Source organism: Mustela putorius, unplaced genomic scaffold, assembly GCF_011764305.1.
Source record: "Mustela putorius furo isolate JIRA1106 unplaced genomic scaffold, ASM1176430v1.1 tig00003856_pilon_pilon_pilon, whole genome shotgun sequence".
NCBI classification, from domain to species: domain Eukaryota; kingdom Metazoa; phylum Chordata; class Mammalia; order Carnivora; family Mustelidae; genus Mustela; species Mustela putorius.
Genome location: NW_025422008.1, coordinates 1,259,676 through 1,320,623, shown reverse-complemented (window position 1 = coordinate 1,320,623; position 60,948 = coordinate 1,259,676). Strand labels below are relative to the sequence as shown.

General features: G+C 42.3%; 1 protein-coding gene and 2 pseudogenes across 1 annotated transcript; 2 read left to right on the top strand and 1 right to left on the bottom strand.

Moving 5' to 3' along the window:
- Positions 1-1,089: 1,089 nt before the first annotated feature.
- On the bottom strand, positions 1,090-10,835 carry LOC123387586 (patr class I histocompatibility antigen, alpha chain E-like). Its single transcript, XM_045065225.1, has 5 exons — positions 10,802-10,835; positions 2,370-2,648; positions 2,132-2,245; positions 1,670-1,702; positions 1,090-1,310 (listed from the first exon to the last, which is right to left on the bottom strand). Exons 1-5 carry the CDS (start codon positions 10,833-10,835, stop codon positions 1,090-1,092), a joined length of 681 nt encoding a protein of 226 aa, XP_044921160.1.
- Positions 10,836-10,945: 110 nt separating this feature from the next.
- LOC123387585 lies at positions 10,946-19,292 on the top strand (annotated as a pseudogene).
- Positions 19,293-19,400: 108 nt separating this feature from the next.
- On the top strand, positions 19,401-59,383 carry LOC123387584 (annotated as a pseudogene).
- The last annotated feature ends 1,565 nt before the right edge of the window (positions 59,384-60,948 follow it).

The window sequence follows — 60,948 nt, the reverse complement described above, 5'->3', positions numbered from 1 at the left end:
GAGGGCAACTTGCAGGATGAGTCCTCCCACCTGTGCCTCCCATGCTGACCCCAGGTCGACAGGGTCAGGTGCGAAATGAACAAATTGGAGGACACCCAGGTGATGACAGGGAATCAGAGAGCTGGTCAGCTGGGGAAAGAAACCCTCTCCGCCCCATAAAGAGAAATTGAGAGTTAGAGCAAGCGAGTAACCTGCATCTCATCTTGTCCAGGAGCAAAGGATAAGCAGAATGGAAGCTTGTCTATCATGTCCATCTGCCTGCGACCAGCTATTCAGGTCCAGTTAAGGAAGGAGACTCCATACCGGACCCAGTATGGCGTCACGGATGCCACACACCACCGAGAACGTCACACTTAACCCACCACGACTTTAGCTCTCAGGTTCCCATGTCCCTGGCACTGTTGTTCGTGTTGGGCAGCGGTCACATAAACACTGACAGATGCTAGAGAGTTTCTGCCCAGAACATCGCCACACACGGGGAAACAGACACAGTCACATGACACGTCGGTGCACACAGACCACTCACGTCTTGCAGACTTGGGGTTTCTCGTCCTTGCAAGAACAAAGGAGGGCAAATCTGTCCTGAGCCATCAGGCCACCAGCCCACCTCACCACTGCCCGTGTTTGTGAGCGAGAACTGCAGTGGACAACAGCTGGGACTGATCACGTAGTGTCAGGGGAATGAGACGACAGCTGTCATTTATTACCCACTTGTTCCCTCGGCCAAACCTGAGCACCTACAGAGCACCAGGTTGAGCTGCAGCCTCAGATCTGTGCTCCGAAAATGACAGTTAGTTGTTCTCTCTCCATCCCTCGCTGCCAGCACCCCAGCAGCCTTCCGACATGAGAATTCTGCGGTCAGGGCTTTGGAAGAAACCGCCTTCCTCCAGAGCAGAGGAAGACTTGTTTCCCCCACATCCTTCCACGAGACCCAGCATGAGGCTCCTCCAGACAGGGGAGCACACGCTGGACCCAACTCACGACCCACAGATAGAGAGATGCTGCCACTGTGCATGTGACAGGGGGCGTGAGTGGCAGGTGTCCCCCAGGTCCATGAGTGGCCATAGTGGATGTCCCAACCCAACCAAGTCAGTGGTGCGAGCAGTGATCTCTGTGCCTGTGGCAGAGGCTGGGGTTCCCGTGTGAGACGCAGCTGGACCGGCCACTGCAGGTGTGCTCCTGGCTGCACAGGAACATGTTCCCCAGGAACATGTTACATCCACAGAAGATGCACGTGCATATGTGTGTGTGCACTACCTTCTGTCCAAGTTCCAGCAGGGCTGGGTTCCAGGGTTTGTTCAGAGGAACAGCTGCCGAGAGCAAGCATTCAGAGATGCTTGTCATCCCAGCTATGAACTACTCCCTAATCCTCCCCCTGATGACACCAGGTGATGAAAAAATGCCATAAATCTCACACACCGCACCTCATGACAACAACTGTCCTCCCTCAATTTACGAGGGAAAAAAAAAAAATAGTAACTGTGATTTTAATGCCCCCCACCCTGGCCTGCTCTCCTCTCTCTGACCTCAGCAGCTCCAGATCCGGCTGAGCACCAGGCTCGCTTGTGGGGATTCTCAGAACACACAGGCCTCTCTGCAGACTCACAGACTCTGAATCTCCCCAGACTCACAGACTCCGACTATTTTGCACATGACCAACCATACATACTTTCAGCCTGAGCATAACTCCTTCCTTTTCCACCTGGTGACAGAAAAAAATCCCATGAGATTATACACAGGAGGCAGGGCCCTAGAGTCTAGATGAAATAGATAGCCTGGACCACAGGGAAGTTTCCCGAATGGTCACTACAGACCTAGGGCAGGATCAGGGACATGAAGGAAAGAGACGGCAGGGCAAGATTAACCATCTCCATGCAGTCTTTCCTCAGAAAGGACCTTGCTCTCTAACCTGTGACTTCTGGGAATTGGGTCCGTCACCACATTCATCAGGGTGATTAATGTGTCCCTTGCTCTCACCTCTGGTTTACTACAGTGAATGTAGCAATGAGCACACGGTGGACGGGCACATGTGTGCAGAAGACATTGCCCATAAACAAGGCAGGACAGACTTCCACCTGAGCTTGGGACACTGCAGAAGGACAAGAAAACTCAGAGCACTTCCCTTCCCTACCTGAGCTCTCCTTCCTCCCCATGACAGCTCCAACCACCACAGTACCAGTGACCACAACGACAATCAGACCAGCCACGATGCCCATGATGGGAATTGGGGGCTGAGGAGAGGACCCTGGGAAGAGAGGATACAGTAAGGACCTTGACCCATAGGTCTCAACCCAGACCCTACTGAAGATCTCCACAACAGAACCTGATGTCCCTGACAGGAGACTCTGTACCCAGGTGTCCCTCCTTACCCCATCTCAAGATAATGTGCTTGGGCAGCCCCTCATGCTGCACATGGCATGTGTATCTCTGCTCCTCTCCAGAAGGCACCACCACAGCTACCCACTTCTGGAAGCTTCCATCTCCTGCAGGCTTGGTCTCCACAAGCTCTGTGTCCTGGGTCAGGTCCTCCTCCTCATCACTGTGCCAGGTCAGGGTGATCTCATCAGGGTAGACACCCAGGGTCCAGCAGCTCAATATGACCCGATGATCAGAGACGAGATGGTAGGTGACATGTGTCTTCAGGGCATCTGAAGAGAAGGGTCAGAAAATTCAGGAATTTAGGGAGGAGTTAAGGTGATGGAGAAGTAGGAGACCCAAAGTTCATCTGGTCCCTAGAATCAGCTAGATAGTTATCAAGTCATTGTGAACACATAGGAATCAATGGGAGATGTGAAGAAAGAAATGCCACAAGGCTACAAGTAGGAAAGGGGATTGCTTCAGGAGGCAGATGCCAAGTTTTATAAAGAGCAGAGCACAAAATCAGGACTTTTGGAAATCTGCTCCAGTGCAAGAGGTTCCTGGCTTAAAGGTACTGAGGTGTCAGAGAGGGGCAGAATCTGAGGTGGGACAGCATGGTCTCAGGATCCCCAGGGTCACAGAAAGAACAGGGGGGCCCGAGTATGCAAAGCTCTCAGGCATCAGAGCGGGGAAGCCGGCTGCATGCTGCGAGTCTGGGTGCTGGCTTTCTGCTCCACGTTGCCATGAGCAGGGAGCCGCTGAACTATTCAGTGAACCACTCTCTAAGAATGGGCCCGGTAAGCAGCAGAAGTCCAGCCAGACCCCCACCTTCCCTGGGTGGAACTGCACCGGTCCCTGCTGCAGGAGTCCATCAAGTTTGGAGTTTTGAGACTCAGTCATGTTCCTGACATAAAAACGCTTGGTCACAGGCTGGGTGAACACAGAGTTCATAGGAAAACCAGGGAGACCAGGCTGATCAATTGCGTTTCTGTGCAGGCTCACTAAAGAGTGGGGAGTGTGAAGTTTCAGATCCAAGTCTAGAGAGCAAGGTGCAGCCATATTTACCCCACTGACCAGAGCTGAAAGCCTCAGGGACCAAAACAGTGTCACCTAGTGGAATCCAGAGATTGAAGCACTGATCAAAGCTTCCCAAAAAACAAGAGTCTGGGGCCTGATGGATTCTCTGGAGAATTCTACCAAACATTCAAAGAAGAAATAATACCTATTCTTCTGAAACTGTTTCAAAAATAGAAACAGAAGGAAAACTTTCAGACACTTTCTATGAGGTCAGTATTTCCTTGAGCCCCAAGCCAGGCAATGACCCCATCAAAAAGGAGAATTTCAGGCCAATATCCCTGATGAATTGGATATCAAAATTCTCAACAAGATCCTGGCTAATACAATCCAACAGTACATTAAAAGGATTAGCCGGGGCGCCTGGGTGGCTCAGTGGTTTAAAGCCTCTGCCTTCGGCTCGGGTCATGATCCCAGGGTCCTGGGATCGAGCCCCGCATCGGGCTCTCTGCTTAGCAGGGAGCCTGCTTCCTCTTCCCTCTCTCTCTGCCTGCCTCTCTGCCTACTTGTGATCTCTATCTGTCAAATAAAATAAATAAAATCTTAAAAAAAAAAAAAAAGGATTAGCCATCACCACCAGCGGGGACTTATCCCTGGAATTCAAGGGTGGTTCAGCATTCCAAATCAATCAATTTGATAGAATACATAAATAAGAGAAGAGACAAGAACCACATGGTCTTCTCAATTGATGCACAAAAAGCATTTGACAAAATACAGCATCCCTTCCTGATGAAAACTCTTCAGAATATAGGGACAGAAGGAACATTCCACAAGTTCATAAAATCCATCTATGAAGAACCCACAGTGAATATCATTCTCAATAGGGAAAAGCTGACAGCCTTCCCATGGAGATCAGGAACATGACAAGGATGCCCTCTCTTGTCACTATTGTTCAACATAGTACCAGAAGGCCCAGCAACATTAACCAGACCACAAAAGGAACTAACAGATATTCAAATTGGCAAAGAAGAATTCAAACTCTCTCTTTGCAGATGACATGTACACTCTGTGGAAAACCCAAAAGTCTCTACCTTCAAATTACTAGAACTCATACAGCAATTCAGTAATGTGGCCAGGTACAAAATCAGTGCACAGAAACTAGTTGCTTGCTTATACACTAACAATGAAACTGTAGAAAGAGAAACTAGAGAATCAATTCCATTTACAATAGTACCAAAAAACACAAGATACCTTGGAATAAATCTAACCAAAGAAGTAAAGGATCTATATTCTAGGAACTATAAAACACCCATGAAAGAAATTGAAGACAAAAAAGATGGGAAAACATTCCATGCTCATGGATCAAGAATAAACATTGTTAAAATGACTATGCTGCCCGGAGCAATCTATACTCTCAACGCCATCCCAGTCAAAATACCATGGCATTTTTCAAAGTGTCAGAGCAAACAATCATAAAATTTGTGTGGAACCAGAAAAGTCCACAGGTCAACAAAAAAAATGTTGAAAAGAAAAAGCTGGGGGGCATCACGTTGCCTGATTACAAGCTATGTTACAAAGCTATGATCACCAAGTCAGCATGGTACTGGAACAAAAACAGACACATAGACCAATGGGACAGAATAGAGAACCCAGATACAGGCTCTCAACTTTATGGTCAACTAATCTTCAAAAAACCAGGAAAAAATATCCAATGGAAGAAAGACAGTCTCTTCAATAAATGGTGCTGGGAAAATTGGACCGCTATATACAGAAGAATGAAACTGGACCCTTCTCTTACATCATACACAAAGATAAACTCAAAATGGATGAAAAACCTCAATTTGAGACCAGAATCCATCATAATCCTAGAGGAGAACATAGGCAGTAACCTCTTCAACATCGGCCACAGCAACCTTTAAGACAGTCCCCAAAGGCAAGGGAAACAAAAGCAAAAATGAACTTTTGGGACTTCATCAAGATAAAAAGTTTCTGCACAGCAAAGGAAACAGCCAACAAAACAACGGAAGAAGATATTTGCCAATGACACTACAGACAAAAGGTTGATATCAAAGATCTATAAAGAACTTCTCAAACTCAACACCCAAAAAAACAGATAATCAAGTCAACAAAGGGAAGAGGACATGAGCACACACTTCTCTGAGGAAGACATACAAATGTCTAACAGACACATGAAAAGTGTTCATCATCACTAGCCACCAGGGAAAATAAAATCAAAATCACATTGAGATACCACCTCTCAGCAGTCAGAATCGCTAAAATTAATAAGTCAGGAAACAACAAATATTGGCTATGTTGTTGGTGGAAATGTAAGCTGATGCAGCTACTCTGAAAATACTGTGAAGGTTCCTCAAAAAGTTGAAAATAGAGCTACCCTACAACCCAGCAATTGCACCACTGGGTACTTACCCTAAAGATACCAATGCAGTTATCTAAAGGGGCATGTGTACCCCAATGTTTATAGCAACAATGTCCACAATGGTAAAACTGTGGAAAGAGCCTGTATTTCCATTGATGATGGATGGATAAAGATATTACACACACACACACACACACACACACACACACACACACAGAATATTACTCAGCCATCAAAAAGATGAAACTTTGCTATTTGCAATGACATAAATGGAAATAGAAGGTATTATGCTAAACAAAGTACGTCAACCAGAGAAAGACAATTATCATATGATCTCACTCATATGTGGAATTTGAGAAACAAAACAGAGACTCACAGGGGAAGAGAGGAAAAAATAAAACAAGATGAAACCAGTGAGAGAGACAAACTAAAAGGGACTCTTAATCATATCAAACAAACTGAGGGTTGCTGGAGGAGACACGGGTGGAGGGATGGCGCCCCTGGGTGGTGGACATTAAGGAGGGCACATTTTGTAATGAGCACTGGGTGTTATAAAAGACTGATGAACCACAGCCCTGTACTCTGAAACCAATGAAACTTTGAATGTTAATTAATTGAATTTAAACCAATAAAACATTAAATATTACTTAATTGAATTTAAATTTTAAAGTGTTGAAAAAATTAAAAGATAAAAATAAAAAGACAAAAGAGGACTCCTAAAGTTTGAGAGAGGAAATAAACAGAAGCACTGAGAGCCTTCCAGGGTCCACAAGGGTGGGGATGCAAGAGTGTGTGAGGAGCCAGCATGGAGGGGACTGTGCCCAGACTGTGCTCAGTGCATCATGGGCTTTGACATGGTCGCTGCTCTGCTGGTCATCCTTGCTGCTCCTTGGTCCCTTGTACCATCAGTGGAAACTTGTCACACCAGGCCCAGTAATCACAACAACTCCGATCTCTCTTCTCTCTAGGACTTTATGCATCAAGATTTTCCTGTGAACAGGGTTGCCAGAGCTTAGGCCTGGTCAGGACTCAGCTCCCAAGTTTTTGCTGTCTTTTTCCTTCTCCTCCTCCTCCTCCTCCTCCTCTTGCTCTTCCTTCTTCTTCTTTGCTTCTATGGAGAATTAGGCCTGTTGTTTATTGGGTACAAGTTGTGGTCTCATGTTCCTCTGGTGTTCCCAGTCTGGGACAGCCCCAGGGGTCCTCTGTTCTCATTGTCCCCACAAGGCCCAAGGGGCCTCTGCACACAGGAATATCTGTGGGGTTCAAAGGTGACTTTTTATACCAGTCCATCTCTTCTAGGGATCATCTCCTTCTAGAGTTGTTCTGGATCATTCTTTCCATCTTTCCCCATCTTTTTTAAAAAGCATATTATGGAGTTAGAGACAGCAACTGATAATTTCTCATCCTCATTATATTTCAGTTAGTTTCTATTTTCTTGGCTCACCCACATGCCCCCCTGTTCTTGACACTAGTAATTCCAGCTCTGCTTCCATTCCTGATTCATAGAGTGATGAAACAGTGTCTAATTTGAATTCACATTTCTCTGGAATACGTGACCCACAAGCCTAGATGCACCTTTCCAGAAGGGAGAACTGTCATTGTTTCCTGTGCATGCCGGAGAGATGATGCAGGGAGGAGGACATGGGGACGTGGAGGAGACACCACTGGTGAGAAGACTGATAGGCTCCATGAGCAACTGTGGCCTAGGGCTCATCTAGAAGAGTGAGGTTCTCTGAGCAGATCATTTCTCCAAGTAGTAACTTTCAGACACAGAAACTCCTTTGTAACATCTAGGACACCTCAGTGAAGTACAAACAGACCAAATGGGCCCACCTGGTGGGGGCGTATGTGCTGGTAGTGAGGGTCAGACTGTGCTAGTAACTAAGGGAAGTGTGTGTGTTAGAGGTTGGGAAGTGCAGTGAGGAAGGGGACCCAGAGGAGACCTGTGTGGGGACAGGGAAGACGGCTACTTTACTACAGTGGTTAAGTGTGGGCCTCACTGAGAAGCTGACCTCTGAGACATTAGAAGGACATGAAAAAATTGTGTAAGAAGAGGTCTGGGGAGAGTTCTTTCCAGGCAGGGAGGCTCCAGTGCACATGCACTAGAGGAGGACCCTGTCTGTGTTCAAGGAAGGATGAGGAGGCCACTGTGGCTGCAGCAGAGAGCAGGTGACATGAGTCAGATACTGACCACATCATGCAGGCCTGAGGGTGTGAGAAGGGTTTTGAGTTTCCTTTGAGTGAAATGTGGAGTTACAAGAATGAACAGATCAGGGTAGGGGCAAGATGGCAGAGGATTAGGGGACCCTATTTCAACCAGTCCCCTTAATTGAGCTGAATAGCCATCAGAGCACTCTGAACACCCATGACATCAGCCTGAAATGTAAGATTATACAACTGGATCTCTACGGGGGCAGAGGATCAACAGTCAAGAGGTACAAAACATAGAGTTTGGATTGTGAAGACAGATATCGGAGGAGAAACAGAAGGGGGAAGGAACCACCATTAGAAGGGGGAGGGTAGCCACATACATTACTCACTGCTTGTCAAGGTAAGTGTACACTTACTCCCCTCCACCTGTTTCACCCAAACCCCATGTCCCTACCCACCACGTCTCTGCCAACCATCTGTTTGTTCTCTATGGTTATGTTTATTACTATCTATCTATCTATCTATCTATGTTTATATTCCATTTTTTGATTTCTCTCTTCTCTTGTTTTGTTTCTAAATTCCACATATGAGTAAAATCATACAGACTTTGTCTTTCTCTGACTATTCTGCCTGCATGATACTCTCTTGATCCATCCATATTGCTGCAAATGGCAAGATTTCATTCTTTTTTTTTTATGGATGAGTAACATTTCATTCCATAAATGTACCACATCTTCTTCATACATTCATCTATCGATGGATATGTGGGCTATTTTCATAATGGGACTATTGTAAATAGTGCTGCAATGAACTAGGGATGCACATAGATTTTTGAATTAATGTCTTCATATTCTTAGGGTAAATACCCAGTAGTAAAATTCTGGATCATATGGGAATTCTATTTTTAATTTTCTGCAGAACTTCCATACTGTTTTCCAAATGGCTATACCAGTTTACATGCCCATTAACAGTGCCAGAGGGTTCCTTTTTCTCCACATCCTCACCAGCACCTGCTGTTTCTTGTGTTTTTTTATTTTAGCCATGTTGACAGGTGAGAGGTGATGTATCATTGTGGTTTTGATTTGGATTTCCCTGATGATGAGTGATTTTGATCATCTTTTCAAATGTCTATTGGCCAAATGGATGTCTTCGTAGGAACAAGTCTATTCATGTCTAATGTTCCTTGGTTAACTGGAATATTTGTTTTCTCTTTGTTTAATTACATTAGTTCTTTGCATATCTTAGATACTATCCTTTTAGCAGCTATATCATTTGCAAATATATTCTCCCATTCTGTAGGTTGCCTTTTAGTTCTGTTCATTGTTTCCTTTGCTGTGCAGGAACTTTTTATTTTGATGTAGTCCCACTCCTTTATTTTTGCTTTTGTTTCCCTCAGGATTCATACCTAGAAAAATGCTGCTGTCCTTGATATCAGAGAAATTACTGCTTGTGCTCTCTTCCAGGATTTTTAGGATTTCAGGACTCACATTTAGGTCTTTAATCCATTTTATATTCATTTTTGTGTATGGTATAAGAAGATGGCCCAGTTTCATTATTTTGCATGTTGCTGTCCACATTTTCCAACACCATGGGTTGAATAGACAGTCTTTTTCCTGTCACATATTCATTCCTGGTTTGTTAAAGACAAGTTGACCATGTAAGTGTGAGTTTACTTCTGAATTTCTATGCTGGTCCATTGATCCATATGTCTATTTTTATGGCAGTACCATACAGCTTTGATTACTACAGCTCTGTAATCTAACTTAAAGTCTGGAATGTGATGCCTCGAGTTTCACTTTTCTATTTCAAGATTGCTTTGTCTACTCATGGTCCTTGTGGTTCTATACAAATTTCAGGACAGTTTGTTCTACTCTGTGAAAAACACTGTTGGTATTTTGATAGAGATTGCATCAAATATGTAGATTGATTTGGATAACAGAAATTTTAACAATATTTTTTCTTCCAGTCCATGGATTGGATTCTTGCCATTTGTTTGTGCCATTTTCAATTTCATTCATTAGTGTTTTATAGTTTCCAGAGTACAAGTTATCCACCATTTTGGTTAAGTTTATTCCTAAGCACTTTATTATTTTTGGTGCAATTCTTCAATGCCTTCCCACAGCCCTTGCCCACGTGCCTGGCCATCACCAAGCTTTCCTCCCTCAGAAGCTCCTCCTGTGGGGCCCTTGCAGTCAGCCTCCCTCCTCCTTGCTCTCAGCCTATGCCCCCTCCTTCCTGTCAGTTTGTAATTAAGTTCTTTCAGGGCACCCAGTCCCCCATTCCCAGACCCTCAGCACTAGTCTCCCCTGCTGCCTCTTGCCATCCCTCTTCCTCACTGACTAGAAAAGTGCTCCAGGTCCAAATGCACAGGTCCTTGGCCTTCATCCTGACTTTGGCTCCTTGACCCCAGTGGTCCTCATTCCTGACACGTAGCCCCAAACTGGTTGTTCCTGACACATGCTCAGCTGCAGCCTTTCCCTACAGCCAGGCCTCTACCTGCCTGCCTTCCAGGTATGGTTGTCCCACCCAAACTCTTTGGGGGTCTGACCTGCCACATCCATCCCTGCCTGAATGATCCCTACCATCTAGGTCCTTCCCCAAGGTGTTCACTATGGAGTTTTGGCTCTATTTTCTCGTCTGTTTCTCCTCCTTTCTAATATAGACTACCCTTGGGCTCACTGCCTAGCAGCTCTGAGACCCCTGCGCACTCTCTCTCCCCAGTGAACAATGGTAGGTCCATCCTATTCCCCACCAGGGGCATCATCAGGCCACTCTTCCAGTCTGGGTCTAGGCCCACACCTTCCCCTCTCTCAGAAGTACTGGCCTACCATAAACACCCTTGTGGTCACAATCCCCTCCACAGCTCCCCTGCCTCGCTAATCGTCCCTCACTTGGCACTACCTAGTCCCTGATGAAACTTCACCACAGGCATCATGGTCCATGTTTCTCCACTCCACCATAACCCTCCTGGGCACCATGTCACTCCTGGTCATAGATCATTCACACTTAACCACCCCCTTCATGAAGGTCAGGCCTTCATGCACCATGACAGTGAGTAAGACATGTCAAAGCCACAGGGACTGTGGGAAGAGGAATTCCTGGGACCTGAGACTTGACACACAGAGTGAGTGTGTGTGTGTTTTTTTTTAATAAGCCACTTCACACCACAGAAAATATTTAATAAATCCAGAAAAAGGAAAGAATATAATGACAGAAGAGCTTCTGTCTCAGTTCTCACTTCCCCTCCCTCCTTGCTGATAAGACTTCTGCTTCACCATGGCCTTCTTGCTCCTCTCTTGGTCCCTGAAGGTCAGCCTCTCCCTACCTACAGGAGCCTGTGTCCCCTTCTCCTGGCTCCTGTCCTGAATGTCTACCATCTACACCTCCCTCAGCTAGTCCTTCTTCATTCTCCTTCCCCACCTTTCCTCTCTGCCTGCATTGGAAAGCCTCCTTCCTGTCCCTTGTACAGGTGCATTTCCTGTATCCTTAAGACTTCAAGCAGCTCAGCACAGCAGACCTTTTCTGAGAAACATTTGACATGCAGTTACTTGCAGGAAGCAGTTTCATTCATGTTCTGTTTCCTGCCCAGAGTCCCATGGTCTTCATTATAACCTCATGGTGGTGTCCCAGAATGGATCTGTGCATCAGAGAATTTTCAGGAGAGACGCTTGAATGGTCAGGCTTTCATGCACCATGACAGTGAGAAAGACATGTCAAAGCCACAGGGAATGGGAAGAGGAATTCCTGGGACCTGAGACATGACACACAGAGTCGAAGGACTTGGAAGGTAATAGAGGAGCCTCAGAATGACTCTGGCAGACATCTAGCCCTGCAGGCACAGAAAGGAGGTGAGAGGGGGTTGGAGCAGGGGCGGGATGGGAGATTTCCCCAGGGAAGTTCAGGGCAGAGAGCAGAGATCTGTATCTTTCCCTGGATTTGCCTGGGAGTGGGGGTGAGGATTGACTGTCTATGGATTTTAGCCTACAGGACCATTACTCAGCCAGCACAGGGAAGGCATGGAGGAGAACAGGGAGGGGCCCCTCTGGTTGGAGTTGTCACTGGGGCAAGGAAAGCAGAGGGACACAGGATGAGAGAAGTCACTGCTGGATAGTGGCCAGTTCGCATTCCGTCTAGGAGTTCTGGGCCTGGAAAAGCTGAGAAGACAACAGCACCAAGGTCTTCAGGCATTTCCACTATATTGGGGAGCTCTTCCTCTCTTACGATCTGAAGATCCATGGATGGACACTTCCCTGGTCCTCTGCTCAAACCTTGGCTATGGAAATCAAGAAGTCCTTGATGGCTGTCAAAGCTAGGATTTCTCAGCCCATATACAGGGAGAGCTTTTGTAGAAGTAGCAGAGATATCTGGAGTCCTGGATGAGTTTCTTTGGCAGAAATGGTTCACCACTGGGGCACAGATTTTCTTCTCTGCTGGACCCATTGAACCTCCCCCCAACACCCTGTCCAAGGAAGCCTTCTTTGTCTGATGGAATGCACATAGGTTCTGCTGATGCATTGTACTGTGATCCACCTGTCCTAATAAAGCCTCTGAATAAAGGATAGAGACACCAAACATGTGGAGACAGAAGTGAATCCTCCCAGGGGTGTCTGGGAGGCTCAGCTGGTTGAATCCAACTCTTGATTTCAACTCAGCCAATGATCTCAAGGTTGTGAGTTTAAGCCCAGTGTGCGGCTCCATGCTCGGTGCAGAGTCTGTGGGATTCTCTTTCTCCCTCTCTCTCTGTGTTCCTCTGCCTGCTCATGAAATCTCTTGTTCTATAAACCAATCAATCAATCAATGAATAAAAAGACATAAATAAAATAAAAAAGAAGAGGAAGAAGGAGGAGAATGAGAAGGAAGAGGAGAAGAAGGAGTAAAGAATAAGGAGGAGGAGGGGAAGAAGTAGTGATTCCTCCTAGTGTCAACAGTCCAGGGAGGCAGTGGTCCTCCTGCAGAAAACGGAACCAGGGAAGATGAGCGTCAGGCAGGACAGGAAGCCCTAGCCTCACTGTCACAAAGAGTTGTTTCCTTATAGTGCCCTCAGCCCACGAACCCACCCGTCATGTTCCACCCCTGAGCATCAACTCATGGATCCAACAGAGTGAGGCCTGGATGCCGGGTCCAACAACATGCCTGTCCAAAGGAACTAGGTCCTATGAAGCAGAAAAGACTTGGAGAATGAGAGCTTCAGCCAGAGGTGGAAAGGCAAGAGAAACAGCCCTGATCTCTCTCTCTCTCCCTTAGAGGGGAGCAGGGCTAACCCTGTACCTCACTGGCTCTGTGCTTTCTTCTCCAGTGCTCTGAACATGACCTACAGCCAGACTTTGGAGGGGAAGTCCAGCCTGACAGGCTGGGTGTTCTATTTCTCTCCCAGGAATGTCTCCCTGACCAGTATGCCCAGCAGTTTAGGGGAGTCCTGCCTAGTAGGAATGGGACCTACTGGATGTGTGTGGCTATAAGGATTCCTTAGAGAGAGGATCAGAGGTTCACTTGCTACATGGAAGGCACAGGGAACTGCAGTGCACACCCTGTGACCTCACGTTCTGGGCCTGGTCAGGACAGGAGGCAGGGTGGGGAGAAGACAGCAGTTCTGTGCTCCTGGGGTGCCAGGTCAATATAAGACCCTTTTCCAGGAAAGGCCCTGGTGTATCAGAATGGAGTAACAACCTTCTTATTGCTGCTGATTTCCTTATTGTCATTCTTACATAAGTCCTCTCTCTAAGAACAAGAAGTCAACAAGAGCTGCGGGAGCCCAAGTGAGAAATATGAGCAGTGGGTGGGATGGGCGGGGCTCTCCTGGGATATGGGCAGTCCCTCGTGTCTGCACAATATGGAGGGCACGACAAGCCTCTGTAACAGGAGCTGAAGTCAGAGTGCTGAGAGAGTGGGAGCCACATGTATATATACACCCTTAGCCCCATTCAAAGCCAAGATCCCTGGGACCCTTGAGTGGTGAGCATGACTCGTCTTACTCTGGATGCGGATTGGGTAGTGGAGGCTGAGACTCCCTCTTCTGAGCTGGTCCCTACTTCTCTCTACCCTCAGCCTCAGTAATGTTGGTCCGGGGCATTTCCAGGTGGGAAGGTACAGGAGAGGGGGTGACAGTGGCAGTTTCAGGATGCAGAGGGTGGATAGATAGCCTCAGAAATGGGGTCTCAAGAATCTCTTACACCTCATTTACAAGAAGGTTGTAAGAGGCACTGCCTGAATTGCCTGGGGAGTCAATGCTAGGAAAGGGGCAGGCCGGCTCAGGCAGCCTCAGCCAAGCAGCATTTGGGGAGGACCTGTGATTCCAGGTACAAATGGACCAAGAAGGAGCAAGGAAGGGCTAGCGTGCCTGAAAGCTGAGTCAGGGATGAGAGTGGAGGGCTGTGAGCATGGGATTTTCCTGAGTCAGGTCATGTACAGACCCCACTGCAACCTCTCTTTCTAGACTGCCTGCCAGTCATCTGAGCTTTCTGATGTGCCTTCCAGTTAAGAGCTTTTGGCTCAGAGGAGGGGAGGGAGGAGGCTGAGCTGCAGGTGGGGTCTGTTCCTGTAGTGAGCATGGCCAACAAGCAGACAACAGCCCTGGTGCACAGGTGGTTATGCAAGTGGGGATCCAGACACCCATGGAGAGAAAGTGCTGTGTTTGTGACGACTGCCTGGCCTCGGGGAAGAGGTAATAGGACCTGTCCTTCAGGGATGCCCTGTGCTCCTTGGGGCTTGAGACGGGTTGGGGCCTGAGACAAGGGAAGGCTTTGAGTTTCTGCTCCAGAGTGCTGCTCTTGGTCCCAGGGCCCTTTCCTGCTCCTGTCTTGTGGTTGGTGGAAGCAGGCCCAGGTGACAGTGCTGAGGGATCATGTAGGGCAGCTGAAGACTAGCACAGGCTGAGAAAAGAAGTGTGAGAGAGAAAATAATGAGGGTGTTATCCTCCTTCAGAGAAAGGCAAAGCTGAATTTAGACAGCTGAGGAAGTCCTGAGAGCACAAAAAGCAATATTTGGCCCCAGATGGCCTTCTACTGGTTTCTCTTTCCTCCCTGAGCTTGTGAGCCTTCAAGACCTGGATTAACACCAGATGGCACCAATGGGCCATAATGGCAGCAAGCAGCATTTAACAGCCTCAGTATACTCCCCATTGAGAGGCAACATATTTTAGAATATTCTAGACCATTCAGATCTCCAGATAACTATAGCCCCAACCAATGTCACACAGAGCAGAAGAGTTTTTGCTGGGCCTAGCTGACTCACACAATGAGAGAGAAAAAAAAGGTGGCTGTATTATTTGGAGATTTTTTTGTTATCTAGCAATAAGTAACAGCAATGTCTAATGTACTACTAATTTTTTTAAAGATTTTATTTATTTATTTGACAGAGAGAGAGATCACAAGTAGGCAGAGAGGCAGGCAGAGAGAGAGGAGGATGCAGGCTCCCTGCTGAGCAGAGAGCCCGATGTGGGACTCGATCCCAGGACTCTGAGATCATGACCTGAGCCGAAGGCAGCCGCTTAACCCACTGAGCCACCCAGGCACCCCCTAATGTACTACTATTATTACGTTTTATTTATTGTCTGTCTTTCCTGTGAGATGGGAAGCATTAGGACAATATGTGCTGTGTCTGTGGCATTAAATGATTACCAGGCCTAACAGAGTTTGGCCCAGAGGCATTCATGGAATATACTTAGAGGAATGAAAGAAAGAATGAATGAATGAATGAAGTGATCAGAATTCCTTAAACTTGGACTTGGAGCTTGTAAGAGGAAAGAGTATAGGCATTTGGCATAGGGAGTTATTTTTGAAGTGTGTGTGTGTGTGTGTGTGTGTGTGTGCGCGCGTGCACGTCCATGGACCCGCACAAGTTCCTATATGGGTTTAGTATGTACGTATTGGTCTTGGTTGCCTGAAGAAGGAACCAGGAATATGAAGAGTACCTCCTACACTCATATTCCAAACACATGGGTGGTATAGACAGGTAGCACCTAACCACCAGATGCCTCTGAGATGTCTTGGGCTTGGGTTTTAATTATGTTGTAGGTCATTGACTCAGCGGCAGGGCTTCAGGCCCTTTGGAGCACATGGTGAGCCATCCTCAAATCCCCAGATCAGCCATTAGGGTAGAAATGAGATTTGAGGTTGAGTAGCAGAGCTCCTGTCTAGCTGTTAAGGGTAGCAGACAGTGGGACCTGAGGTGGTCAGGACTGAAGATTCTGGCATTCACATCACTTGACATCACTGAGGAAAGAGCCAGTATCACAGTCTCTAGCATCCGAGATAGCAGTAGGAATGAGTGACAGGAACTCATGTCCAAAGTCATCTCCATGGAAAGCGGCAGTGTGTTTACCAGAGCATCCGGCATATTTGTGGGGCTGGCTGCAGATCTGGGAATCAACAGTTCTGGCTTGGAGACCTCTCTGTTCCCTAAAGCCAGAGTCCCTGGGCACTCAGTGGGGAGGAAACCTCAATATCGGTGTAGATTGTTGGGAAACACTTTACAAGCCAAACCTGATCAAACATGCATCGCCCCTTTATGTAGGGCCCTGTGCTACTGTCATAGGTCAGGGACATACTGGGGAGGTAATGAGTGAGCAGGAATAAAGGAGCTCAGGTTTCTGTCCTCAGCCCTGTGACCACAAAGAGGTATTGCCACTCTGCTCTCAGATTCTCACCAAATAGCACTGAGGCGGGGGCAGGGAGGGGGCTGGAAGGAATAGGGATGTAGTGAGCACTCACATGTTCAGGAAAAAGTGTAGGCTCAAAAATGACATGGGGTAGGTGATGTGTATACGTAAGACTGATTTCTGGCACACAGCCTAGAACAATAAGGAAATTAAAACAAACAACAAACATGTTGATGGGAGAATCTGACTTTCAGAGTTACCACATCATAAGATTGAGATGACCCATTTTCAAAAATAACAAAACACAAAGTGTACAAAGAAACAGAACAACATGGCCCATTCCAAGTTAAAAAAAAAAAAAAGAAAGAAAGAAAGAAAAAAAGCAAAAAGTGTTCCTATGGAAGATCCTATGGTGGACTTACTGGACAAGTACTTTATTTATCAGAGGGAGAGCACAAGCAGGCTGGGTGGCTGGCAGAGGCAGAGAGAAACAGGCTTGTCATTGAGCAAGGGGCCCAATGTGGGACTCGATCCCAGGACCCTGGGATCATGACCTGAGCCAAAGGCAGTGGCTTAACCAACTGAGCCACCCAGGCATCCCTCTGGACAAGTACTTTAAATCCACTGTCTGTATGATGCTCTGAGAATTAAAGAAGTCAAGATAATTAGATATGTGTAAAATAAAGTATTTACAAAGAGATACAATACACAAAAAGAAACTAAAAGGAAATTCCAGTGCTGATATCGACAATAACTCAAATGAAAGTTTTACTAGAGGTGTTCAAGAGTAGAAGCAAGTAGAAGAAAGAATCACTGAACTTGAAGGGAGGACTATTGAAATGATCAAGTCTGAGAAACAAATTGAAAACAACTAAAGAAAAGGGAAGAGAGCCTACTGGAGCACTGACATAACATAGTGGGAACCAACCAGCATCTGGGGAGTTGCGGACAGAAAAGAAAGAAAAAGGTAAGAAAGAGAGATTGTTTGAAGAAATAATGGCTGAAAACTCACCCAATTTCAAGAAAGACATGAACATAAACATACTCCAATCAAAGCATAGAGCTTGGCAGAATAGTGAGAGAGGGATGATCCAACTATATGTATTTAAAAGAGACTCACTTTATCAAAAAACACAAATACTTCAACAGTGAAAGGATGGGAAAACGTATTCTGTGCACACAATAACCAAAAGAAAACTGGAGTGTTTCTACTAATATCGTCAAAATAGAATTAAAATAAAGAATATTTAGAAGAGACAAAAAGAACAGTATATGTGAACACACGTTTCAATAGAACATGAAGATGTAACAATTATAAATGAGTAGCACTTAATAACAGATCAACAAAATCTATGAAGTTAAGCTTCATAGAATGAAATGCGGAAGTAGAGAAACCCACAATAATAGTTGGATAATTCACTATCCCATTCTCAAAATTGGATAGAGCAATAAGCAGAAGAAAATTAAGGAAACAGAGGGCTTGAGCAACATAAAAAAAAAGAGACTAGATCTGACCCCCATATAAAGAACACTCTACCCACAAATAACAGAATACATGTTCTTCTCCAGGGTACATGGGGCCATTCCCAGGATGCACCACATGTTGGACCACAAATTAAGACTCAACAGAATCAGTAAGAGAGATAGCACATGAACTATCCAACCACAATGGGATGCAGTTAGAAATCAGCAACAAAAGGAAAACTGGAAAATTCACAAACTGGTAGAAATTACACTCTTAACAAATGGGCTGAAGGAAATAACAAGTAGAATACTTACAAAATACTTAAGTCAGTGACCATATCATCCATGAGGATTCTGCTTGTCCCCTACATACCCTGCCTGCCTTCCTCCCTCCCGAAGAGCTGGCTATGAGATGACAGGCTAAGGAGGAAGAGAGAGAGGAGGACCAAGAGAAGGAAGACCTGGCCACATCTGGGTGGTGTCTGCAGTGCCAGCAGGGGAGGTAGCGGCAGTGTTGACAGTGTGGGTTGCACCCTGTGGAGGACAGTGTGTGTGTGCTTGTGTAGGGGCTCTCTCCCTGCACTTTCGTCCAGACACCTGGGATGCGGCCCCTCAGGTGTAGAAGATAAATAATATCTCTTTTGGTGACCCATGTGCCCTCTTCTTCTATTCACCTTGACCTGGAAAACTGGCTTTGAAATTACCTTTTTGCCACCTGATCCAACTTACATGTCAACCTGTGATGAATTTGAAAACCGCTGGACTTCACACCAGTCAGAAGGAGCAGACCGACAGTATTCTTCTAGAGAAAAAGATGCTATTGAGAGTCTAGTTCCTTGACTAGAACCAGTCAAGGCAACAGAATTGCCTGTATCTGGTGTGTTATTTACCCAATGCCTTGTATGCTTTACTCTTCTCACATGGAAATGCTGTTGATTTTAATCAAATGGTCAGCTTTTGCATATCACTGAGATCATGGATTAATTGTAGTATATTCTCGTATGCTTATTCTGGGTATGGTTCAAGTTCTGGGAAACCAACAGAGAAGAATCTCTATGCAGATAGAGGAGCTGCTTAGCTTGCTCTTAGGACAAGATGTGGCATTCACCCTGAAAATGTGATCGTATATGGCCAGAGTAGATGTTCAGCTCCATTTGTAGATCTTGCTGCTCTGTTTGAGAGTGCTGCTGTTACTCTACATTCTCCTTTGACCTCGGGAATGCCAGTCACTCTTCCTGATACCAGAAGACCTATTCTTTTGAAGTATTCCTAAACATGGACAAAATCTCTGAGAGAACTTCACCAGTCTCAGTAACTCATGAGACTGAATAAAGGACAGGCAAGACTAAGTAGGAAGATGGGTAGGGGGTGATGTAACTAAGCTCACATAGGGGGCTATGTAACCAGGCTCACAGAAAACCCACATGTGGAGAGAACAATATGGCAGAGGAGCCAGAGAAGAAAAGAAGGAGACTAGAGGAGCTGCTGGCTGAGAAAATGGCTGTTGATGGTGGGTGTGGGGACACTGGAGACTGGGAAGGTCACTGGAACCATGTAAGAAGTTCCTCGAGCTATCTGGACCCTTCACACACACTGATATCGAACCAAGCACTTAATCTCTCAGGTTTTTTGTTAGGTACATGTAAAATTCTAGTCATTGGAGCTGGTGGCTTAGGATGTGAGCTCCTGAAAAATCTGGCATTTTCTGGTTTTAGACAGATTCATGTTATAGACATGGGCACTATAGATGTTTCCAATCTGTGTTGTTTCTTAAATTCCACACATGTATGAGGTCATATGATAATTGTCTTTTCTGATTGAATTATTTCACTTCGCATAATACTATCTAATTACATATATATGTATACTATAATATATATAATATGTATACTATATATATTATACTATCTAATTACATATATATGTATACTATAATATATATAATATGTATACTATATATATTATATATTATATATATATATATATGTGTGTGTACCACATATTCTTTATTCATTCATCTGCTGATAGACATCTGGGCTCTTTCCATTGTCTGGCTATTGTGGACATTGCTGCTATAAACATTGGGGTACACATGCCCCTTCGGATCACTGTATTTGTATCTTTAGAGTAGATGCCTAGTAGTGCAATTGCTGAATTGTAGCGCGGGTCTATTTTCTACTTTTTCCAGAATTACTGCACCAGTTTGCCTTCCCCGCAACAGTGTAGGAGGGTTCCACTTTCTCTGCATCCTTGCTAACTTCGCTCATTTCCAGACTTCTTCATTTTAGCTATTCTGACTGGTGTGGTATCTCGTTGTGGGTTTTTTTTTCTTTTTTAATTTCTTTTCAGTGTACTAGAATTCATTGTTTATGCTCCACACCCATTGTAGTTTTGATTTGTATTTCCCTGATGCCAAGTGATGTTGAGCTTTTTTTCTTTTTAGTTTTATTTTATTTGTTCAGTGTTCCAAGATTTGTTTTTTAGGCATCACCACCCAGTGTTCCATGCCATACATGCCCTCCTTAATACCCATCACCAGGCTTTTCCACCCCTACTCCATCCCCTCCAAAACTCTGTATCTCAGAGTCCACAGGCTCTCATGGTTCATCTCCCCCTCCAATTTCCCCCAACTCCGTTCTCTTCTCCTTCTCTCAATGTAGTCCATGTTTTTCCTAATGCTCCACAAGTAAGTTAAACCATATAATTGACTCTGCTTCACTTATTTCAATCAGCATAATATCCTCCAGTCTCGTCCATGTTGATACAAAAGTTGGGTATTCATACTTTCTGATGGAGGCATAATACTCCATTGTATATATGGACCACATCTTCTGTATCCATTTGTTTTTTGAAGGGCATCTTGGCTCTTTCCACAGTTTGACGACTGTGGCCATTTCTGCTATGAACATTGGGGTATGGATGGCCCTTCTTTTCACTACATCTGTATCTTTAGAGTAAATACCCAGTAGTGCAATTGCAGGGTCATAGGGTAACTCTATTTTTAATTTCTTAAGGAACCTCCACACTGTTTTCCAAAGTGGCTGCACCAACTTGCATTCCCAACAGCACTGTAAGAGTGTTCTCCTTTTTCCATATCCTCTCCAACACTTCCTTTTTTCCTGTCTTGTTGATTATGGCCATTCTAACTGGTGTAAGGTGGTTGTGATTTCAATCTCACTGATGGATAAGGATGATGAACATTTTTTCATGTGTCTATTTGCAATTTGTATGTCTTCCTAAAAGAAATATCTGTTCATGTCTTCTGCCCATGGACATGATTATCTGTTTTTTGAGTGTTGAGTTTGAGTAGTTCTTTATAGATCTTGGATATTAGCTCTTTGTCTGTGGTGTCATTTGTGAATATCTTCTCCCATTCCGTGGGTTGCCTCTTAGTTTTATTGACTGTTCTTTTGCCTTTGGAGATGTGTCTTGAAAGAACTCCTCAAACTCAACACCCAAAAAGCAGATAATCATGTTAAAAAGTGGGCGGAAGACACGAACAGACACTCGCTGTCTCTCTCTCTCTCTGTCAAATAAATAAATAAATAATCTTAAAAAGAAAGATATGGTTCATATATACCATGGAATATTACACCTCTGTCAGAAAGGATGAATACCTACCTTTTGTATCAACATGGATGGGACTGGAGGAGATTATGTTGAGTGAAATAAGTCAAGCAGAGAAAGTCAGTTATCATATGGTTTCACTTACTTGTGGAGCATAACGAATAACATAGAGGATATTAGGAGAAGGAAAGGAATAGTGATTGGGGGAAAGCAGAGGGGGAGATGAACCATGAGAGACTGTGGACTCCGAAAAATAAATTGTGTCTTTTGGAAGGAAGAGGGTGGAGGGATGGGTGAGCCTGGTGGTGGGTATAAAGAGGCATTTATTGCATGGAGCACTGGGTGTGATGCATAAACAATGAATCTTGGAACACTGAAAAAAAGAAAAGAAAAGAACTCAAAACATATGTGGTGTATATAAATAATGGACTATTACTCAGGCTTCAGAAAGGATGAATACCGATCATTTGCATCAACATGGATGGAACTGGAGGAGATTATGCTAAGTGAAATAAATCAACAGAGAAAGACAGTTATCATATGGTTTCACTCATACGTGGAACATAAAGAATAGCATGGAGGACATTAAGAGAAGGAAGGGAAAAATGAAGGGGGGGGCAGGAATCAGAGTGGAAGATTAACCATGGGAGACTATGGACTCCAGAAATCAAACTGAGGTTTTTAGAGGGGTGGGACTGGGGGAGATATGTTAGCCCAGTGATAGGTATTAAGGAGGGCATGGATTGCATGGATCCCTGGGTGTTAATCATGGAACACTATCTCAAAAACTAATCATGTACTGTATGGTGACTAATGTAACATAATAAAAATTATTTTGAAAGTCATTTAAAAAAAAAAAGAAAACAATTTCCTCTTGGGAGGCAAGCCCTTGCTCTTACCTCAAAATTCTCCTTGAGCATTCCTACTACCACCTTATTGGCTTCAAGTACTGACCACCATTAGTAACCAAAAGCACAGAAAGAAAAAGAAAAAAAAAAACTGAAAATTTGCCAATGCTTTATTAAAGATTATAATAACAAGAAAGCAAACACAGTATCACATGAGGTGCCTGGATGGGTCAGATTGTTGAGTGTCCAATGGCTGATTTTGTCCCAAGTCGTGATCTGATGGGTTCTGAGATGGAGCGCCTCTTTGGGCTCTGCACTCAGCAAGGAGTCTGTTTGGAGATTCTCTCCCTCTGCCCCTCCCCCTGCTCTCCCTCTCAAATAAATAAATCTTTTTTTAAAACACAGAATATCCATAAAACTAACTAAATAACAGCTCATCAGGACGCTGAGGCACTGTGCCATCCCCATGTACTTCTGGACAGACGATGGAACTTCTGTTCCCACGTTTACTTCCTTCAGCTCTCTCTCATACCTGGTTTTTCTTTTTCCTTAAAACTTCTGAGATGCAATCATTTCACCATGAGAGAATTGCCTCACTATTGTGTCTAAGATGGCTACAAATCAATGATTTTTAATTAAAATACAATTTGAAGAGTTATTGTAATATGCTTTATAGCAGTATTTGCCATTATTGCTATGCTGTGATCATGGCAAAGGCATTATTTAGCCACCTCAAAAAGGAAGTTGTAATCTCAGAAACAAAATAATAATTAGTTATTCTGTGTTTGACAAGGAATTACCATTGAATAATCACATACATCACCAACTGGGTGTAAGTAAGGGGTAATGTTGGTAATAAGTGTTGCCTGCCCCATTTTCTTTCTCTATTGCCTGTCCGAGCCTTTCAGGCAAGGCTTTATTCCCTTAATGTTTATTAATGCAATTCCAGCGCTTGGCCTTGAAACTGTAGGTTCTTTGAATTCCCACTAAGAAAACTTTTCAAATGATAATGAGAAGAAAATATTGTCTCTTCCTCTACAGTTGCAGAAAAGCAGATTAAGTTTTGTGACACAAAACAACTTTTACAAATGTAATTTCTGACAAATCCATCTCCTAAAACACCTGGCCTTCAAAGATCATTGCTATGCTCTATAAAAGTAGCCTCTGACATCCAAAAACTCTATAACTGTACTTCATTGTCTAAGAATTGCTTTCTAGAGATTAATATTTAAACAAACTCTTCCCTGTTTGTTCAGGAATTTCCCAGTTTTAGCACTGAAAGTCCCACATCCCAGGAAAACTCAGTCTCAGGCAAACCCAGATGGTTGGCCAATGTAATCAACATCTTTGTGTTCTAGAAGGTACAAATGCAAACCAATGTTCTTTGTAGAGTCAGAAGAATATAATTAGCATGTAATTCTTCCTCAAGCAGGAAGATGTGAAACCTGTGGTTGCAATATTTCTTGCTTAAATGAAGAGGCTAAGAACATGCATTTCACTAAATGCAAGCAACTGTAAACAATAAACTTGTGTGATAGTGCTAAAAAAGTCAACATGCTCCAAGTCCCCAAACAGGCATTTATGCTTGTGCTCAAATATTCATGACAAATGCTCATAACAAAGGAAACATATTAATAAGTCTACAATGTACTAAAATAGATTTAGGATTAATTTTAAACTGCTAATTAGTAATAACGGGTATTTATTTAGAATTTAGAGGAACTTTGAGTAGAATGGATTAATGGATTCAATAAATTTCAAAATTTTAAAAATTATAATTTTTAAAATAGGAGTGCCTGAGTGGCTCCTTTGGTTTAATATCTGACTCTTGATTTTAGCTCAAGTCATCCTCTCAGGGTCATGAGATCAAGCTTCACAATCAGTTCTAAGCCCAGCAGGAAGTCTCCCTACGATTTTCTCTCTCACTCTCCCGCTGCCCCCTCCCACTTTGTGTTCTCTGTCTTTCTCTAAGATAAATAAATAAATTCTTAAAAAGTAAAATAAAATGTTAAAAATGCCTCACCTTGAATGAACCGGTAGTACTACATTAGAATCAGGAACATCAGTATGAACTCAAGTTTAACTTCATATAAATACAAATAGATACAAAAACAAGTATAAACATGTGTGTCTACATGGGTTTGTATGCTACATGTATTACCTAGCTCAGTCTGCAGGGAGGGCCTAGAAACAATGATATCCCAGTAGCACATCCAGTTCCTGGTCTTGGACCCACAAAGAAGCATAAAAGAGCTTTCGGTAACCAGAGCTGGAACAATTTGAGCAACAAAATAAATAGCATAGTATGGGATCATAGCATAGAATATAATATAAATATGAGATTACACTACATTTTTAGTAAAGGAATAAAAGAAATGGCTGAAAAAGGGTGTGGACATAAGGAACAAATATTCCCCCCACACACCAAAAGAAGTCCAGTAAAAGGAAGGCAGTCAGAAGATTCTGGCAGTTGATTAATGAAGGTTGGAACAAACATAGATCACACCACTCATAGAAGGAATACAAAAAAGAAGAGTGAAAATTTCCTCCATCAAATCCTGAAGATGCTCAATCCTGAAGCTATCAGATGGGTAGAGTTGAAAGACAGGCCTGACACGAGGCTTTGGTTAAAAGTTTGTATGTAAAGTACTATGTCCTCCATTGCCTTCCACACCCTAGATGTAAAATCCTGGAAACCTACATGCCCATTCTCCAGAGGGTCTCTTCTCTAGGAAAACTGAGGGATTTCAGAGAAGAAATGATCTATGAGGCCACAGATAAAATCCTCAGAGAGAGTTGAGAAGTTTCGCATCTGTAAAACAAGAATTAGACACTGGTTTTCCCTGCTGATAGGAGTTTCAGAAGTGAAAAAGAAGAAATGGAAGATGAAAATTATCAGAGAAATAATATTAGAGAATTTCCCAGAAATTGAAACACAAGTTTACTTATTTATTTTGTTTGTTTGTTTGTTTGTTTGTTAGAGAGAGAGAGAGCATTGTCACAAGCAGGGGGAGGGGCAGAGGGAGAGGGAGAAGCAGACTCCCTGCTAAGCAAGGAGCCCTATGTGGGTCTCCATCCCTGGACCCTGGGATAATGAGCTGACCTGAAGGCAGATGCTTAACCAACTGAGCTACCCAGGCATCCCAAAACACCAATTTTTATATTGAAAATCCCTACTGAATGTCCAACATACTGAAAGACAAAACAAAATAAAAAGATGTAGGGAACATTATTAGAAATTCTGTAACACTAAATCTGAATAACACAAATGAGAAAATACTGGTTATCTTCCAAAAAATAAGAATAACATCAAGTTTCTCTTGGTAACCCTGTATGCTAGAGGACAGCAGACCAAAACCTTCAAAAAATATGAAAGAAAATGATTGTCAGCAATTAATTCTCCACTCTGCAAAATTACCTGGCGAGTATGAGGTAAAATACAGATATTTTTCTGAATGCATGAATTCAAATAAATTCTCCTCAGACCTATCTTTTCTAAGAATTCTACTTGACAATATGCTCCAACAAAATAATAAGCTGATTATGAAAAAGAAAGTTATGGTAACCTGACTTGTTAGATTCAACCTGAAAAAAAAAAATGGTGAAGGAGTGTTCCCAAATGGCAGCTAAATAACAGGTCTGGGGAAGAGTCAGGCCAGCAGTGTAGAGCAAAGGAATACAGGACCTCAAGTCAACTCCAAGCCCCAAGGAATAAAGGGGAGGAAGACAACTAGAACACAAAATATGGTAGAATATTTAGAGGAACTAAAGTTAGGTGGATGGAATTCTGGCAAAGAAAAAAAGAGCATCTAGAAAAATGTTTTTTAAAAGTATACAATAATGAGTGTATTCGTGGAAGTACTGGTTTCTGATCACTTAAATTAGCAATATATCTATATCGGGAAGAGTGGAGGAGAAAGGGGGGGTGTGTCCCAAAATCGATAAATCCCCACCAGGTAAAACAGTTAACTCGGTAAGGATTCTCTCAACTTGATTAATAAGAATATAATAGTATAAGCATATCATTGTAAGTAAGGACATAACCACTGAAAATAAAGCAAATAAAAGCATTAAAATGAATGCTCCTTAAAAGAACCCATTACGGGGGACACCTGGGTGGCTCAGTTGGTTAAGCGGCTGCCTTCGGCTCAGGTCATGATCCCAGTGTCCTGGGATCGAGTCCCACATCGGGCTCCTTGCTCGGCAGGAGCCTGCTACTCCCTCTGCCTCTGCCTGCCACTCTGTTTGCCTGTGCTCACAATCTCTCTCTCTGACAAATAAATAAATAAAATCTTAAAAAAAAAAAAAAGTTCCCATTACGGCTCTTGGTGCTATAGTAGGTGGAATTGATTCTCCAATTTCCCTTTCTATATTGTCATTGTTAGTGTATACGAAAGCAGCTGATTTCTGTACATTGATTTTGTATCCTGCCACATTACAGAATTGTGCTATGAGTTTTAGTAGTTTGGGGGTGGAGTCTTTTGGGTTTTCCATATAAAGGATCATGTCATGTGCGAAGAGAAAGAGTTTGACTTCTTCTTCAGCAATTTGAATACCTTTTATTTCTTTTTGTTGTCTAGTTGCTGTTGCTAGGACTTCTAGTACTATGTTGAACAACATAAGATACTTGGGAATAGACCTAACCAAAGAGGTAAAGGATCTGTCCTCGAGGAACTACAGAACATTCATGAAAGAAATTAAAGAAGACACAAAAAGATGGGAAAGCATTCCATGCTCTTGGATCAGAAAAATAAACATTGTTAAAATGTCTATACTGCCTGGAGCAATCTATACTTTCATGCCATCCTGATCAAAATTCCACCAGCATCTTTCAGAGTCCTGAAACAAACAACCTAAAGTTTTTATGGAGCCAGAAGAGACCCCAAATTGCTAGGGAAATGTTGAAAAAGAAAAACAAAACTGGGGGGATCATGTTGCCTGATTTCAAGCTGTCCTACAAAGCTGTGATCACAAAGACAGCATGGTACTGGTACAAAAACAGACACGTAGACCAGTGGAGCAGAGTACAGAGCCCAGATATGGACCTGAACTCTATGGTCAACTAATCTTCAACAGAGCAGGAAAAAAATCCAGTGGGAAAAAAAGTCTCTTCAATAAATGGTGCTGGGAAAATTGGACAGCTATGTATAGAAGAAAGAAACCGAACCATTCTCCTACACCATTCTCTTACACAAAGATAAACTCAAAATGAATAAAAGACCTCAACATGAGGCAGAAATCTATCAAAACCCTAGAGGAGAACATAGGCAGTAACCTCTTTGACACTGGCCACAGCAACTACTTTCAAGACATGTCTCCAAAGGCAAAGGAAACAAAAGCAAAAATGGACTTTTGGGACTTCATCTAGATCAAAACCTTCTGCACAGCAAAGGAAACAGTCAACAAAATAAAGAGGCAATCCAGAATGGGAGAAGATATTCTCAAGTGACACTACAGACAAAGGGCTGATATCCAAGATATATAAAGAAGCCCTCAAACTCAACACCCCCAAACCAGATAATCATGTCAAAAAATGGACAGAAGACATTAAAAAACAAATCTCCAGAGAAGACACACAAATGGCTAACAGATACATGAAAAAATGTTCATTATCACTAGCCATCAGGGAGATTCAAATCAAAACTACAGTGAGAGATTACCTTACACCACTTAGAATGGCCCAAATTAACAAGACAGGAAACAAGAAATGTTGGAGAGGATGTGGAGAAAGGGGAACCCTCTTACGGTGTTTTTGGGAAAGCAAGTTGGTGCAGCCACTTTGGAAAACAATGTGGAGATTCCTTAGGAAATTAAAAGTAGAGCTACCTTATCACCCTGCCATTGCACTACAGGGTATTTACCCCAAAGATACAGATGTCATGAAATGAAGGGTCATCCATACACCAATGTTCATTAGCAGCAAGGGCCACAGTTGCCAGACTGTGGAAAGAGCCAAAATGCCCTTCATCAGGAGAATGGATAAAGAAGATATGGTCTATATATACTATGGAGTATTATGCCTCTATCAGCAAGGATGAATACACGGACGGAGGAGTCAAGATGGCAGAGAAGTAGCAGGCTGTGAGGAGGAGTCAAGATGGCGGAGAAGTAGCAGGCCGAGACTACTTCAGCTAGCCGGAGATCAGCTAGATAGCTTATCTAAAGATTGCAAACACCTGAAAATCCATCGGCAGATCGAAGAGAAGAACAGCAATTCTGGAAACAGAAAAACAACCACTTTCTGAAAGGTAGGACCGGCGGAGAAGTGAATCCAAAGCGACGGGAAGATAGATCCCAGGGGGAGGGGCCGGCTCCCGGCAAGCGGCGGAGCAACGGAGCACAAAATCAGGACTTTTAAAAGTCTGTTCCGCTGAGGGACATCGCTCCAGAGGCTACCCAGGGCAAAACCCACACGGGGTCAGCGTGGCCTCAGGTCCCGCAGGGTAACAGAAGGATCGGGGGTGTCTGAGTGTAGCAGAGCTTGCGGGTATTGGAACGGGAAAGCCGGCTACAGAGACAGAGCCGACAGTAAGCTCGCAGCTCGGGGTGACCTTGAACCGGTCGCAGGCTCAGTGAGCTCAGAGCGCGGCCGGAGGTCAGGCAGACGGGAGTAACTGGGCGCGGATTCTCAGAGCGGGCACTGAGGAGTGCGGCCCTGGGCTCTCGGCTCCTCCGGGCCAGAGACCAGAAGGCCGCCATTTGTGTTCCCGTCCTCCAGAACTCTACGGAAAGCGCTCAGGGAACAAAAGCTCCTGAAAGCAAACCCAAGCGGATTGGTAAGGGCAGTGCAATTCTGCCTGGGGCAAAGACACTTGAGAATCACAACAACAGGCCCCTCCCCCAGAAGATCAACAAGAAATCCAGCCGAGACCAAGTTCACCTACCAAAGAGTGCGGTTTCAATACCAAGGAGAGCAGCAGAATTCTAGAGGAGGAGAAAGCAAAGCACGGAACTCATGGCTTTTTCCCTGTGATTATTTTTTAGTCTTGCGGTTAATTTAATTTTTTTCTTTTTCATTTTTTGTTTTTTTTTTCTCGCCTTCGGGTAAAATTTTTTTTTAACTCTTACCTTTTTCTTTTTTAACGATTTTTTACTAGTTTATCTAATACATATATTTTTTCATTTTTATATTTTTCTTAGGTGTTTTTTTTTTCTTTCTATTTTCGTTTTTTTCTTATTCTTTTTTTTCTTTCTTCCTTTTTGAACCTCTTTTTATCCCTTTCTCCCCCCTCACGATTTGGGATCTCTTCCAATTTGGTTAAAGCATATTTTCCTGGGGTTGTTGCCACCCTTTTAGTATTTTACTTGCCCCTTCATATACTCTTCTCTGGACAAAATGACAAGACGAAAAAATTCAACACAAAAAAAAGAACAAGAGGCAGTACCGAAGGCTAGGGACCTAATCAATACAGACATTGGTAATATATCAGATCTAGAGTTCAGAATGACAATTCTCAAGGTTCTAGCCGGGCTCAAAAAAGGCATGGAAGATATTAGAGAAACCCTCTCGAGAGATATAAAAGCCCTTTCTGGAGAAATAAAAGAACTAAAATCTAACCAAGTTGAAATCAAAAAAGCTATTAATGAGGTGCAATAAAAAATAGAGGCTCTCACTGCTAGGATAAATGAGGCAGAAGAAAGAATTAGTGATATAGAAGACCAAATGACAAAGAATAAAGAAGCTGAGCAAAAAAGGGACAAACAGCTACTGGACCACGAGGGGAGAATTCGAGAGATAAGCGACACCATAAGACGAAACAACATTAGAATAATTGGGATTCCAGAAGAAGAAGAAAGAGAGAGGGGAGCAGAAGGTATACTAGAGAGAATTATTGGGGAGAATTTCCCCAATATGGCAAAGGGAACGAGCATCAAAATTCAGGAGGTTCAGAGAATGCCCCTCAAAATCAATAAAAATAGGCCCACACCCTGTCACCTAATAGTAAAATTTACAAGTCTCAGTGACAAAGAGAAAATCCTGAAAGCAGCCCGGGAAAAGAAGTCTGTAACATACAATGGTAAAAATATTAGATTGGCAGCTGACTTATCCACAGAGACCTGGCAGGCCAGAAAGAGCTGGCGTGATATTTTCAGAGCACTAAATGAGAAAAACATGCAGCCAAGAATACTATATCCAGCTAGGCTATCATTGAAAATAGAAGGAGAGATTAAAAGCTTTCAGGACAAACAACAACTGAAAGAATTTGCAAACACCAAACCAGCTCTACGGGAAATATTGAATGGGTTCTCTAAGCAAAGAGAGATACTACAAGTGGTAGATCAGAGAGGAACAGAGACCATATACAGTAACAGTCACCTTACAGGCAAAACAATGGTACTAAATTCATCTCTCTCAATAGTTACCCTGAATGTTAATGGGCTAAATGCCCCTGTCAAAAGACACAGGGTATCAGAATGGATAAAAAAACAAAACCCATCTATATGTTGCCTCCAAGAAACTCATTGTAAGCCCGAAGACACCTCCAGATTTAAAGTGAGGGGGTGGAAAAGAATTTACCATGCTAATGGACATCAGAAGAAAGCAGGAGTGGCAATCTTTATATCAGATCAATTAGATTTTAAGCCAAAGACTATAATAAGAGATGAGGAAGGACACTATATCATACTCAAAGTGTCTGTCCAACAAGAAGATTTAACAATTTTAAATATCTATGCCCCCAATGTGGGAGCAGCCAACTATATAAACCAATTAATAACAAAATCAAAGAAACACATCAACAATAATACAATAATAGTAGGGGACTTTAACACTCCCATCACTGAAATGGACAGATCATCCAAGCAAAAGATCAGCAAGGAAATAAAGGCCTTAAACGACACACTGGACCAGATGGACATCACAGATATATTCAGAATATTTCATCCCAAAGCAACAGAATACACATTCTTCTCTAGTGCACATGGAACATTCTCCAGAATAGATCACATCCTTGGTCCTAAATCAGGATTCAACCGGTATCAAAAGATCGGGATCATTCCCTGCATATTTTCAGACCACAATGCTCTAAACCTAGAACTCAACCACAAAAGGAAGTTTGAAAAGAACGAAAATACATGGAGACTAAACAGCATCCTTCTAAAGAATGAATGGGTCAACCGGGAAATTAAAGAAGAATTGAAAAAAATCATGGAAACAAATGATAATGAAAATACAACGGTTCAAAATCTGTGGGACACAACAAAGGCAGTCCAGAGAGGAAAATATATAGTGGTACAAGCCTTTCTCAAGAAACAAGAAAGGTCTCAGGTACACAACCTAATCCTACACCTAAAGGAGCTGGAGAAAGAACAAGAAAGAAACCCTAAGCCTAGCAGGAGAAGAGAAATCATAAAGATCAGAGCAGAAATCAATGAAATAGAAACCAAAAAAACAATAGAACAAATCAACGAAAGTAGGAGCTGGTTCTTTGTAAGAATTAATAAAATTGATAAACCCCTGGCCCGACTTATCAAAAAGAAAAGAGAAAGGACCCAAATAAATAAAATCATGAATGAAAGAGGAGAGATCACAACTAACACCAAAGAAATACAAACTATTATAAGAACATACTATGAGCAACTCTACGCCAACAAATTTGACAATCTGGAAGAAATGGATGCATTCCTAGAAACATATAAACTACCAAACCTGAACCAGAAAGAAACAGAAAGCCTGAACAGACCCATAACCAGTAAGGAGATTGAAACAGTCATTAAAAATCTCCAAACAAACAAAAGCCCAGGGCCAGATGGCTTCCCGGGGGAATTCTACCAAACATTTAAAGAAGAACTAATTCCTATTCTCCTGAAACTGTTCCAAAAAATAGAAATGGAAGGAAAACTTCAAACTCATTTTATGAGGCCAGCATCACCTTGATCCCAAAATCAGACAAGGATCCCACCAAAAAAGAGAGCTATAGACCAATATCCTTGATGAACACAGATGCGAAAATACTCAACAAAATACTAGCCAATAGGATTCAACAGTACATTAAAAAGATTATTCACCACGACCAAGTGGGATTTATTCCAGGGCTGCAAGTTTGGTTCAACATCCGCAAATCAGTCAATATGATACAACACATCAATAAAAGTAAGAACAAGAACCATATGATACTCTCGATAGATGCCAAAAAAGCATTTGACAAAGTACAGCATCCCTTCCTGATCAAAACTCTTCAAAGTGTAGGGATAGAGGGCACATACCTCAATATCATCAAAGCCATCTATGAAAAACCCACCGCAAATATCATTCTCAATGGAGAAAAACTGAAAGCTTTTCCGCTAAGGTCAGGAACACGGCAGGGATGTCCATTATCACCACTGCTATTCAACATAGTACTAGAGGTCCTAGCCTCAGCAATCAGACAACAAAAGGAAATTAAAGGCATCCAAATCGGCAAAGAAGAAGTCAAATTATCACTCTTCGCAGATGATATGATACTATATGTGGAAAACCCAAAAGACTCCACTCCAAAACTGCTAGAACTTATACAGGAATTCAGTAAAGTGTCAGGATATAAAATCAATGCACAGAAATCAGTTGCATTTCTCTACAGCAACAGCAAGACAGAAGAAAGGGAAATTAAGGAGTCAATCCCATTTACAATTGCACCCCAAACCATAAGATACCTAGGAATAAACCTAACCAAAGAGACACAGAATCTATACTCAGAAAACTATAAAGTACTCATGAAAGAAATTGAGGAAGACACAAAGAAATGGAAAAATGTTCCATGCTCCTGGATTGGAAGAATAAATATTGTGAAAATGTCTATGCTACCTAAAGCAATCTACACATTTAATGCAATTCCTACCAAAGTACCATCCATCTTTTTCAAAGAAATGGAACAAATAATTCTAAAATTTATATGGAACCAGAAAAGACCTCGAATAGCTAAAGGGATATTGAAAAAGAAAGCCAACGTTGGTGGCATCACAATCCCGGACTTCAAGCTCTATTACAAAGCTGTCATCCTCAAGACAGCATGGTACTGGCACAAAAACAGGCACATAGATCAATGGAACAGAATAGAGAGCCCAGAAATAGACTCTCAACTCTATGGTCAACTAATCTTCGACAAAGCAGGAAAGAATGTCCAATGGAAAAAAGACAGCCTCTTCAATAAATGGTGCTGGGAAAATTGGACAGCCACATGCAGAAAAATGAAATTGGACCATTTCCTTACACCACACACGAAAATAGACTCAAAATGATGAAGGACCTCAATGTGCGAAAGGAATCCATCAAAATCCTTGAGGAGAACACAGGCAGCAACCTCTTCGACCTCCGCCGCAGCAACATCTTCCTAGGAACAACGCAAAAGGCAAGGGAAGCAAGGGCAAAAATGAACCATTGGGATTTTATCAAGATCAAAAGCTTTTGCACAGCAAAGGAAACAGTTAACAAAATCAAAATACAACTGACAGAATGGGAGAAGATATTTGCAAACGACATATCAGATAAAGGACTAGTGTCCAGAATCTATAAAGAACTTAGCAAACTCAACACCCAAAGAACAAATAATCCAATCAAGAAATGGGCAGAAGACATGAACAGACATTTCTGCAAAGAAGACATCCAGATGGCCAACAGACACATGAAAAAGTGCTCCATATAACTCGGCATCAGGGAAATACAAATAAAAACCACAATGCGATATCACCTCACACCAGTCAGAATGGCTAAAATCAACAAGTCAGGAAATGACAGATGCTGGCGAGGATGCGGAGAAAGGGGAACCCTCCTACACTGTTGGTGGGAATGCAAGCTGGTGCAACCTCTCTGGAAAACAACATGGAGGTTCCTCAAAATGTTGAAAATAGAACTGCCCTATGACCCAGCAATTGCACTACTGGGTATTTACCCTAAAGATACAAATGTAGTGATCCAAAGGTGCACGTGTACTCGAATGTTTATAGCAGCAATGTCCACAATAGCCAAACTATGGAAAGAACCTAGATGTCCATCAACAGATGAATGGATCAAGAAGATGTGGTATATATACACAATGGAATACTATGCAGCCATCAAAAGAAATGAAATCTTACCATTTGCGACAACATGGATGGAACTAGAGTGTATCATGCTTAGCAAAATAAGTCAAGCGGAGAAAGACAACTATCATATGATCTCCCTGATATGAGGAAGTGGTGATGCAACATGGGGGCTTAAGTGGGTACGAGAAGAATAAATGAAAGAAGATGGGATTGGGAGGGAGACAAACCATAAGTGACTCTTAATCTCACAAAACAAACTGAGGGTTGCCGGGGGGAGGGGGTTTGGGAGAAGGGGGTGGTATTATGGACATTGGGGAGGGTATGTGTTTTGGAGATTGCTGTGAAGTGTGTAAACCTGGTGATTCACAGACCTGTACCCCTGGGGATAAAAATATATGTTTATAAAAAATAAAAAATTATATTAAAAAAAAAAAGAAGTAGCAGGCTGAGACTACTTCAGCTAGAAGGAGATCAGCTAGATAGCTTATCTAAAGATTGCAAACACCTGCAAATCCATTGGAAGATCAAAGAGAAGAAGAACAGCAATTCTGGAAACAGAAAAACAACCCCTTTCTAAAAGGTAGGACTGGAGGAGAAGTGAATCCAAAGCGACGGGAATATAGACCCCGGGGGAGGGGCCAGCTCCCAGCAAGCGGCGGAGCAACGGAGCACAAATTCGGGACTTTTAAAAGTATTTTCCACTAAGGGACATAGCTCCAGAGGCTAAACCAGGGCGAAGCCCACGAGGGGTTAGCGTGGCCTCAGGTCCCGCAGGGTCACAGAAGGATTGGGGGTGTCTGAGTGTCGCAGAGCTTGCAGGTATTGGAACGGGAAAGCTGGCTACAGAGACAGAGCCGACAGTAAGATCACAGCTCGGTGTTACCTAGAACCGGTCGCAGGCTGGGTGAGCTCGGAGCGGGGCCGGAGGTCAGGCAGACGGGAGTTACTGGGTGCTGTTCTCTGAGGGCGCACTGAGGAGTGGGGCCCCAGGGCTCTCGGCTCCTCCGGGCCAGAGACCAGGAAGAGGCCATTTGTATTTCCGTCCTGCGGAACTCTACGGAAAGCACTCAGGGAACAAAAATGCTGAAAGCAAACCCGGGTGGACTACTCACCCCGGCCCCTGGTAAGGGTGGTGCAATTCTGCCTGGGGCAAAGACACTTGAGAATCCCTACTCCAGGCCCCTCCCCCAGAAGATCAACAAGAAATCCAGCCAAGACCAAGATCACCTACCAAGGAGTGCGGTTTCATTACCAAGGAGAGCAGCAGAATTCCAGAGGAGGAGAAAGCAAAGCACGGAACTCATGGCTTTCTCCATGTGATTTTTTTAGTCTTGCAGTTAATTTAATTTTTTTTTTATTTTTTTTTTCTCTTCTTCTGCTAAAATTTTTTTTAACTTTTACCTTTTCTTTTTTAATGTTTTTTAACTACTTTATCTAATATATACATTTTTTTCTTTTTTATATTTTTCTTTATTCGTTTTCTTTTTTTTCTTTCTTTCTTTTTGAACCTCTTTTTATCCCCTTTCTCCTCCTTCACAATTTGGGATCTCTTCTGATTTGGTTAAAGCATATTTTCCTGGGGTTGTTGCCACCCTTTTAGTATTTTACTTGCTCCTTCATATACTCTTATCTGGACAAAATGACAAGACGAAAAAATTCACCACAAAAAAAAGAAACAAGAGGTAGTACCGAAGACTAGGGACCTAATCAATACAGACATTGGTAATATCTCAGATCTAGAGTTCAGAATGACAATTCTCAAGGTTCTAGCCGGGCTCGAAAAAGGCATGGAAGATATAGGAGAAACCCTCTCAGGAGATATAAAAGCCCTTTCTGGAGAAATAAAAGAACTAAAATCTAACCAAGTTGAAATCAAAAAAGCTATTAATGAGGTGCAATAAAAAATAGAGGCTCTCACTGCTAGGATAAATGAGGCAGAAGAAAGAATTAGTGATATAGAAGACCAAATGACAGAGAATAAAGAAGCGGAGCAAAAGAAGGACAAACAGCTACTGGACCACGAGGGGAGAATTCGAGAAATAAGTGACACCATAAGATGAAACAACATTAGAATAATTGGGATTCCAGAAGAAGAAGAAAGAGAGAGGGGAGCAGAAGGTATACTGGAGAGAATAATTGGAGAGAATTTCCCCAATATGGCAATGGGAACAAACATCAAAATTCAGGAGGTTCAGAGAACGCCCCTCAAAATCAATAAGAATAGGCCCACACCCCATCACCTAATAGTAAAATTTTCACGTCTTAGTGATAAAGAGAAAATCCTGAAAGCAGGTGCACTGAAAGCAGCCCGGGAAAAGAAGTCTGTAACATACAATGGTAAAAATATTAGATTGGCAGCTGACTTATCCACAGAGACCTGGCAGGCCAGAAAGAGCTGGCATGATATTTTCAAAGCACTAAACGAGAAAAACATGCAGCCAAGAATACTATATCCAGCTAGGCTATCATTGAAAATAGAAGGAGCAATTAGGATGCTGTCTTCCAGAAATCAGGAATGAGTGTTCTGATTGCCGCTTGCGGCTTTTGGTCAAGAGGATGCAGTGAAAATGCAGGTCAGCGCGCTTGCAAACCCACCACCACTAGGATAAGCCCTTACTCCTATGGCTGAAGCACTTCAAGAGTATTTAAAATACCTAGGGGCTTCACTCCCCTTCATTTCCCCCTTTTTTCCATTTTGGGAGGCAAGCATATAAGCGGTAGAACATGGAAAAGCAACCGCAGGTACAGGGACATTTAGAAAGCTACCCTTGCCCAGGGAAAGGTGCAGGCTCATAAATGGAGGTTCCTCAAAATGTTGAAACCAGCAACATGTAGATGTATGTAGCAACATAGCATGCATTGCTATGACCCAGCAATTGCACTACTGGGTATTTACCCTAAAGATATAAACGTAGTGATCCAAAGGGGCACGTGCACCCGAATGTTTATAGCAGCAATGTCCACAATAGCCAAACTATGGAAAGAACCTAGATGTCCATCAACAGATGAATGGATCAAGAAGATGTGGTATATATACACAATGGAATACTATGCAGCCATCAAAAGAAATGAAATCTTACCATTTGCGACAACATGGATGGAACTAGAGAGTATCATGCTTAGCAAAATAAGTCAAGCGGAGAAAGACAACTATCATATGATCTCCCTGATATGAGGAAGTGTTTATGCAACATGGGGGCTTAAGTGGGTAGGAGAAGAATCAAGGAAACAAGATGGGATTGGGAGGGAGACAAACCATAAGTGACTCTTAATCTCACAAAACAAACTGAGGGTTCCTGGGGGGAGCGGGGTTGGGAGAAGGGGGGTTGGGTTATGGACATTGGAGAGGGTATGTGCTTTGGTGAGTGCTGTGAAGTGTGTAAACCTGGTGATTCACAGACCTGTACCCCTGGGGATAAAAATATATGTTTATAAAAAATTAAAAAATTAAAAATTAAAATAATTAAAAAAAAGAAAGGATGAATACACAACTTTTGTATCAATATGGACAGAACTAGAAGAAATTTTGTTGAGTGAAATAAGTCAAGCAGAGTCAGTTATTATATGGTTTCACTTACTTGTGGAGCATAAGGAATAACATGGAGGACATGGTGAGATGGAGAGAAGTGATTTAGAGGGAAATTGGAGGGGGAGGGGAACCATGAGAGACTGTAGATTCTGAGAAACAAACTGAGGGTTTTGGAGGGGAGGGGCGTGGAGGGTTGGCTGAGACTCGTGGTGGGTATTAAGAAGGGCACGTTATTGCACAGAGCACTGGCTGTGATGCATAAACAATGAATCTTGGAAGCCTGAAAAAATAAAATAATGTTTAAATTTAAAAAATAAAAAGGACTTATGATCAATGTATGACTCACATTCCTTCTTGTTTACCTACAAGCACTTGACTAATGTGTAACTTTCTTCTTCTCCTTTGGTGGCTGTTATCTTGTATCTAATAAATAGATACAGGACTGAGGAGTTGTTCCAGGCCACAGTCCTCTCAGCTGTCATCCCCTGCTCTCTCTCTCTTACAACTGACTTCTTTGTACCTCATTCTTCTCCCGTGCACCATTAGGAACCGGCACATATGTTTTAACATCATTCATTGGTGTCTTTTCATTTCCATTTGAAGAACTCCATTTAGAATTATTTTAGAAGGCAGGTCTAGTGGAGACCAACTCCCTCAAATTTTGTTTGGGAGCGTCTTTATCTCTCCTTCATTTCTTAAGGACAGCTTTGCTGGGTAAATATTCTTGGTTAGCAGGTGTTTCTCTGAGCACTTCAAATATATCAACCCCATTCTTATGGCCTCTCAGGTATCTGTGTTAGTCCCTTCAGTTTTGCTGAGCCTGATTAAAATAATCATTCTGAATTCCTTTTCAGGAAACACAGATCTCCATTTCCTTGTGGTCAGTGCCAGAAAATGACTGTGTTCCTTTGAGAGTGTCATATCTGCTTGGTGTTTACTGTTTCCTGGCTTCGTGTTGATGTCTATGCATTGCAGGGTTAGTCACCTCTCCCAGCCTTTTCAGACTGCCCTCTGAATGGAATGTGAGGAAAGACTTTCATGTGAAGGTGGTACAAGAACATTGTCTGGGTGGGTGCAGCATCTCCAGTTCTGAGAAAGAAGCAATAGTTTTGTCTCTGTGCACCTCCATCAGCTGAGGCCAAGATCTGCAAAGACCCTGGGGTCTCCTTTGTTGCCAAGTTGTCACCTGTCTATGATGGCAGTGGAGGCTGGGGCTGTTGGGAGTCCTCAGGAGCAAAGGCTGCTAGAGTCCTCTTCTTGATTGTGGGGAGAATTTGTAGTCAAGTGGATTCATTTTAGTAGCAGGTCTGGTGTGCTGGACCTCACATTGTCAGTGGAGCTGGGATCTCAGTCATAGAGGTGCACAGACCTAACTGAGCACTTGGGGTGTGGACACAGGAGCAATTTCTGTGGCAATGGAACCAGTGCCTGAGGTCTGGGCCTGTGCAGATCACTCATATAACCGGATTCTCTATGGCTTAAGTAGTGACTCAAGCTGTGGCAGGGGCGCAGGAATGACAGGGGACAGCAGTGGCTGGGACCCAGGGGCATGGCACAGAAGCAGCATGCCTCATGGATGGTGGAGCAAAGCCCCAGCTTAGGTGCCTTAGGTGGGGCACAGGGCATTGGCAGTCTGGCCCTGTTGATGATGGGTCAAAGCTGTGACTTAAGACCCAGTGGGCAGGACACAGAGCAGTAGGAACAAGGCCCCAGGATGACAGGCCAAGGCCCCAGTTGAGTACACATGAGGTGTGCACAGAGCAACAGGACTGCTTGTATGAAACTGGGTCAAAGCCCGTATCAGGAAGAGGGGTGTAGAACCACAGTTGCATGGCCCTAGTGTTGTTTGCTCAAACCTCCAAATGTGGAACAAGGGGTGGAGTCCAGTGCAGCTGCATCTCCAGCCATTGTAGATGGTAAGGTTCTGTGGGATCCTAATCCTGGAGAGTGGAGCACAGTAGGGACCTGGGCCCCTGGGGGCAGGTCTCACCACAGCAAGAGCTAAAGCCCTGGGAAGGGAATGAAGCGGCAGATCTCGGGGGACTCCTGCTCCCCCAGCTCCATCAGGGGGTTCAGCATTAGAGGAGACTGTGGGGGTCTTTGGTTGCATAGATGCAGATTGCACAGGTGAGCAGGATGGCTGGAGTCCTCCTGTTCTCGTTTCCCTGCAGGTGAAATCCCTCTGAGGGCATCTTCCTTGCTCTGAGCTGCTCCAGACTAAAGGATGGATGACACAGGCAAAATGCTTCCTGTGCTTTTCTGTGCAGTCATCCTTAGTTTTTGTGCCCAGATGGTTTTGCTGTTTCCTCAGGATAGTCCCGCCCTTTCCCAGAACCAATGTCATCAACTTGTGTTGTTCATTTATTGTTTTTGTTGATGTTTTTACAGAAGTAAGGGTGGTACCCTCTCCTTTTATCTATTATCTATCTATCTATCTATCTAACTATTATCATCTATCCTTACCTTTTGATTATTTGCATTTGTTGTTTATCAGGAGAGACCAGATAGGGAGATCCTAATCACCTGACTTCAACTGGAACATCTGTAAGACTTTGTCTTAATGTCTTTCTCTAGCAGGTTTGCCTTCTCTTCTTTCTCAGACAGTTCTACACATTGATTTTTTTTTCCTTTCAATAGTCATACTTTCCTGATTCTTTGTAGGCTTGTGAATTTTTGTGAAAACTGGACATTTCAATCTTGGTAATAGTTGGCCATAATACTTGGTAATAATTGATAATCCTGGAAGTTAGATCTCTCCTCCCCTGCAGGCTGTAGAGCTTTGTTAGGTGCTATTTTTTGCTCTTGGTTTTTGGTCATTCTGTTGTGTACAGAGTCTCTGTCCCAGGAATCCAGCTAATGTGCCAACCTAAGAACCTCTCAGGTCATTTATGAGCCTGCACCTTTCCCTGGGCAAGGGTAGCTTTCTAAATGTCCCTGTACCTGCGGTTCTACCGCACCTGCTGTCCAGGCGGAGACGGATCACAGATGCTTCCTGCCTCTCCATCTGCCCTGACAGCTCTTCTCAGTCATTCAGCACGACTTAGAGATTCCAGTGGATTCAGCATACTATCTCATTACAGGTTTTTTATTACAGCTTTATTCACGTATCATTCACTGATTTAAGGGTAAGGTTTTCAGTATATTCATAGAGTTGTGCCACTATCACTATAATAAACTTCAGAACATTTTCATCAGCCCTAAAAGAAACCTTGTGTCACTCCCCCTTTTCTCCCATCACCTTTCCCCAGCCCTAGGCAACCACTCATCTACCTTCTGTCTCTGTAGATTTGCCTTATGGACATTTGTTAAACGGGAATCATAAAACGCATGGTCCTTTGTGACGGGCTCTTACACATAGTATGTTGTCAGGCACATTCTTGCTGTCATTAGGGTGTTAACTTGCATTTCCCTTAGTGAAGGAGAAAAAGCACATTTCAGTATGCATGTTTATCATTCAGATTTCTTCTTTGTTTCTTTCTCATTTATCCCCTTTCCCAGCATTCACCGTGCTCTGTCCCTTGGGAGACCATCCTCCATGGACCACATACATAATGAGCTCTCCAAATATTCCCGTGCTTTCTGGCTGCCACTCTAGTTTGGCAAATCCGAAGCTTTAGGGCATTTACAATGTAAGTAGTCTGTCTGATGCTCACTGACCAGAGCAGTGCTTACATAACCTGTGGACTGGTGTTTGGTGCTAACATGTGTAGCAAAGAATTTCTCCTTATTTGTGCCTTGTCTTTTCACTTTCTTAATGAAGTCTTTTGTGAACAGCAGTTTTAAGTTTTAAGCTAATGACATACATGAATTTTTTTCTCTATTGCAAATGTCTTCCATGTTCTGCATAACAAGTTCTTTCTTAAAATCATAAAGTTTTTTTTTGTAAACTTTTGTGAAATTCTATGGATTTCAATTGATTTGTTTTTGCAGGTGTATGGCGTGAAGAAAAGATTCAAATCTAGGGTTTTCCTTCATGAATAGCTAGTAGTCGATTCACTTTTTATTGAAAACCCCATCCTTTCTCCTCTGTCCTAGAGTCCTGCTTGTGTCAACAACCCATGATCCACATATAGTTGAGATTAATTCTAAACTCCTCATTTTGTACACTGGTCTCCTTTTTCATCTCTTTGACAATCTTCTACAGGTTATCCTAGCTTTATACATTGTGTTGCATTAGATAAAGACCGTAAAGACAACAGAGTGTCTTTGCAAGTTTTCAAGTTCGAGAAGCACATTTCCAAGTTCCAAAAACATGTTTCATCTCAGCTGGGAACATGCATGTCAGGTGACTAAATGTGTTTGTTGCTCTGTGCATGTCCCTGAATGACACTGAAAGTCCCATGAGTACTGATTGTGGGGTTAAACAATTTTTAGCAACTAGGAGAATTTGCAAATACAGAATCTGGGAATCATGAGGATTCAGTAAAAATGTAAATTTCTGCCAAACTGGTGATGTGTCTGATGGATGCAAGAGGCTGAGCAGGAGCGAAGTGGGGGCAGCTCTTACATTCTATGGCTGTCACGGTCAGGTAGTCAGTAAATGTAAATCCCAATAAACCATGCAAATCTAAAATATAAAAGCATGAAGCGTTTTTAATTCTTGAAAATCCCAATCTACATTGGCCCTGTGAGGGTTCTTGAATTTATTTCTTCTTGTATCATGCCCTGAAGAGAAGTATTCTGTCAGCTTATTGATGGTGTAAACTATAGATCAAGTAAAACTACTTCCCAGAATTAGGGTAGGTCTTAAGTTTGCTTCCTAAGCAGGAATATTGATCGTGGACTTTCCAGACTCTACTTCCAATATTTAGCACTTTTTCATGGAGCACCTAATTCCTGCCTCTTAATACACCTGCCAAATTTCGGTACTGTATCTTCTCAGAGGACAATCTGCTCAAGAAAATCAGAACCAAAGGAAAGGAGGAAAGAGTAAGTTATATGGAGAGCAGAAAAGGAAACATATATCAAGGACTAAGAGAGGCTTAGAGGGATTCATGGAGAGGAGTGTACTTACTGAACCCTCCCACTCTCATGCATATTCTCTCTCCCCTACACACATGGACCCACATCCCCCTTCTCTCCACACACAGGCAGAGATCTCTGTGATGTCTGTGCAGCATTGCATTGTGGTGGCCCAGCTCCTGGTGGAGAACTCCCCAGCCCTTATCCACCGAGGGATGCCCCAGGAGGAGTGTTGAGTCAGAGATGCAGGATGTTTTCTGTCCTTGGGAGGAAACCAGACTGTTGAGAGAAGGGACTGTCAACATTTTTCTGATTTCCTTTCTCTTAAGGACTTCCTTGGTATTAGCCATTTAAAGACCTTCTACGAGGAATTCTTGTGGCTACCAACCTATTTCACCAAGGCATGAACACTGAGCGGGTGAACATTGCCTCCAACTACCGCGTGCCTGAAGCTTCCCACACCTACATGCATGGGGTCAGCTCCACAACCATGGAGCATCCTCATGCTCCTCTCACCCCCTGATTTTCTATGTCTTCTCACCTTACATCCTTGTCCCTCCTTTTGGGTGTCTTCCTACCATGGGCTCTTTGCAGGACTAACCTCTGTCTCCTTCCAGGTGGCCTGAGCAGGCCAGCTTGGCCCTCACATTTGTGCCAGATGAAAATGATGCCAAGATCCTCACTGATGTGCAGGGTCGCCTTGAGGTCAGTAGCAATGAGCTGCCCAATGAGATGCACATCTCCTACAGTGAGTCTGGATCTCAGGAAACTGGCTCCTCCAACTCTTCAGTCTCCTTGTTCCTTAGTGTATGTGTCCTGAACCATACCGTGCATGAAGTGGGTGCCCAGTGCATGATGGCTTCATGACACCTTTATGCCCCCAACCTTGTTTCCATGTTGGGGTATTTGTTTATTTCTATATGGGGTCCCTCTCCTCTCTCATCTAATTATTTCCCTTTATGCACCCCCAGTCTAACCTCTGACCCCACACCCCACACAAGCTCTTGCATGTATAGGCGTCTCAGTTCTGCCAACCCCACATGGCCTCTCCATGACTTAATGTAACTGCCATCTTTTCTCAGTAGGTGCACGGCCATAGGAGAGGGCTCACCCATCCCTTCTGGAATGTGACACTCTGTTCAGGAGATGACAGCAGGCACGAGGGTGGGGAGGACTCTACGCCTACCTGACCCCCCGACGCTACCCCATGACTTTCCCCTTCTGCATCACCACCCATCCTGAACCCCCATTTCCTGATTTGTTAGAATTTTTCAAAGAAAATTAAAATGAAATATACACACATCTGTGGTATCTGTAAGTATCAGAGTCTGGGATGAGGGTCCTTTAGGGCAGGATTCATGGTGGATGTCTGTAAGGGCTTGGGACTCATGTACCATACTGCGGAGCACAGGTGACAGGCCAGTCACGTGCTTTCCTTTTCTTGTAGTACCTCTGCCTGCTTTGGGATGTTGGACCTGCCAGCACCATGGATGAGTCAGGAAGAGTTCTCTCCTTTTCATTGTTGGAAGACTTTGAGAAGGACTGGTGTTGATTCTTCCTCCAATATTTGGTAGACTTCACCAGTGAAGCCACATGATCCAGGACATCTCTGTGATTTGATTACTGATTCGATCTTCTTACTAGTTATGGGTCTTGTCAGGTTGGTTGTTTCTTCATGATTAGCCTTCATTGGTTGTCTGTTTCTGTGAATTTGTCCATTTCATCCAGAGTTTCCAAATTCTTCATGTTTTTCTTGTTATTTCAGTATGGCTATTCCCTGTTCATTAACTGCTGGTCTTTAATTGTTAAACTATTTTACTTCACAAAATATAGAGTACTTAGAAGTTGTGAAATTAGGAGAAGTTTTCCAAAGAATGTAGGATAACTCAAACATCCATAACCCATACACAAAAATTGATATGTATTACAGTTTATTCTTTCTAATTAATTTCTTTAAATTTTATTTTAATTTCTTTAAATTTCTTCAAAATTCTTTTTATAATTAATTTATTTATTTTCAGCATGACAGTATTTATTATTTTTTCACCACACCCAGTGCTCCATGCAATCCATGCCCTCTATAATACCCACCACCTGGTACCCCAACCTCCCACCCCCTCACCACTTCAAACCCCTCAGATTGTTTTTCAGAGTCCATAGTCTCTCGTGATTCACCTCTCCTTCCAATTTACCCCAACTCCCTTCTCCTAACTCCCCATGTACTCCATGCTATTTGTTATGCTCCACAAATAAGTGAAACCATATGATAATTGACTCTCTCTGCTTGACTTCTTTCATTCAGCATAATCTCTTCCAGTCCCGTCCATGTTGCTACAGAAGTTGGGTATTCATCCTTTCTGATGGAGGCATAATACTCCATAGTGTATATGGACCACATTTTCCTTATCCATTCATCCATTGAAGGGCATCTTGGTTCTTTCCACAGTTTGGCGACCTTGGCCATTGCTGCTATAAACATTGGGGTACAGATGGCCCTTCTTTTCATGACATCTGTATCTTTGGGGCAAATGCCCAGGAGTGCAATGGCAGGGTCATAAGGAAGTTCTATTTTTAATTTCTTGAGGAATCTCCACATTGTTCTCCAAAGAGGCTGCACCAACTTGCATTCCCACCAACAGTGTAACAGGGTTCCCCTTTCTCCACATTCCCTCCAACATATGTTGTTTCCTGTCTTGTTAATTTTGGCCATTCTAACTGGTGTAAGGTGATATCTCAATGTGGTTTTAATTTGAATCTCTCTGATGGCTAGTGATGATGAACATTTTTTCATGTGTCTGATAGCCATTTGTATGTCTTGATTGGAGAAGTGTCTGCTCATACCTTCTGCCCATTTTTTGATATGTTTGCCTGTTTCGTGTGTGTTGAGTTTGAGGAGTTCTTTATAGATCCTGGATATCAACCTTTTGTCTGTACTGTCATTTGCAAATATCTTCTCCCATTCCGTGGGTTGCCTCTTTGTTTTTTTGACTGTTTCCTTTGCTGTGCAGAAGCTTTTGATTTTGATGAAGTCCCAAAAGTTTATCTTCGCTTTTGTTTCCTTTGCCTTTGGAGACATATCTTGAAAGAAGTTGTTGTGACTGATATCGAAGAGATTACTGCCTATGTTCTCCTCTAGGATTCTGATGGATTCCTGTCTTACGTTGAGGTCTTTTATCCATTTTGAGTTTATCTTTGTGTATGGTGTAAGAGAATGGTCGAGTTTCATTCTTCTACATATAGCTGTCCAGTGTTCCCAGCACCATTTATTGAAGAGACTGTCTTTTTTCCACTGTATATTTTTTCCTGTTTTGTCGAAGATTAATTGACCATAGAGTTGAGGGTCCATATCTGGGCTCTCTACTCTGTTCCACTGGTCTATGTGTCTATTTTTATGCCAGTACCATCCTGTCTTGGTGATCACAGCTTCGTAATAAAGCTTGAAATCAGGTAACGTGATGCCCCCAGTTTTATTTTTGTTCTTCAACATTTCCTTAGCGATTCGGGTCTCTTCTGATTCCATATAAATTTTTGGATTATTTGCTCCAGATCTTTGAAGAATACTGGTAGAATTTTGATCAGAATGGCATTAAAAGTATATATTGCTCTAGGCAGTATAGACATTTTAACAATGTTTATTCTTCCAATCCAAGAGCATGGAATGGTCTTCCATCTTTTTGTGTCTTCCTCAATTTCTTTCATGAGTGTTCTGTAGTTCCTCAAGTACAGATCCTTTATCTCTTTGAATAGGTTTATTCCCAGATATCTTGTGTTTCTTGGTGCTATAGTAAATGGAATTGATTCTCTAATTTCCCTTTCTGTATTTTCATTGTTAGTGTATAAGAAAGCCACTGATTTCTGCAAAATTGACTTTGTATTCTGCCACATTGCTGAATTGCTGTATGAGTTCTAGTAGTTTGGAGGTGGAGTCTTTTGGGTTTTCCATATAAAGGATCACGTCATCTGTGAATAGAGAGAGTTTGACTTCTTCATTGCCAATTTGGCTACCTTTTATTTGTCTTTGTTGTCTGATTGCTGTTGCTAGGACTTCTAATACTATGTTGAACAAGAGTGGTGAGAGTGGGCATCCTTGTCTTGTTCCTGATCTCAATGGGAAGGCTGCAAGCTTTTTCCCATTGAGGATGATATTTGCTGCGGGTCTCTCATAGATAGATTTGATGAAGTTCAGGAATGTTCCCTCTATCCCTATACTTTGAAGCGTTTTATCAGGAACAGATGCTGGATTTTGTCAAATGCTTTTTCTGCATCAATTGAGAGGACCATGTGGTTCCTCTCTTCTCTTACTAATTGTTCTATCACATTGATTGATTTGCGAATGTTGCACCATCCTTGTAGCCCAGGGATGAATCCCACCTAGTCATGGTGGATAATCTTTTTAATGTGCTGTTGGATCCTGTTTGCTAGGTTCTTGTTGAGAATCTTAGCATCCATATTCGTCAGTGATATTGGTCTGAAATTCTCCTTTTTGGTAGGGTCTTTGCCTGGTTTGGGGATCAGGGTAATGCTGGCTTCATAGAAAGAGTCTGGAAGTTTTCCTTCTGCTTCAATTTTTTGAAACAGCTTCAGGAGAATAGGTGTTATTTCTTCTTTGAAAGTTTGGTAGAATTCCCCAGGGAATCCGTCAGGTCCTGAGATTATTCCCTGCATATTCTCAGATCACAATGCTTTGAAACTGGAGCTCAATCACAACGAAAAGTTCAGAAGGAACTCAAATACCTGGAAGCTAAAGGCCACCTTTTAAGAATGCTTGGATCAACCAGGAGATCAAATAACTGAAACAATTCATGGAAACCAATGAGAATGAAGACACTTCAGTCCAAAACCTATGGGATACAGCAAAAGCTGTCCTAAGGGGGAAATACATAGCCATCCAAGCCTCCCTCAAAAAAATTGAAAAATCCAGAACACACCAGCTGTCTCTACACTTTAAAGAACTGGAGAATCAAGAACAAATCAAACCAACTCCACACATAAGAAGGGAAATCATCAAGATTAGAGCTGAGATCAATGAGGTAGAAACCAGAGATACAGTAGAATGTATCAATTAAACTAGAAACTGGTTTTTTGAAAGAATCAATAAGATCGATAAACCATTGGCAATACTAATTGCCACTAAAAGGAAAGAGAGAACACTAAACGCTAACACTAAAAGAAAAGAGAGAAAGCCCAAATTCATAAAATTATGAATGAAAAGGGAGAGATCACAATGAACACCAAGGAAGTAGAAACAATAATCAGAAGTTATTATCAACAGTTATATGTCAATAAGCTTAGCAACCTAGATGAAATGGATGCATTCCTGGAAAACTATAAACTCCCAAAATTGAACCAGGAAGAAATCGACAATCTGAATAGACCAATATCTAGTAACAAGATTGAAGCAGTGATCAAAAACCTCTCCCCAAAAAAAACAAGAGCCCAGGACCTGACAGATTCCCTGGGGAATTTCTTCAAATTTTATTTGAACAGAGTGAACACACAAGGTTATGTTAGCTTCAAGTATAAAACACACTGATCACTTCTGTAATCACGCTATGCTCACCACAGTGTAGCTGCCGTCTGTCACCACACATGATGTGACAGTGATTCCCTGCGGTGTGCCTTTCATTCCTATCACTCCTCATTCCAGAACTGGAGCCTATGTCTCCCTCTCCCCTTCTCCCATTGTGCCCATCCCCTACCCCTTGCCTCTGGCAGCCATCAGTGGGTTTCCTATATTTACAAGTCTGATTCAGCATTTGTGTGTTTTTTTCTTTTCTTTCTTTCTTTCTTCCTTTCTTTCTTTCTTTCTTTCTTTTGTTATTTCTTTTCAGCATAACAGAATTCATTGTTTATTCACCACAGCCAGTGCTCTATGCAGTACATACCCTCCATAATACCCACCACCTGGCTCCCCCAACCTTTCCACTCCCCTCCCCTTTAAAACCCTCAGATTGTTTTTCAGAGTCCATAGTCTCTCATGGTTCATCTCCCCTTCCAATTTCCCTCAACTCCCTTCTCCTCTCCATCTTCCTATGTCCTCCATGTTATTTGTTATACTCCACAAATAAGTGAAACCATGTGATAATTAACTCTCTCTGCTTGACTTATCTCACTCAGAATAATCTCTTCCAGTCCCGTCCCATCTTTGCCAAGTTCATCGATTTTAAGTTTTATTCACATTATTTATTCCACATTCTTATATTTGTTTTTTATTTATTACAAATACATTTTGTTTTTTATAAATTTGTTTACAAATTTGTACAAATTTGTTTGATATTTCACTTCCTCCTTTCCAAATTCTTTTCTAACATTTTTTATTTCTCTTTTTCCTTCTCTTTCTTTTTTTTTTAATATTTGAGCACACTTGATACACAGGGTTCCTTTCATTTCAGATGTACAAAATAGTGATTCACCATATAATCCAACAATTCCACTTTTGGGTGTTTACCCAAAGGAAATGAAAACATCAGTTCTATGATTATGTTTTGAATGGGGTGTAGCTATTTTAAAATATGAAGTTTAACAGAAGAGCCAGCAGCTCCCAACATTGGGAGCTGCTCTGACACTGATAGTTGGGCTCAGTGTGGTCAGAAGCTGCCAAATGTCCATATTCCTCTTGGCCATATTCCTCTCCTGTGGGACATGAGCCTCATAGAACATCAGCATCAGACAAGGACATTCTGAAACCACAACATCGCTTTGTGTCATTACAGATAAAACAAGGCACTACAAAACCCACGGAATAACACGCATGTCCCTGTGTCAGCCAATGTGAGCAATCGCTGCTTCTCCACCATGACTGCTCTCTCCTCACTCTTGTCTGGCCTAGTGGAGAGCAGACTCACTGAGATGCTCAACCATGGGATTGCCCACACGTCCTGACAACATGCAATCTGGAGTGGGCCCCAGCTTCCGTGGGTCCTCTCCAATATTCCCATCCAAAGCCCATGTCCCTTAGGTTCCAACACCTTCATATTAAGATGCCCCATGGACCCCAAAGGTGTGCATTCTCTCTCACTGCAACAGGTAATAGATCCAGTTTGAATGCCCTACAGGTGCTCCTGGTGGTCTTGGGCTGAAGAGCTTTGAACCATGTTACCCTTTGGTCTTTCACAATTGTTTTTGTGTCTTTTAATTTGCTCATGGACATGAGTTTGTATCTTTGTAAGAGTGTGGTTGGCACGCAGATATTTCATACTTTTCCTATAGGTTTTCAACACTAGACTGTGCTTAGAGAATTTCTTCATCCTACAGTTGTAAACATTTCATGTATATTTTCACCTTGGTAGAAATGAGGAGCGGAGGGTTTCACAAGGGTGAACGGAAACATGGAGAATTGTCTGAACTTGGGAAAAAGTGTGGGGAGGAGCAAGAGGTAAAGGATGCTAAGGTGGTGGAATCTAAGATGTCCATCTTCTGCTTTATGAGGTTTACAAGTACATACAGAGCCTACATGTTGTAGCCAATATACCCTCTCACCTGGGCTCAGTGAAGACTTAATGAGCCTCCTTATGTTTACCAGGTGAACACAACCAACACCAAAACATCCAAAGTAATAGAGATAACAGTGAGCTCCAGGGATGGGCATCTTGAACACTTATGACTTAGATGTGATAATCACATTTTGGTTCATGTCTGTACACTTCAGCTGTCTCAATGCATTGTAATTACACTTTCATGCTACATTTTAGGCATATGTTTCAGATCCACATAGACAAATCTACAACTTCCATTTAAAAGTAAATTTAAGGGGCGCCTGGGTGGCTCAGTGGGTTAAGCTGCTGCCTTCGGCTCAGGTCGTGATCTGAGTCCCGCATCAGGCTCTCTGCTCAGCGGGGAGCCTGCTTCCTCCTCTCTCTCTGCCTGCCTCTCTGTCTACTTGTGATTTCTCTCTGTCAAATAAATAAATAAAATCTTTTTTTTTTTAAAGTAAATTTAATACACATACACCCATGAGTCACACAGTCTCTTCTTTGAGGAGGATCCTGACAACTAAGAGCATTCTAGATAGGTACTGTCTGAAAAGTAGCTATAAGCCACCTGTGGCTACTTAAACTCCTATTCATTTAAAACAATTAAAAATACAACTGCTCAGCACACCAGCCCCATTTCAAGTGCCACCTACATCTCAAAAGCCACATGCATCTCGTGGCCACCACACTGGACAGCGCAGATATAGAACAATTCCTTCCACACAGACTGTTGTATTGGTAGGTGCTGTGCTTCATGCATTGTGGGTCTCAAGTCAAACATATTAGACACATGTAGAGTGAAAAGACCAACATGATTTCTCTTACAGATGACATCAGATTTCTGTCTGGGATGTGAATACATATGAAGCCGATGTGTCACAAAATCAAAGTGGGTTATGTATGGATCTCGTGCCTACAGGTACAAACTGTCCCCAGTTACAAAAGGGAAATCCCTGTCCCTCCACCTCCCTTTCCAGACTGGGGACCCCCTCTGCCATCACATTTCCAGGAGGTGAGGTCTCTTCTAGATGCACTCAGGGGCTAGAGTCAGAGCTGAGTTTTCAGACCAGGAAGTGTAGCTCAGGGAGAGGGATTCTGCTTTTGAGGAGGAGGCCAGAGAAGGACGAGTGGGAGACTCTCCCAGGGTTTTCAGAGCAGCCGTTCTCAAAGTGTGGTCTGGGGAACATCTGAAGTCACTGAGTCCCTTGCACAGAATCCATGAAGTTAACACTATTTTCATAACATCACTTAAACATTGTTTGCCTTTTCACCACTTTGACGTTCACACTCAGGTAAAACTTAGCAAGAATGGAGGTGATGGGTGCACAGGGCAATTGTTATTCTTCACCACTACTCACTTCCATAAAAAGACAAAACACTCTTTCCACCATTTTTCCAAGCCACCATAATGGTCCCATGAATGTCCCAGCAGATGCTCTCAAGAGTATTAATGCCTAGAAGAGAAGCAAAGGCAGATCTTATTAGGCCATGCTCCAAAGTCATCATATCATTTCTAACTGTGATGACGAAGCAGGTTACATTGGGAATTTGAAATCACTGATGATCACTGAGCTGGGAACATTGCTGGGAACCTCATGGGCAGCTTAAACTCCAGTGAAGTGAGAAGCCACAGATTTAATGTACAATTCAAAGATCCAGAAAAATGGCAGAGGAATCCAGACCCATCCTTCCATTTTGGTTTCCTTGTCCTGAGAACCTCAGCTGGCACCATGAAGAAGCAAGACAAAAACACACATGAGGGGAAATCCTTGGATTCTTTCTCTAGGGAGGTAATGCCTATGTGCAAGTAAAATACCTCAAAACAAAAGTAGGACAACACAAAACTAGAATCACATTAAAACATTCTGATTGCAGCATTAAAAATTATCTTTATTAATCATTCTCAACAATTCATCTTTATTAAACATTCTCAACAATCCACATTCAAACATGTCTATATGATGATGTGGGGTGTACAGCCCTTCTACATACAGAAACCGCTTGGAAAATAATTTGTGTAAAATTAACTTCCCCCCCCCTTTTCTTTTTTAACAGAATTCCTTTTTACCTGAAGGAATGAATGACACAGAAACTTGGATTATTAAGACTAGGACATTTGGCAAGACAGTTTCTGGAAGTTGCCATAGGTGGCTCATAGTTACTATTCAAACAGTACATATCCAGTTTCTGAAAAATGAACATGAACTTAACCTTTCATGAAAACCAACTCACATATGCCAGCTGAGAGTACTTGTTGCCTTGATCAAATGTAAGCTCTCAAGAGAAAATCAGAAACTTGTGATGTACCAATAAACTTGACAGCCTCCCATTACTGACAAACTTTTCTATTGGGATCTGTGGTAATATTAAAACAAATATGGGGGTGCCTGCGTGGCGCAGTCAGTTAAGCGTCTGCCTTCGGCTCAGGTTATGATCCCAGTGTCCAGGGATAGAACCCCACATCAGATTGTCTGCTCACTGGAGAGCTTCTCCCTCTTCCACTGCCTGCTACTATGCCTACTTGTGCTCTCTATCTCTCTGTCAAATAAATAAATAAAATCTTTTAAAAAGGCATATTGTTTTTTAAGATTTTATTTATTTATTTGACAGAGAGAGAAGGATCACAAGTAGGCAGAGAAGCAGGCAGAGAGAGAGAGGGGGAAGCAGGCTCCCTGCTGAGCAGAGAGCCTGATGCAGGGCTCTATCCCAAGGCCCTGAGATCATGACCTGAGCTTAAGGCAGAAGTTTAACCCACTGAATCACCAGGAGCCCCCAAAATATGACTTTTTGATAAGTCAATTTCAATCTCATCAACACTGGTATACATACATAACTTAGTTAAACAACACATTACTTTTAAAAAATTTTTATTATTTATTTTATTTCTTTACAGTGTTCCAGAATTCATTGTTTATGCACCACACCTGGTGCTCCATGCACAATGTGCCCTCCATAGTACACACCACCAGGCTCACCCAACCTCCCACTCTTCTCTCCTCCAAAACCTTCAGTTTATTTCTCAGAGTCCACAGTCTCTCCCTCCAATTTCCCCCAACTCACTTCTCCTCTCCATCTCCCCATGTCCTCAGTATTATTCCTTATCATATAAGTGAAACCATATGATAATTGACTCTCTCTGCCTGACTAATTTCCCTCAGTATAATCTTCCAGTCCCATCCATGTTGCTACAAAAGTTGGGTGTTCATCCTTTCTGATGGAAGCATAATACTCCATTGTATATATATATATATATACATCTTCTTTATCCATTTGTCTGTTGAAGGGCATCTTGGTTCTTTCCACAGCTTGGTGACTATGGCCATTGTTGCTATGAACATTAGGGTACAGATGGCCCTTCTTTTCACGACATCTGTATCATTGGGGTAAATACCCAGTAGTGCAATAGGGAAACTCTATTTTTAATTTCTTAAGGAATGTCCACACTGTTTTCCAAAGTGGCTGCACCAAGTTGCATTCCCACCAACAGTGTCAGAGGGTTCCCCTTTCTCTTCATCCTCTCCAACACATGTTGTTTACTGTCTTGTTAATTTTGGCCATTCGGCACATTACTTTTTTAAAAATCATGCATTAGTACAAGATCTATTTCCTGTGCCAGATAGGCCTGTGGATTTTAATGTAACAGAGATTGCAAAAATGTAAAATGCTAGAGCATCTGTCTACAAGAGACCCATTTTGAACCTAAAGATTCACCCAGACTGAAAGTGAAGGGATGGAGAAGCATCTTTCATGCCAATGGGCCTCAAAAAAAGGCTGGGGTAGTGATTCTTATATAAGACAAATTAGATTTTAAGCTAAATACTGTAGTCAGAGACCCAGAAGGACACTACATCATTCTTAAAGGGACTATCCACGAAGATAATCTAACATTTGTAAATATCTATGCCCCCAATATTGGAGCAGCCAATTACTTAAGAAAACTGTTAATCAAGATAAAGAGTCATATTGATATGAATACACTAATCGTAGGAGATCTTAACATGCCTCTTTCAGAAATAGACAGATCATCGAAGCAGAAAATCAATAAAGAAACAAGAGCATTGAATGACACGTTGGAACAGATGGGCCTCATAGATATATACAGAGCATTCCACCCTAAAACAACAGAATACTCATTCTTCTCAAGTGCACATGGAACCTTCTCCAGAATAGACCACAAAATGTGTCACAAATCAGGACTCAACCGATACTAAAAGACTGATATTATTCCCTGCACATTCTCAGATCACAATGCTTTGAAACTGGAGCTCAATCACAACGAAAAGTTCAGAAGGAACTAAAACACCTGGAAGCTAAAGACCACCTTGCTTGAGAAAGCTTGAATCAACCAGTAGATCAAAGAAGCACTGAAACAATTCATGGAAACCAATGAGAATGAAGACACTTCAGTCCAAAACCTATAGGATACAGCAAAGGCGGTCCTAAGGGGGAAATACATAGCCATCCAAGCATCCATCAAAAAAATTGAAAAATCCAGAACAAACCAGCTGTCTCTACACCTTAAAGAATTGGAGAATCAACAACAAATCAAACCAACTCCACACATAAGAAGGGAAATCATCAAGATTAGAGCTGAGATCAATGAGGTAGAAACCAGAGATACAGTAGAATGTATCAATGAAACTAGAAGCTGGTTTTTTGAAAGAATCAATAAGATGGATAAACCATTGGCAATACTAATCCAAAAGAAAAGAGAGAAAGCTCAAATACATAAAATTATGAATGAAAAGGGAGAGATCACAACAAACACCAAGGAAGTAGAAACAATAATCAGAAGTTATTATCAACAGTTAAATGCCAATAAGCTAAGCAACCTAGATGAAATGGATGCATTCCTGGAAAACTATAAACTCCCAAAATTGAACCAGGAAGAAACTGACAACCTGAATAGATCAATATCTAGTAACAAGATTGAAGCAGTGATCAAAAACCTCCCAAAAAACAAGAGCCCAGGACCTGAAGGATTCCCTGGGGGAATTCTACCAAACTTTCAAAGAGGAAATAACACCTATTCTCCTGAAGCTGTTTCAAAAAATTGAAGCAGAAGGAAAACTTCCAGACTCTTTCTATGAAGCCAGCATTACCTTGATACCCAAACCAGGCAAAGACCCTACCAAAAAAGAGAATTTCAGACCAATATCACTGATGAATATGGATGCTAAGATTCTCAACAAGAACCTAGCAAACAGGATCCAACAGCACATTAAAAAGATTATCCACCATGACCAAGTGGGATTCATTCCTTGGCTGCAAGGATGGTTCAACACTCACAAATCAATCAATGTGATAGAAAAAAATAGTAAAAGAAGAGAGAAGAACCACCTGGTCCTCTCAATTGATGCAGAAAAAGCATTTGACAAAATCCAGCATCTGTTCCTGATTAAAACGCTTCAAAGTATAGGGATAGAGGAAACATTCCTGAACTTCATCAAATCTATCTATGAAAGACCCACAGCAAATATCATCCTCAATGTGAAAAAGCTTGCAGCCTTCCCGTTGAGATCAGGAACACAACAAGGATGCCCACTCTCACTACTCTTGCTCAACATAGTATTAGAAGTCCTAGCAACAGCAATCAGACAACAAAGAGAAATAAAAGGTATCCAAGTTGGTAATGAAGAAGTTAAACTCTCTCTCTTTGCAGATGACATGATTCTTTATATGGAAGACCCAAAAGACTCTAGCCCCAAACTACTAGAACTCATACAGCAATTCAGCAATGTGGCAGGATACAAAGTCAATGTGCAGAAATCAGTGGCTTTCTTATACACTAATAATGAAAATGCAGAAAGGGAAATTAGAGAATCGATTCCATTTACATAGCACCTAGAACCATAAAATACCTGGGAATAAACCTAACCAAAGAGGTAAAAGATCTGTACTCGAGGAACTACAGAACACTCATGAAAGAAATTGAAGAAGACGCAAAAAGATGGAAGACCATTCCATGCTTTTGGATCGGAAGAATAAACATTGTTAAAATATCTATACTGCCTAGAGCAATATATACTTTTAAAACGATTCTGATCAAAATTCCACCGGTATTCTTCAAAGAGCTGGAGCAAATAACCAAAAATTTGTATGGAATCAGAAGAGACCCCAAATCACTAAGGAAGTGTTGAAAAACAAAAATAAAATGGGGAGCATCACATTACCTGATTTCAAGCTTTATTACAAAGCTGTGATCACCAAGACAGCATGGTACTGGCATAAAAACAGACACATAGACCAGTGGAACAGAGTAGAGAGCCCAGATATGGACCCTCAACTCTATGGTCAATTAATCTTCGACAAAACAGGAAAAAATATACAGTGGAAAAAAGACAGTCTCTTCAATAAATGGTGCTGGGAAAACTGGACAGCTATATGTAGAAGAATGAAACTCAACCATTCTCTTACACCATACACAAAGATAAACTCAAAATGGATAAAAGACCTCAACGTAAGACAGAAATCCATCAGAATCCTAGAAGAGAACATAGGCAGTAATCTCTTCGATATCAGCCACAGCAACTTCTTTCAAGATATGTCTCCAAAGGCAAAGGAAACAAAAGCGAAAATAAACTTTTGGGACTTCATCAAAATCAAAAGCTTCTGCACAGCAAAGGAAACAGTCAAAAAAAAAAAAAAAAAAACAAAAAAACAAAGAGGCAACCCACGGAATGGGAGAAGATATTTGCAAATGACAGTACAGACAAAAGGTTGATATTTAGGCTCTATAATGAACTCCTCAAACTCACACACACAAAACAGACAATCATATCAAAAAACGGGCAGAAGACATGAACAGACACTTCTCCAATCAAGACATACAAATGGCTATCAGACACATGAAAAAATGTTCATCATCATTAGCCATCAGGGAGATTCAAATTAAAACCACATTGAGATATCACCTTACACCAGTTCAAAATGGTCCAAAATTAGCAAGACAGGAAACAACATGTGTTGGAGGGGATGTGGAGAAAGGGGAACCCTGTTACACTGTTGGTGGGAATGCAAGTTGGTGCAGCCTCTTTGGAGAACAGTGTGGAGGTTCCTCAAGAAATTAAAAATAGAGCTTCCCTATGACCCTGCCATTGCATTCCTGGGTATTTACCCAAAAGATACAGATGTCGTGAAAAGAAGGGCCATCTGTACCCCAATGTTTATAGCAGCAATGGCCACGGTCGCCAAACTGTGGAAAGAACCAAGATGCCCTTCAACGGATGAATGGATAAGGAAGATGTGGTCCATATACACTATGGAGAATTATGCCTCCATCAGAAAGGACGAATAGCCAACTTTTGTAGCAACATGGACAGGACTGGAAGAGATTATGCTGAGTGAAATAAGTCAAGCAGAGATAGTCAATTATCATATGGTTTCACTTATTTGTGGAGTATAACAAATATCATGGAGGACAAGGGGTGTTAGAGAGGAGAAGGGAGTTGGGGTAAATTGGAAGGGGAGGTGAATCACGAGAGACTATGGACTCTGAAAACAATCTGAGGGTTTTGAAGGGTGTGGGAGTGGTGGGAGGGTCACGGTACCAGGTGGTGGGTATTATCGAGCATGGAGCACTGGGTGTGGTGAAAAAATAATGAATACTGTTATGCTGAAAATAAATAAAAAATTAATTGGAAAAAAAAAGAAAATGAGAAACTCATGATTGGATCCTGTAATCAGTGTTCTGATTCCTGGGTCAAGCATTATGATTCCTTTGTTTACGCCTCCTGGAGGACAAATAGCCGTGCTACATAGTGTTCAGGTTAGACTCTCAGGATGCCCAGGGATATGACTGCATATTCACTGCCTGGTCTCCAGAACATTCTCATGATCATCAAAATTTGTTGAATGCAGCAACAAGTGTGAATCTGAAAAGGGAGTTTGAAGGGAGCCACATTACAGATGAAGTGTTCAGAACAGTAAAGGAAGATGCATCATTACACAGATATAAAAAACACTTGCCATCACAATCTTCTTCTGCCCCATTGACCACAGCTGAGGAAGAATCACAAACGATTAAAATTAATGAGGCACAAACTGACATGGGTGAGGACACGCAGCATTAAACACTACATGAGTAGCATTTCCTATATTTCGAGAAGCTTTTCAAGCTTAGGAAACATGAAGTAACAGCTCAACTATGTGCAATTGGAAATAGATATGAAAGATGAAATTATAATTTTGGCCAACACAACAAAGACAGAACTGAAAGACTTGCCAGGGAGGATTCCCAAGGATTCAGCTTACTACAACTTCTTCCTGTATAAACATTCCCATGAGGGAGACAGTTTGAAGTCCATAGTTTTTATTTATTCAATGCTGGGATAGACATGCAGTAAAAAGAGCGGGTACTGTATTCTAGCTGTGAGAGCCCTCTGCCAGAAACTGTTGAAAGACAACTACAAATGGACTTCATTAGAAAGATCGAGATAGGGTGCTTGGGCCTCAGTCAGTTCAGTGTCTGCCTTCAGTTCAGGTCATGACTCAGGGACATGGGATCAAGCCCCATGTCTTGCTCTCTGCTTGGCAGGGAGCCTGCTTATCTCTCTCCTTCTGTCCTCGCCTCTGCTTGTGCATGGTGTCTCTCTCTCTCTCTCTCTCTCTCTCTCTCTTTCTAGCTCAAATAAATAAAATCTTTTTAAAATTTTATTTATTTGACAAACAGAGATCACAAGTAGACAGAGAGGCAGGCAGAGAGAGAGAGAGAGAGAGAAGCAGGTTTCCTGCAGAGTATAGAGCCCCATGTGGGGCTAGATTCCAAAACCCTGAGATCATCACCTGAGCTGAAGGCAGAGGCTTTACCCACTGAGCAACCCAGGCGCCCCTCAAATAAATAAAATCTTAAAAAAAAAAAAAAGGAAAAAAAATGATCAAGAGAGAAAATGGGGATGAGTTAACAGTGGACTTCCTTTATGAAGAAGAACACCCAAAGCAGCAGGCACATAGCAAAGTTTTGCAAAACCAAAAGGTCCTGCAGCAAAATGAGGAATTCAAAAACTTACTAGGAGTCCAGCTGAAAGTGAAGCCACTGATGATTAAAATCATTGTATTGAGGATTCCAATCCTAGCTTTTAATTTTTTTAATTTTCTTTTCTTATTCTTTTTTTCTTTTCTTTTTTTTTTTTTACCGGCCAGATTGAGGGGATATATGAAATTTTTTTTTAATTTCATGTGTTTCTTTTTTTTCCAATTTATTTATTTTCAGAAAAACAGCATTCACTATTTTTTCACCACACCCAGTGTTCCATGCAATCCGTGCCCTCTATAATACCCACCACCTGGTACCCCGACCTCCCACCCCCTCACCACTTCAAACCCCTCAGATTGTTTTCAGAGTCCATAGTCTCTCGTGATTCACCTCCCCTTCCAATTTACCCCAACTCCCTTCTCTCTCTAACACCCCTTGTCCTCCATGATATTTGTTATACTCCACAAATAAGTGAAACCATATGATAATTGACTATCTCTGCTTGACTTATTTCACTCAGCATAATCTCTTCCAGTCCTGTCCATGTTGCTACAAAAGTTGGCTATTCGTCCTTTCTGATGGAGGCATAATTCTCCATAGTGTATATGGACCACATCTTCCTTATCCATTCATCCGTTGAAGGGCATCTTGGTTCTTTCCACAGTTTGGCGACCATGGCCATTGCTGCTATAAACATTGGGGTACAGATGGCCCTTCTTTTCACGACATCTGTATCTTTTGGGTAAATACCCAGGAATGCAATGGCAGGGTCATAGGGAAGCTCTATTTTTAATTTCTTGAGGAACCTCCACACTGTTCTCCAAAGAGGCTGCACCAACTTGCATTCCCACCAACAGTGTAACAGGGTTCCCCTTTCTCCACATCCTCTCCAACACATGTTGCTTCTTGTTTTGTTAATTTTGGCCATTCTAACTGGTGTAAGGTGATATCTCAATGTGGTTTTAATTTGAATCTCCCTGAGGACTAATGATGATGAACATTTTTTCATGTGTCTGATAGCCATTTGTATGTCTTGATTGGAGAAGTGTCTGTTCATGTCTTCTGCCCATTTTTTGATATGATTGCCTGTTTTGTGCGTGTTGAGTTTGAGGAGTTCATTATAGAGCCTAAATATCAACCTTTTGTCTGTACTGTCATTTGCAAATATCTTCTCCCATTCCGTGGGTTGCCTCTTTGTTTTTTTTTTTTTTTTTTTTTTTGACTGTTTCCTTTGCTGTGCAGAAGCTTTTGATTTTGATGAAGTCCCAAAAGTTTATTTTCGCTTTTGTTTCCTTTGCCTTTGGAGACATATCTTGAAAGAAGTTGCTGTGGCTGATATCGAAGAGATTACTGCCTATGTTCTCTTCTAGGATTCTGATGGATTTCTGTCTTACGTTGAGGTCTTTTATCCATTTTGAGTTTATCTTTGTGTATGATGTAAGAGAATGGTTGAGTTTCATTCTTCTACATATAGCTGTCCAGTTTTCCCAGCACCATTTATTGAAGGGACTGTCTTTTTTCCACTGTATATTTTTTCCTGTTTTGTCGAAGATTAATTGACCATAGAGTTGAGGGTCCATATCTGGGCTCTCTACTCTGTTCCACTGGTCTATGTGTCTGTTTTTATGCCAGTACC

Excerpts from the sequence above, each read along its gene's own strand:
- LOC123387586 (XM_045065225.1), bottom strand. The coding sequence starts at position 10,835 with ATGATGCCTGTGGTGAAGTTTCATCAGGGACTAG. Across the intron at positions 2,649-10,801 it reads GAAGTTTCATCAGGGACTAG|ATGCCCTGAAGACACATGTC; the intron begins GTAGTGCCAAGT and ends CCTTCTCTTCAG. Across the intron at positions 2,246-2,369 it reads GCACATTATCTTGAGATGGG|GGTCCTCTCCTCAGCCCCCA; the intron begins GTAAGGAGGGAC and ends CTCTCTTCCCAG.